General features: G+C 40.2%; 2 protein-coding genes across 10 annotated transcripts; one reads left to right on the top strand and one right to left on the bottom strand.

The window, feature by feature from the left end:
• The first annotated feature begins 237 nt into the window (after nucleotides 1-237).
• LOC130928742 (zinc finger protein 638-like) lies at nucleotides 238-27,812 on the top strand. 9 transcript variants are annotated; one of them, XM_057855474.1, is made up of 25 exons: nucleotides 238-293; nucleotides 425-524; nucleotides 2,932-3,032; nucleotides 5,033-6,829; nucleotides 8,761-8,822; nucleotides 8,940-9,164; nucleotides 10,821-11,179; nucleotides 13,859-14,070; nucleotides 14,140-14,277; nucleotides 14,405-14,503; nucleotides 14,579-14,616; nucleotides 16,214-17,796; nucleotides 17,867-17,907; nucleotides 17,976-18,122; nucleotides 18,196-18,324; nucleotides 18,399-18,437; nucleotides 21,002-21,127; nucleotides 21,726-22,833; nucleotides 22,937-23,041; nucleotides 23,126-23,173; nucleotides 24,901-24,996; nucleotides 25,068-25,160; nucleotides 25,229-25,339; nucleotides 25,413-25,534; nucleotides 25,597-27,812. In XM_057855474.1, exons 4-25 carry the CDS (start codon nucleotides 5,093-5,095, stop codon nucleotides 25,660-25,662), a joined length of 6,684 nt encoding a protein of 2,227 aa, XP_057711457.1. In that variant the 5' UTR covers nucleotides 238-293; nucleotides 425-524; nucleotides 2,932-3,032; nucleotides 5,033-5,092; the 3' UTR covers nucleotides 25,663-27,812. The 9 variants fall into 9 exon arrangements, 7 of the variants coding, with proteins under 7 accessions (XP_057711457.1, XP_057711459.1, XP_057711460.1 ...); XM_057855476.1 differs by lacking the exon at nucleotides 23,126-23,173; XM_057855477.1 differs by lacking the exon at nucleotides 24,901-24,996.
• On the bottom strand, nucleotides 27,120-46,529 carry LOC130928744 (tudor domain-containing protein 5-like). Its single transcript, XM_057855479.1, has 12 exons — nucleotides 46,433-46,529; nucleotides 42,082-42,325; nucleotides 41,871-42,013; nucleotides 38,448-38,679; nucleotides 37,081-37,184; nucleotides 36,877-36,988; nucleotides 33,858-34,009; nucleotides 33,379-33,584; nucleotides 33,090-33,299; nucleotides 32,954-33,020; nucleotides 29,504-29,701; nucleotides 27,120-27,547 (listed from the first exon to the last, which is right to left on the bottom strand). The coding sequence occupies exons 2-12, from the start codon at nucleotides 42,323-42,325 to the stop codon at nucleotides 27,494-27,496; spliced, it is 1,722 nt and encodes a 573-aa protein (XP_057711462.1). The 5' UTR covers nucleotides 46,433-46,529; the 3' UTR covers nucleotides 27,120-27,493.
• Between the last annotated feature and the right edge of the window lie 14,419 nt (nucleotides 46,530-60,948).

The following is a 60,948-nucleotide window of genomic DNA, read 5'->3' as shown; positions in this document are numbered from 1 at the left end:
AATATTATAATTATTAATTAAAAAAAAAATCACTTTTTACTTACAAAAAATATTCAAACTGTGACGAAAGGGTTATAATAAACTCAAACTTCACACAAATCTGTCAAATTTCACCTAACGTTAATCGAGGGAGCAACAGCTGCAATGGAACATTCTTTTTGAAGGTTTCACTTCTGCCTTTTCGTCCCATGTTTTATTTTTGAAGCGGAAGAATAGTTGCACGAACTTCCGCTTCAGGTGATGTTACGTGTTCAGCAACTTCACAGTACAGTCCACGTTCTTGTTCGCAAAAGGTAAACACAATTTTCTATTTTTCTATTTTAAGAAACACACAAATTCTTTTTATCTAATGTATATTTTATTTTTTTATATTTATTTATTTTTAATTTATTATTACTGTACTTGTTTGAATTTTATTTTGTAGAAGAACACGGTACCAAAATTCCGCTTCCTGCAACGACACCCTAAGCTAGCAACAAGCTAGCAAAGGATACAAATTGTTTGGTTTCTTCTATTACGCAAAGGTAAACACGAAAATGATTTGTTGCCTATTGTATCGTTATATTTTCAACACTGCTGTGATGTTTCGTCCGCGGACTTTTATCGTAGGAAGTTTACGTTTGGGCATGCGAGCTATTTTCGAAATAGCCATATTAGCAATAGTTTACTGTGCCCCAAGTGGTCGTGTAATTTGTTTTTTTTCCTTGTATGCATAGAAAAAAATATTTAAGGACACCTTATTGGTAGCGGATAACCGTTAGCCTTTAATTTTTTTTGTATGTGAAAAGTGATTTTTAAAAAATATTAATAAATATAACGTTATATAAAAAACTCAACCCCGAATTAATAATTAGCCACATATTTAAGTGATATAAGCACACGAAAAATGTAAAAATATAAGCAATGTATTTTTTTTATACAAAAAAGAAATAGAAGAAAATATCTGTCTTAGTAAGTTTAAAACTGTATAATTAATTTAACCTTAAAGGTCCTGAGCCTTTTTGTGTGTTTTTGGCCGTTTAAATACTTAAAAAAAAAAAAAAAAAAGACAAAGGTAAACTTAAAAAAAAAAAAAAAAAAAATTCGGTGCGTTCAAATTCCCTCGGCAATAACATTTTTGCAAATGATCGCAGGGTTTCCCCGAGGATTTTTTAAAAGCTGTTGTGGTGGGCTGCGTCAGAGTCGGACAGCCTCACGATTTCGTGCCATGCCAAAACTTGGAAAAAAAAAAAGCGCATTTTTCAAGGGGACATTTACATTCATTCAAAAGTCAGATAATTTGCCGGATGACACAAATTGACATGTCATAAACTTTCATTAATGCTCATGGCGGTGTCTTGTCATAATTAAGATGTTCTTATGACAGTCTTATTGTGCCACTGTCAAATAAAGTGTTACTATATACTATAACTAGCAATTAATGAAACAACTGGATAGGGCTGTAGCTATCGATTATTTTAGTAGTCGATTAATCGACTAGTTAGTTCGAATAATCGAGTAATCGGATAAGGAACATGAAAAATTAAAATACCTGCGCTGAGCCTCAAACGGTATAAAACATAAATAAATGAGGACCTGTGTACAACAAAAGAACAATTGGCTAACTTACATAACAAAAGTTTGCTAGCTTAAATGCTATAAAATACTAACTTTTTCCCCCCAATGCTCTTAAAAAATGGTTCAGACGCCCACAAAAAAAAACGGCTAAATATATATTAGGGCTGCAGCTATCGATTATTTTAGTAGTCGATTAATCGATGAACTAGTTAGTTCGAATAATCGAGTTATCGGATAAGGAACATAAAAAATTCAAATACCTTAGCTGAGCCTCAAACGGCATTAAAAAAATGAATAATTAAGAATCTAGGTACAACAAAAGATCAATTGGCTAACTTACATCGTAAAAGTCCGCTAGCTTAAATGCTATAAAATACTATTTTTTTTGTATTTATACAATGCTCTAAACAAATGGTTCAGACACATATTCCCACAAAAATTGGCTTAATATACCTATAAACTAAATTACGAATGTATTCAAAAAACATTAGCTCAAGCAAAAACTCACCTTATGTCGGTCATAACAATAAAATAACAATTAAACGAATACTCGAAGCAGCAAAATTTAATTCGAATATTTTTTTCTAATCGAATACTCGAGTTAATCGATTAATCATTGCAGCACTAATATATATATAAACTAAATTACGAATGCATTAAAAAACATTAGCCCAAACAAAAACTTAGCTTACGTTGGTCTTAACTTGGAGCAGTTGGATTCACCCATGTGAAATGAGGCAGACCAGAGGGCAATGTATTCACCCTAATCAATAAACTAAATTTAAACACTTTCAAAATAAACCATTACAAGGCCACTTTGATTAAACGAATACTCGAGGCAACAAAATTTGAAAAAATGTTTTTTCGAATCGAAAACTTGAGTTAAACGATTAATCGTTGCAGCACTACAACTGGAACAGTAGCTGAAGAAATAATTAGCACAGAAAATGAATTTTGATTGTTGTTTACATCTGTAGTGCTGCAATGCATGCAAGGAAGCATGTTGGACGACAACAGTGTTGACAGTGGGTGGCTCCCCAAGGGAGCAGTGACGGCCAAATGAAGCTTCTTGATGCATTGAAGCTTTGCAGCCAATTAATTTAAAGCTTCATAGTGGTTCATTTGGTCTTATGACAGTCTTATGATGCTTCTGTCAAATAAAGTGTTACTCGTTAATAACATTTGTTGTAAATATCCAATAATACAATGAGGACAGCTGCAGTTTATAGTCCAGTGCGGCTTCTTGGTAAACAAATGCTGTTTCCGTGTCATATTTGGTGGGTAGCAGCTTATAGTCGGAAAATTACGGTCGTTGAAGCGTCTCAATATATGATTTTAATTCCGAAAATAATGCTATTTAAAATTTTATTTTAGGTGTAATATACAGTTTTACATTTTTTGGGATGATGCAAGCCCTGTCGACAAGAGGAGAAGCGAGTCAGAGTCTTCCTGCCTGCCAAGCGTAGAGGAAAAAAGTAAGTTTGCTGCTAAATATAATACACGGGTGTGGTTTATCAAGTTTCTCATGATGTTTTGCACAAATGAGAAGATTGCCTCCTTGGTCAGGGGGTACACTGGACACTGATGCATGGTGATCTACCAGTACATCTAGAGGTCACTTTGGGCATAGCTGATCTGCTAAACTCTGACCAGTCCGTGCACAAAGGCTTACGCTTTTAAATTTACCGTAATTTTCGGACTAAAAGCCGCTACTTTTTTCCTTCATTTTGAATCCTGCGGCTTTTTCAGTGATTGATTTATTGGGTTAAGAGGCAACACTTTGACAGCGCCGTTATAAGACTCTTATGAACATTAAAGAATGCATATTACAGATGTCATTAAGTGTCATTCGGCAAATTATGTCACTAACTCCATGTATGTCCAGCTTGGATCTTTTGCATCCATTCAAAAGTGAGATAATTTGCCGGCTGACACAAAATGATATCAGTCATTAGCATTTAGTAATGCTCATGTCATAATTATGATGGTCTTATGTAGCGCTGCAACGATTAATCGATTAACTCGAGTATTCGATTAGAAAAAAAGATTCAAATTAAATTTTGCTGCTTCGAGTATTCGTTTAATTGGCGTTGTAAAGGTTTGTTCTGAATGTGTTTGCATTTAGTTTTATTGAGTGGATACGCGGCCCTTTAGTCTACCTCATTTCACATGGCTGACTCCATCTGATCCCTGTTAAGACCAACATAAGCTTATGAGCTATTTTTTTTTTAATGCATTCGTAATTTATTTTTTAGGTATATTTAGCCATTTTTTGTGGAATATGTGTCTAAACCATTTATTAAGAGCGTTGTTAAAAAAAAAAAAAAAGTTAGCATTTTATTGCATTTAAGCTAGCGGACTTTTGCTATATAGTTGGCCAACTGTTCTTTTGTTGTACATACGGTGCCCTCCATAATTATTGGCACCCCTGAAAAAGATGTGTTTTTTAGCTTCTAATATATATATTTTTTAATTCAAATAATATGGGACCTTAATGGAAAAAAAGAGGAAAAATCCAACCTTCAATACAAGTGCATTCATTCAGTGGGGAAAACATCCCACATAAAGAAAAAAATTATTTGACATCAAATAATGTGTGTCACAATTATTAGCACCCCTGGTGTTAATACTTTGTACAACCCCCTTTTGCCAACAAAACAAGGTCTGGGGACTGAGATGGCCATGGGAGGAGCTTGATTTTGTGTCTGGTTAACCATTTCTGTGTAGATTTGGCCATATGTTTAGGGTCATTGTCTTGCTGGAAGACCCAGTGATGACCCATCTTCAGCTTTCGGGCGGAGGACAATAGATTTTGATTTAAAATGTCCTGGTATTTCAAAGCATTCATGATGCCATGCACCCTAACAAGGTTCCCAGGGCCTTTGGAAGCGAAACAGCCCCGCAGCATCACTGACCCGCCCCCATACTTCACAGTGGGTATGAGGTGCTTTTCAGCATGCCCATCTTTCGTGGCACGCCAGACCCACTTAGAGTGTTTGTTGCCAAAAAGCTCAATCTTGGTCTCATCTGACCGAAGCACACCAACTGGGACCGTGTGTATTTTTGTGTGAGACCAAGCTTGAGCTTTTTGGCAACAAACACTCTAAGTGGGTCTGGCGTGCCACGATAGATGCGCATGCTGAAAAGCACCTCATACCCACTGTGAAGTATGGGGGAGCGTCAGTGATGCTGTGGGGCTGTTTCGCTTCCAAAGGCCCTGGGAACCTTGTTAGGGTGCATGGCATCATGAATGCTTTGAAATACCAGGACATTTTAAATCAAAATCTGTTGCCCTCTGCCCGAAAGCTGAAGATGGGTCGTCAGTGGGTACCCGTAGTTTGGGGACCCCTGGACTAGACGTTTCCACTAGGAAAGTATTCCTGTTCATTCAAGTGACATTTTTTTTTTTTTTTTTTTTAAACTTTTTCCAGTGTTACGTTGACATCGAAATGTTGTCCCTGTTTTCCCGGTCTAGTCTCCGCTAAACAGTGCGTGATTTGCTGGGAGCCTGCTCCTGATTGGCCTACGTGCAACTATGTCCCACAACCATTATGGCTCGTTTTCGAGCCTAAGAAGGCAGACGGACAATGACCCGCGCAGGTCGTTCTCTGGCGAAAGACTTGGCTTCAGCTCCTCTGCAGGCCTTTCGCAGGCTTATGACTGCGATGCGATCAACACTAGTCAAGAAATTCATGCTTCAAAGCAAAACGATCGCGAGCAAGACTTTCTCTCCTTGGGTACAACAGCAAGGTCTTCCCAAAACATTAACAGACACTCTGACGTTGGCGATAGCCCCGTCAGTCGCTTGCCCGACCCTGGCCAAACCTCTGCAGCTGCCACCTCTTCGAAATATTATCAACCATCAAAATCAGGAGGACGTTCTTTGCTTCCTGCATCTAGTGAGGAGGACCGCAACCCCTGCTCCAGTCCTTGCCTACCTTACAGCGAGCCTGACATGGACCGATCATCTGAGTCCCCTCATTCTAATTTTACGGCTGAATCAGCCGCTGACATTCTTCTGAAATTTGGACTTGAACACGAAGACTTGGAATATCTTTTCTCCTACCCCGAAGACCAGATCACCCCCGAGACCTTGCCTTTCATCTTGCGACAAATTCGCATTAAGAAGACCAAAAAGGTCTCTGATGCCAGTTGCTCCAAACCCTTGCGTGCACCGGCCCCCGACCGAGACGATGCTAGTGGGGACAATTGGAGAGGTCTTGGACTGGCACAAAAGGACACCCCAGCTCCTCTTCGCCAGTCAAGTAAAGTCATCAACTATAGACATATGGACAAATATACGGGCAGGATGGAGGAGGATGTTCAGGGCGTTGAGGCTGACAATTTGCTGACAATAAATGAGATGGACAAAAGTTGCAGTCAAGATCTGGTACAGCAGGCGGGAAGAAACACAAATTCTTCCTTGGATCAACAGACCAGACCCAGCTCTTTCTTCAGTTTCAAAAGTCACGATCCAGTCAAACCAGCGCCAGCTGTTGTACAGTCCATTTTCCCGTCTTTCTCAACTGAAAAGGAAACAGATCTTCGAAAGGTCCAACCACACGCCCTGAAATCCGGTGATTTTGAACAAGTACAGCCTGTGCTTAAATCCATATTAAAGCCACAACCACAAGCCCTAAAATCCAGTGATTTTGAACAAGTACAACCTCTGCTTAAACCAATATTAAAGCCACAACCGCAAGCCCCAAAACCAGTTCTACGTCACGTACATCCCAGCAAACCTGATCTCGTGGTGCTTGGAGGAGATGATACCAGCAGCAGCTGTGACCCGTTTAAAAATATAGCTCCAGCTAGTGACAACAAGTCCAAAAAGCAGCAGAAGCCTTCACAATGGAAGAATATCGAGGAAGAGCAGTCACAAAAGGAGGTGAACACACAGAAACCACCAGAGGTCAAGAAGACGCAGCATCCACCGAGCGAGAAGCAGCCCTCTCTGCCGATTCCGGCCAAATTGCAAAACCCGGCAATCAAGCAGCATTTGCTAGCGAACTTGCAGTTTGTGCCGATGGAGAGGCAGGAGTTTCACCCTGTGCCGAAAACTTTCCACATCCCTAGCCTCTTGACCGTTAGGTCAGATCCATTGTGCACTTTGGGTCAAAGGTCAGGCGTTGCACATGACCTGATACCGGCGCAAGAGACTGTCTTCCCGGGTTTGCCCACAGCAGTCCTGGTGCGAGACTACGCTGCAACTACACCAAAGATCTTTCCACACTTGTGTTCTCTGTGTAACAAAGAGTGTGTCCATCTGAAGGTGAGTGAACATCAACTGTCTTGTTCCTTCGCAATATGACTTCTTATTTCTCTGTATTCCTGTACTACTGTAATCTGTTGTACTTTTTGGGAGTTGGAACAGCAACATTTGAACACAATGAGGACCAGCAGCATTGAAGAATCCTTTTAAACCAGTTTTTTTTTTTTTTTTGCTACTTAGATACTTAGCTTTATAGGCAAACGTTCCCAGTGAGGGTTGGACTCCGCCAAGGTTGCGCTTTGTCACCAATTTGGTTCATAACTTTTATAGACAGAACTTTCTGAGTGGCATGGCCTCTCGGGTCGGGGATTAGATGCTGCCTCAAGTGGAGGAGTTCAAGTATTTTGGGGTCTTGTTATTGAGTGAGGGTAGGAAGGAGCGAGAGATTAACAGGCAGATCGGTGCAGAGTCTGCAGTGAATCAGACTCTGTACTAATCCGTTGTGGTGAAGAAGGAGCTGAGCTAAAAGGTGAAGCTCTTGATTTAACAGTTGATCTACGTTCCTACCCTCACCTATAGTCACGACCTGTGGGTCGTGACCGAAAGAACAAGATCCCGGATACGAGTGGCTGAAATGAGTTTCCTCCGCAGGGTGTCCAGGATCTCCCTCAGAGATAGGGTGAGAAGCTCGGTCATTTGGGAGGGGCTCGAGGTCGAGCCGCTACTCCTCCGCGTTGAGAGGAGCCAGCTGAGGTATCTAGAGCATCTGGTTCTGATGCCTCCCGGACGCCTGCCTGGAGAGTTGTTCAAGTATCTTGGGGTCTTGTTTTTGAGGGAGGGTAGGAAGGAGCGGGAGATCGACAGGCAGATCGGTCCAGCATCTGCAGTGATGCAGACTCTGTACTGATCCATTTTGGTGAAGAAGGAGCTGAGCTAAAAGGCGAAGCTCTTAATTTACTGGTCGATCTACGTTCCTACCCTCACTTATGGTCACGCTGTGGGTCGTAACCGAAAGAACAAGATCCCGGATACAAGTGGCTGAAATGAGTTTCCTCCACAGGGTGTCCAGGCTCTCCCTTAGAGATAGGGTGAGGTGGTCAGTCATTTGGGAGGGACTCTGGTTCGAGCCGCTACTCCTCCTTGTTGGGAGGAGCCAGCTGAGGTAGCTAGAGCATCTGGTTCAGATGCCTCCCGGACGCCTCCCTGGAGAGGTGTTTTGGGCATGTCCCACCAGATGGAGGCCCCGGGGACAACCCAGGACACGCCGGAGAGACTATGTCTCTTGGCTGGCCTGGGAATGCTAGGGATCCCTCCAGAGGAGTTGGTTGAACTGACTGGGGAGAGGGAAGTCGGGGCTTCCCTGCTAAATCTGGGTGGCCCCGCCACCTGACCCCGGGTCAGTTTTTGTATTAATGATGGTAGAGTCAGACCGCTGCGCAAAGGCTTCTCCATGACATCTGAAAGAGTCACAAGGTCTGGGCTCTGTGGTGGCCAAACCACTTGTGAAAATGATATTTCATGCTACCGTAACCAGTCTTTTTCAGTCCAAATAATTTGAGCCGGATGAATTGTCATCCTGGAGTGTGACTGTGCCATCAGGAAAGGAAAAAAATCCACTGATGGGATAACCTGGTCATCCAGCATATTCCGGTAGTCATTCTTTGAGCACATAGTGTAGCTGAACCTATACCGCAAGGCGGTGCAACAAAGTATTAGTGTCTATGACCTTTTTTTTTTCTTTTTAGTGCAGGCTTTTTTTGATGGAGGGGGGAGTGCAGTGTATGGTACATAGTTTGTGTTTTTCAGCCACGCCCAAAGCAAGTGAAATTTAGTTATAGCCCTAATCACAGAAAAGATGATCATTTTTTGACCCTTTTGCATTGACTTGTTTCTCTTTTCCTGATCCCGTCATGTCCTCCTGGCATAGTTGGTTGCTAGTAGTAGCTGTAATGTTTGTATTGTCCTGTTATTTCCTGTGTTTTACCTGCCAGGACTGGCTCACTCACCAGAACACCAACTCTCACCTTGAGAACTGCAAAGTCCTCCGACAGCAGTCAGTATTGTTTTTTTTTTTTTTTTTTTGGTCCTTGTAAAAAGACTTGTTTTGTTTTTACAAAGTCTTACATTGTAGTTTGGTAAAACATGGTCATACATTGATCATACTATTTAGATATCCAGAATGGAATGGGGATGTGAAGTCCTGCAAGGATAAAGCAAGCAATGAGGCGCCTCCACCAGAGGTCCAAAGTAAGAAACCTCGTCATAGATCTCGCTCATCGTCCCGCTCCATCACGCCGCGACGTCATCGAAGCCGCAGCTCAGAAACTCGAAGAGAGAAAAGGCCAAGGAGAAGGACCCGATCTCGCTCTCCTCAGAGCTCCAGATACCAACGCAGGTGCTGTCCAGGTTTCACGATTCACTTTCTGGCTTGAAATTTGACCTGTACTGATCCGTTTTACTTAAAATTATTGTTTTACAGCACCGAGACCATGCTTATCAATATAATGTAATATCCTTAATGATATTCGTCGGAATAATAACTCAGGCAAATCATCTGTTATGCTACTATTAGATCTCACTGCCGCATTCAACACAGTTGATCACAACGTACAACCGTAATTTTTCGGACTATAAGCCACTACTTTTTCCCCTCATTGTGAATCCTGCGGCTTATAGTTCAGTGCGGCTTATTTGTTGACTTATATATGCTTATGACAGACGTCATTAAGTGTCATCAGGCAAATTGAGAATAATTAATAATACATTAATTAATAATTAATGTCCAGCTCGGATCTTTTGCACCCATTCAACGTGAGGTAATTTACTGGATGACACGAAATGACATCTGTTATAAGCATTCATTAATGCTTATGGCAGTGTTATGTCATAATTATGATAGTATTATGATAGTCTTATGGCGCCACTGTCAAAAAAGTGTTACCAAATACCATAACTAGCAATTAATGAAACAAATGGAACTGTAACTGAAGAATTAGCACAGAACATGAATTTTGCTTTTTATTTACATCTGTAGCGCTGCAATGCATGCTTGGAGGCATATTAGATGACAACAGTGTTGACAGCAGGTGGCAGAAGAGGTCGACTGTCTCCCCCAAGGGAGTAGTGATGACCAAATGAAGCTTCTTGAAGCTTTGCAGCCAATTGGTTCAAAGCATCATGGTGGTTCATTTGATCTTATGACAGTCTTATGATGCTGCTGCCAAATAAAGTGTAACCAAATACCATAACTAGCAATTAATGAAACAACTGGAACAGTAACTGAAGAAATAATTAGCACAGAACATGAATTTTGATTGTTATTTACATCTGTAGTGCTGCAATGTATACTAGGAGGCATGTTGGACGACAACAGTGTTGACAGCAGGTGGCAGCAGAGGTTGACTGTCTCCCCCAAGGGAGCAGTGACGGCCAAACGAAGCTTTTTGAAGCTTCGCACCCAATTGGTTCAAAGCTTCATGGTGGTTCATTTGATCTTATGACAGTCTTATGATCCTGCTGTCAAATAAAGTGTTCGTGGTTAATATCCTTTGGTGTAAGTATCCCATAATACAGTGAGGACTCCTATCAAATAGGGTTAAAAATGCTATAAATTACCACAGCATATTCGTAACTGCCTCATATTTCAAATTTCAAGTATTTGTTTTTATTCATTTTTTTGATTTTGTCAGATTTCAACCGTTTTTTTTTTTTTAACTCTTGATGATTTAATATGATTTTTTACGGTTCATTTTATCTCCGTTTGTGGATCTTCATGTGATGTAAAGCACTTTGAATTTCCTTGTGTTGAATTCTGCCATACAAATAAATTTGCCTTGCCTTGCCTTACATTGCCTTAACCTTGGTTAAACAGTATTATATGAATACAATGTGGTCATGGGGATTCAACCAGTCTTTCCAGAGCTATTCAAGTCATCTGGTGAAAATTCTTCTAGTTTTAATATCGCAATTTACCCCAAAAAGTCGCAATGTCAGTTTTTCCCCCAATATCGTTGAGCCCTACTTTGAAATTGTCATTCTGCTAATGTTCCAGGTCTCGATTTCACTCCTCGAGATCCAGGTCTCGTTCTCCCTCCCCGAGATCCAGGTCTCCTTCTCACTCCTCGAATTCATCCAAGTATCATCGTTCGCGCTCGAGAAGCTATGAGAAACACCCGTCGCGGCGAACGCAGGAGGGACACTCGTCTTCAAGTAGGAGGTATGAAAAACGGTCCTTTACGCGGAGGAGGTCCTCGTCACGGAGCCGCCACAAAAAGCGCTCGTCACCAGAGAGAAGCCGTGAGAGACTGTCACCTGCCAAGAGGAGGCGTGAAGCGAGCGCCACGCCGGAGACCAGCCAAGAGTTCTTGACCAAAGCAGACAGACTTGCAAAAAATCTTATGAAAACATCAGGTGAGTTGAGTTGGGACAGGCGAGAAGCTAACAGCTAGTCTTACCCCCTTAAGTTCTTTGAGACACTTTTTGTAGCCATCTACCAGTCTTTGACATCGGCCTGTAGAAAATTTACCCCACTCTTTAACGCAGAATTCTTTCAGCTTTGAGATGTTTAAGAGGTTTCTTGCATGTACAGCCCATTTCAAGTCACTCCACAGTAATGGGATTAAGATCTGGACTTTGACTCGGCCATTCCAGTACTCTCCATTTCTTCATTTTTAGCCAGTCCTTGGTGGATTTACTGGGATGTTTTGGGTCATTGTCATGTTGCAGAGTCCAGTTTCGCTTCAGCTTTAATTTTTCCACAGATGATCTCACATGTTCCTCAAGCACCGTCTTGATATATGATAGAATTCATGGTGGATTCTATGATGGTAAGCTGGCCAGGTCCCTCTGTAGCAAAGCATCCCCAAACCATGACACTTCCACCTCCATGCTTCACAGTTGGTATGAGGTTCTTTTCCTGGAAACCCAAACATGTTCTCTGTTCTGGTTTCCAAATGATTCAGTTTTAGATTCTTCTGTCCAAAGAATATTATTAGAATAGAATGGAATAGGTCTTTATTGTCATTGTCAACAACAACATTGTGCACAACGAAAGTGGATGTGGTAATCCAGTATAAATTTATGGATTTGATAAATAAATACAAACTATAAATAGAAACGTGGTGCAAATAATATGCAGGTTCACAGTTTAACCAAGTTAAAAATTGTTTCTTAGGAGTTCATAGCTTTTTCTGTTTAAGGTAGTAATGGCTCTGGGAAAGAAGCTGTCTCTCAGCCTGTTAGTCCTTGTTTTGTGGGACTTGTAGCGTTTGATGGAGGGCAGCAGGTCAAAGAAGTGGTGGCCGGGATGAGAAGGGTCCTTGATAATGTTAACAGCTCTTCTGTGGTAGTGGGTGCAGGCGATGTCTTCAAGACTGGGCAGAGGGCAGCCGATGATCTTCTGGGCTGTGTTGATGACTCTCTGTAGGGCTCTCCGGTCTGCTGCTGTGCACCCAGCATACCACACCATGATGCAGTATGTCAGTATGCGTTCCACATCGGCTCTATAGAAGGACACCAGCAGCTTCTGTTCCAGGTGGTTTCTCTTGAGCACTCTCAAGAAGCAGAGTCGCTGCTAGGCTTTCCTACCATTGCTTTGGTGTTGGCAGACCAGGAGAGGTCATCAGAAATGTGCACCCCCAGGAGTTTGAAAGTATTGACTCTCTCTACATTGATGGTGAGCAATGCTGATGCTGTGCCTTTCTTCCTGAAGTCCCGTATGACTTCCTTGATTTTTGTCGTGTTCAAAATGAGGTTGGTCTCCGAACACCACACTGCCAGTTTCTCAACCTCCTCTCTGTACACCGTCTCATCCTCTCCAGAGATGAGGCCAACCAAGGTGGATTCGTCGGCGGACTTAAGGATTTTATTGAATAGGTGGGTCGGTGAGCAGTCAGAGGTGTAGAGAGTGAAAAGCAGAGGACTCGGTACACATCTTTGGAGGTAGCTGGTGCTCAGTGTTAGAGTGGAAGAGACGTAGCGGAGTTTCACAAGCTGTGGACAGTTTGAGAGAGTCCATGATCCGATGGCAGAAGAGAGCCCCAGGTGAGAGAGTTTCTCTATGAGAATTTCCGGGATAATGGTGGTGAAAGTGCAATATTTATGGCGTCATCAGTGGAGCGATTTGCCCTATAGGCAAACTGCTGAGGGTCCGGTGTGGGGGTGAAGGGAATCCTTGATGTACTGGGCCACCAACCTCTCAAAGCACTTCATGACCGCAGGCGTAAGTGCAACAGGCCTGTAGTCATTGAGGCTGTCCACTGCTAACGTCTTGGGGATCGGGATGATGGTGGAGGTCTTGAGGCAGAGTGGAACGGTGGCCTGTAACAGGGACTGGTTGAATAGTGTGGTGAAGAACCCTGTCAGCACAGTTCCTGAGCACCTTCCCTGGTACTCCTTCTGGATCAGTCGCCTTCCTGGGGTTCACCGATCTCAGCAGTCTAGGAATCCTGGTCTTTGGCTACATTACCCATGGCAAACTTCAGTCTGACCTTCATGTTCCTCTCGGGGACCAAAGGTTTCCTCCTTGCACACCTCCCATAAAGGTTAAACTTGATAAGTCTCTAATTGTGGAGGCATGCACTTTCACATCAACAGAAGAAAGAGCCTGCTGTACGTCCCGTGATGATATGTTAGGGTTTTTGGAGACTTCTTTTAGCATCTTGCGGTCTGATCTTGGGGTCAACTTGCTTGGATGGCTAGACGTGGACATGTTGGCAGTTGTTTTGCATGTCCTTCACTTGTATACTATTTTCCAGACAGTAAAATGACTGATTTTATATTCTTTTGAGATATTTTCAAATCCTTTACTAGACTCATAAGCATCTACAATCTTCTTTCTGAAGGCTTCAGTCCTTTGATCTCACCATGGTGTTTTCTCTCAAAGTATTCTGCGTTGAGGAGTGGAGTAAACTTTCTTCAGACCGATGTCAAAGACTGGTAGATGGCTACAAAAAGTGTCTCACTGAAGTTATTTCAGCAAAAGGGGGTAACACTAGCTATTAGGTGATAGGGTGCTGAATATTTCATGAGGTGTCCAAATTTTTGCACATAACTGTATGAATTAAATTCACCACTTTGTCTTCTGTCCAGTTGTCCAGTCTCTGTCAAAGCAGAGTGACATGGAAGATATGGTCAAAATCCTGGCCCCCGCCTTGTTGGCGGAACTAGCCAAGATGACTTCTTCCAAAGCAAGACCTGCTGAAACATCCAAAGCCACCTCATCGTCCTCTGCAGCCAACAAAAAGCCAGTGGTTGGCAAAACAACGTCTAACCAGCAGAAAGTGTCCTCTGCAAAGATCGAGGTTTGGTGCAAGGGTTCGTCAGTTCTGATTACCTTCAAAGTCATATAGTGGTCTTCTCTGCCTTTGCAGTTAGTCAAAACCTCAGGCCCAACCATCGTGACACTGAAAGGAGGAGTCCTCAGTTCTTTCACTCAAAAAGACATTGTGACTGCTGTTGAGGTGTACGGAAAAATCAAATCCGTCATCCTGTTTCGCCATAAAACAAAGGTAGCTTTCTTTTGGTGTTTCTTCACCACACGCTAGAAGCCATCTGTCTACAAGAAGCATGAATACAAGGTTCAGTGCTACATTGACTTGGGCAGCACCAATGCGGTCAATGTCTGTTTCCTCCCAGGCAATTGTGTGTTTTGAGAGAAAGCAAGACGCAGACAAAATGCGGAAGGAAAGGAACATCAAAATTAAAGGTTTTCTTGTCTCTGTACAGCAAGAAAAAGTGAGTATTTTGATTGCATATTTGGGTGTGTGGTTTTCTCCGTGGAGAAATTTAGATGTTTCTGTTCTGCTGTAGGAGGGTGTCTCCAGTGTACGAAAGCACAAACCTCATTTGTAAGTAACACTTAGAGTGGTATGAAAAAGTAAAATCCTAAAATCACCATCAAATGTGATCAGATCTTTGTCAAAATCACACAGATGAAAAAAAGTCTGCGTTAACTAAAACCACCCAAACATGGATAGGTTTTCTTATTTTAATGAGGATAGTATGCAAACAATGACAAGCGGGAAAATAAGTAAGTGAACAATCCCATTTAATATTTTGTGCCCCCGCCCCCTCCGTTTGGCAGCAATAACTTAAACCAGACGCTTCCTCTAGTTGCAGATCAGTCTGGCTCATTGATCAGGACTAATCTTGGCCCATTCTTCTCTACAAAGCTGCTGTAGTTCAGTCAGATTCCTGGGATGTACGGCATGAATCGCTGTCTTTAGGTCATGCCACAGAATCTCAATGGGGTTCAAGTCTGGACTTTGACTTGGCCACTCCAGAATGTGCGTTTTGTTCTTTTGAAACGATTCGGAAGTTGATTTACTTCTTTGATGTGGATCATTGACTTCTTGCAGCATCCATCCTCTTTTTAGCTTCAACTGTCTGACAGAAGGCCACAGGTTTTCCTGAAAAACATCCGGGTAAACTTTTGAATTCATTCTTCCAGTAATGATTGCAAGTTGTCCAGGCCCTGAGGCAGCAAAACAGCCCCAAATCATGATACTCCCTCCATCATGCTTCACGGTGGGGATGAGGTGTCTATGTAGGTGAGCTGTTCTATTTTTCCTCCAAACAATTCAACTTTGTTTTCATCATCCCACAAAATATTTTGCTAAAACTTATGTGGCGTTTCCAAGAGCCTTTTTGCGAACATTAAACGAGCAAGTTTTTTTTTTTGTTTGTTTTTTTTTTTGTAGACAACAGTGGCCTCCTCCGTGGAGTGCTCCCCTAAACACCATTCTTGGCCATAGTTTTGCATATAGTTGATGTGGGCACAGAGATATTGGACTGTGCCAGTGATTTTTATAAGTCTTGAACAGACACTCTAGGGTTCTTTTTTACCTTTCTGAGTATTCTGCGCTGAACTCTTGGCATCATCTTTGGTGGACGGCCACTCCTTGGAATAGAAACAACAACCCCAAACTCTCCATTTGTAGACAACTTCTCTGACTGTCGACTGATGAACATCCAGACTTTTAGAGATGGTTTTGTATCCTTTCCCAGCTTTATACAAATCAAGAAACCTTGATCGCAGATCTTCGGACAGCTCTTTTGACCGAGCCATGATGCACATCAGACAATGCTGTATTTTATAGTGGGCATGGCAGCTTTAAACCACCAATGATTGGGCACACACCTGTCTAAAAATGTTTGGTAAAAATGGGTTTAATTGCTCTTTAAATCTCTTTAGGCAGAGGGTTCACCTACTTATTTTCCCCTCTTCTGTTGTTGTTTGCAATGTATCCTCATTAATATATGAAAACCTATTAATGTTTGAGTGGTTTTGTGTGATTTTGACAAAGATCAGATCACATTCGATGGTGATTTTATGCCGAAATGTGAGAAATTCCAAAAGGTTCAGATACTTTTTCATACCACTGTAACTGCGCTTGTCACCGTTTATAATTTGTAAACTGTCATAACATAGCTATCTTTTCTTAGGAATTCTCTTTCGCCGACCAAAGTCTCTAAGACAAAAACATCTAAAAGTAGCTCAGTTGCACCTGCCGCTCAGATTAAAGCAAAGACTGTCCCAAGCAAGCCAATAAACAAGACTATGAAAAAGGTTCCTGATAAGGCCAAGTTAAAACCCACCTGCAAGGACATTCGTGTTGCTCTGGAACCCACCAGTGGTTCTGCTGAAACACCTGCGACGGATTTGATACCGCCATTAGCACCGTTGCAGAAGGGTGCGCCCCAGCATAGTTCTGAAAAGGCAGCATCAAGGGATGCAGCCCTGAGGACGAAAGTGGTACCCTCACAAGGCCCTGGGGCAAGGTTGGCGAAGGATTTGGTACAAAGCGCAGACGTACCTCTGAAGGGTGCGACAATGGATCTGGTGGAAAACCGTGACGTCAATGTAACGTTGAAGGACGATGCAAGTGCAAGGTTGGAGACAGATGCTGTACCCCTAGAAAGCTCCAACATACCTCTGAACGGTGTTGCTCCCTTACTCAACTGTGATGAGGCTGCCACAATGGATCTTGTGGAAAACCGTGACGTCAATGTAGTGTTGAAGGACGATGCAAAGACAAGGTTGGACAAGGATGCTGTACCCCCAGAAAGCCCCGACGTACATCTGAAGGGTGTTGTGGCTGCCTCACCTGACTGTGATGCAGCCTTGACAATGGATCTGGTGGAAAACCGTGAAGCCAATGTCGCATCGAAAGAGGATGCAAGACCAGGGCTGGCAAAGGATGTGGTACCCCCGCAAGACTTCGACGTACCTCTGAAGGTTGTTTCGGCATCCTTACCCAACAGTGATGAGTCTGCGACAATGGATCTGGTGGAAAACCGTTACGCCAATGTAGCCTTGAAGGACGATGCAATAGCAAGGCTGGAGACGGAAGCTGTTCCTCCAGAAAGCTCTGACGTACCTCTGAAGGGTGTTGCATCCTTGGTCAACCGTGATGAGGCTGCCACAATGGATCTTGTGGAAAACCGTGACGGCAACGTAGCCTTGAAGGACGATGCAAGGGCAAGGTTGGAGATGGATGCTGTACCACCAGAAAGCTCTGACGTACCTCTGAAGGGTGTTGCGGCTGCCTCACCTGACTGTGATGCAGCCTTGACAATGACTCTGGTGGAAAACCGTGACGCCAATGTCGCGTTGAAGGAGGATGCGAGACCAGGGCTGGCAAAGGATGTGGTACCCCCGCAAAACTTCGACGTACCTCAGAAGGTTGTTTTGGAATCCTTACCCCACAATGATGAGTCTGCGACACTGGATCTGGTGGAAAACCGTGACGCCAGTGTAGTGTCGAAGGAGGATGCAAGGGCAGGGTTGGCGAAGAATGCAGTACCCCCAGAAAGCTCTGATGTACCTCTGAGGGGTGTTGCAGCCCACTTACCCGACTCTGATGTAGCTGTGACAACAGATCCGGTGGAAAACAATTGCGCCGATGAAACGATGAAGGACGATGCAACAAGCGCCTGGGGGAATGCTTATCCATCTCCTCACAATCCTGATGTGACGCTCACTGCAGGGGAGAGGATGTGTGATTTTCTGCTTCCACACCGAATCGGTAAGTCTTAACATGTCATCAACATTATGTAGCGCACGGATACTAAAATCTCTGTTCTGTTCTGCTGCAGCAGCGGTAGTCAGTCCCTACCCCAACAACTATCCAGAAAAAGTAAGATGTTGCACGACTTTGACTTGTGATAAGTTGACAATCGAGTTGTCATGAATTTGTCTTTGCAGTTCTCGAAAAAGTGGAGGCAGCTGTTAATCTACAACTTACCCGTCGATCAGCACAGCTACTGCGTGCAAGACATTATCAAGTTATTCCTTCAATTTGGCTTTGATCCCTGGACTGATAATATCTACGTTCTTCCTCAATCAAGGATGGTAGGGACCTCAGATGCCGATATGAAGTGTCTTTTGCAATGCCCAATTTTTAATTTGAAAACTCTTGCCTAAGGCATTTGTTGAGCTGAAGCATCACCATTGTGTGCTTTCTGCTATGCATGCCGGGGAAACCAATAGAATAACTCTCAAAGGCCAGAAGTTGGAATTGCGTGTCCTGAGAGAAAATGTCCCCATGTTTCCGGTAAACAGTCATAACATCACTCATTATGGGCGACTTCAATTGAGTTCGATGCTAATCTGATGTTTGTATTCCAGAAAGGCTTCTACAAATGGGTGATGAAGTTTGCAAATTTTGTAAGTAAGTTAATACAGGTAGTTCCCGGGTTGCGAACGAGTTCCGTTCCTACGTGGTGATGTAACACGAATTTCCGCGTCAGTCGGAACTAACCCTGTGAGTTGCTTAAATCCCAAAATAACTGTCCAAAAAGTCCAAAAGTGTTGGAATTTGTTAAATGATGGAGGATACACTGCCCTAGAGCAGGGGTCCCCATTTGCGGGCCGCGGACCGGTACCGGTCCGTAGCACATTTACTACCGGGCCGCACGGAAATAATGTTTTATTAACGACCGCATTCTGGCCGAATTAACCTTGGCCTCTGCCCCTGCTTAATACATCAATATCCCTGTCTACTCTAGATGTAATACTACAGTATAAATTAGAATGTCGTCATAGAAATCCATTAATTGGACTGCAAGCAGTACATCTTGTTTTGTATGTATATTATATCTATGTGCGCTTGTCCTCCATAATAACGTATGGCCCTGAGCGCAGCACATTTGTTCCCCCACACAAGCGAAAATGACCGGAAAACACATCTTTGAAGAGATTTTTATACGACAAAAAAGGGCACCTGACGAGCCAGAAGATGAGCCTACAACCTCGAAGACCCACGAACTGGATTCGTGACCCGTAAACCGAGCATGTCTGTGCAACAGGAGGATCAGCTTGTAGAGATCGCAAATGACGGCGACCTTAAACGTACATTTGAGACAAAGTCATTCCGGAATATCCTGACAGCGCTACGAGAACATTAAAAACCTTGCTACAATTTCCAACATCGCTTAACGACACGGCGAAGGCGTTAACGGTGAGAGAGTGGTGTGCAGCTAACATGGCAGGATGGGTCTGAGGAGAACTTTGGTCCATCCACGATCATACGTAAGTTAATATTCCTTTCTTTAAAGAAAGTTTGTAGTGTTTATTTTGGAATCGCTGCATTTGCGGCCATTTTTAATGGGCAGAACCGCATAGTTGCAGTTTTTGATGGTTGCAAAATTTGTCAAAACACCGGTCCGTGTAAAAAACACCCAAATCACACCGGTCCGTGGTGCAAAAAAGGTTGGCGACCCCTGCCCTAAAGAACATCTGCGCTCTGGTTTGGCCCACCATAAAGCTGTAAGTTGTTTCAGCTAATATATGTTTGTGTATGCATTTGTAATTAAGTTCACAGCCACAGTTTGTGGAGTTATGTGTGAGCGATTTGCTCTGAGAAATAGCAATAGGTAATACTTTAGGTAACATTTTATTTGACAGTGGCGTCATAAGACTGCCATAAGACCGTTATAATTATGACATGACACTATCATGGGCATTAATGAATGCATATGACAGATGTCATTAAATGCCATCCAGCAAACTATTCCACTAACTCCATTTATGTCCTGTTTGGATTTTTTACATTCATTTAAAAGTGAGATCATTTGCCGGATGATACAAAATGACATCTGTCATAAGCATTCATTAATGCTCATGGCAGTGTCATGTCATAATTATGATGGTCTTATGACAGTCTTATAGCGCCACTGTCAAATAAAATGGTACCATAACTAGCAATTAATGAAACAACTAGAACAGTAACTGAAGAAATAATTAGGGCAAAACATGAATTTAGATTGTTATTTACATCTAAATGTACATATTGATCAGACTAGATGGACATTTGAACTGCAATTGTTTTTTGTCAATTGTTTTACTGCTAAAATGTGTGTCGTTTTGAAGATAAGTGTGTTACAGCTTTATAAATTGATGTAAAGTGATGGAAGTACAAACCTTCGAAAAGCACAATAGCCTTGTTTGCTGCTTGTCAAGATGAACTTCACGTTTAGTGTGAACAGAACACGTCATTAGGGCTGCAGCTATCGATTTTTTTTAGTAGTCGATTAATCGATGAACTAGCCAGTTCGAAAAATCGAGTAATCGAATAAGGTACATAAAAAAAAAAAAAAAAACCTGAGCTGAGCCTCAAATAGTATAAAAAATAGTATTAAATGAGGCTCTAAGTACAACAAAGAACAACTGGTTAACTTGCATAGCAAAAGTCTGCTAGCTTAAACGCTATAAAATGCTGTTTTTTTAAAATTCTTTTTTACAATGCTCTTAACATATGGTACAAAAAACAGCTAAATATAACCATAAACTAAATTACGAATGCATTAAAAAAACATGAGCTCAAACAAAAACTTATATCGGTCTTAACAGGGAGCAGCTGGATTCCGCCATGTGATATGAGTTATATTCACTGTGTTCACTAGAGGGCAGTGTATCCACCCTAATCAATAAAATTCAAACACTTTCAAAACTATGACAACGCCACTTTAGTTAAACGAATAAAAAATTTAATTTGAACCTTTTTTGTAATCGAATTACTCGAGTTAATAGATTAATTCGGTTACAATAATTACAATAAGGTACTGCATATGTGACTGAAAAAAAAAACAAACCAAAAAATGAAATGAAACAAAATGTCGGACGAGACTCCGTCGGAATCACGTAAGACAAGTACGTCATAACCTTGGGACTACCTGTAATTGAATGTGATGACCGTGAGTTGACCTTTTGCACTTTGACCTGACCTTCAGCCGGCGGAGGTGGATTACTCAAGAGTCATCTTCTTTCCCGGCATCACACCGAGCGAGACGGCCATTCTTCGTAAAGCTTTGCGAAAGATGGTCGGTGTCAAAAATTTTTTGCCGCTCCACAACAAGGTAAATTATTTTGTAGGAACTAGCCATGTGCCGGTATGAGATTTTGACGGTATGATAACTATGGAGATAGAATAGTGCCAAAAGAAGTGAGGTTGTAAAATGAAAATTATCTCTGTAAAATGACCAATTTTAACAAAAAAAAAAAACCACTTGTATTTCCAAATATTGCATTGTACAATAAACATGAAAAAAAACCTCAAAGGAATAAATTGTTCTACAAGTTGTTTTTTTCTGTTTGCAAGTTTTTTTTTGTTTGTTCTACAGGTGTTAATTACAAGTGTACAAGTTTTGTCACATTCTTGTCGAGTTTTATGAGCCAAAAAAAGATACTCGTAACCTAGTTTTAAAATAAAAAAATGTCTGTAAAATGACTAATTTTAACTTGTAAAACAAAAAAACAACAACTTGTAGTTCCAAATTTTGCGTTGTGAAATAAACATGAAAAAAAAAACAATGAAAAAAAAAAATTCGACAAGTGTTTTTTTTTTTCCATTTACAGGTGATTTTTTTTGTTCTACGGGTGGTTTTTCTTTGCTACAGGTTAAAGACCACCTATTACAACCTCACGAGTTTTGTCTCCCCCTTGTTGCGTTTTCAGAGACAAAAGTCACTTGTAACCACAGATCAACCCTCAACCCACCTTGACAGTCAACTCAATGAGAATGAAGAAGACACCGTTTTCTCGGAACATAAAGACAACGATGAAGAAGCAGAAGCCTACCAGAAGATTGATTCAATGGAGGATCAGCCAGCTTCCACTGACAATGGGGAGAGGGTCTCAGAAGCATCTGAGAGTCAAGAGCGCAAAGAGTCTCCAAAGAAGCAGGAGCGAACCACTGCCAAAACTCCTGAGCCTGAGAAGGACCTCGTGGTTGATTCTTTACAAGCTAACGATTCTAGTAGCACTCCTATGTCTGGCAAGAGGAGGAGCACCCAGGGAAAGACACAAAAGCACACTGCCAAAATATTTGTCCAAGACTCTGTTGAAGAGGATGCATTCATCACCGTGAGGGCTACCAGAAAAAGAGGAAGGCCTCCTAAGAAAGGCACAGCTAGCGAAAAAGAAAAAACTGTTTCCAGAACATCACCTGAAACTGCTAAGAAAGAAGCGCCGATTGAGAAGATGGTTGTTGTCATAGAGGAACCCACCAATGAGGTCCTGAACCACATTAAGGTTCCGGCGCCAAAGAGAAAAGGAGGAAAGGGAAGACCTAAGAAAGATGTGAAAAAGATGAAAAAGGACACAGCTGATCATGAAGAAGCAGCAGCAACATTTGAGGTAATGGACTCTTTGGAGGACGAGACATCTACTGGGAAGACGCAGAGTAGTCTAAAGATGGAAGATGCTACCAACAGGATGTCTCACGTAAAGCTAAAGGTTGATGTGGAAGCGACAAACCAAGTGGAAGATCAGATTCAAGAAGAGATGAGCACCACAGAAGTTTCTGAGTCTGGAAAGACGGCAGAACCACAAACTGAATTGGAAGACAAAGCAACGAGAAGTGAAAACAAACTAGAGGTTGACATCGAAGAGACTTACCAAACGGAGACACAGAAGCAACAACACTCGCCTCAACCCCTACCACCACACCCCAAGAAAGACCACACACCGCATGTGACCAGCGCTCTGACACTGGACCAGGTGGGACACGTTGAAGAGGACATCTTGACATGCGGCATTGAGAAGCAAAGCCGAACAGATCATGGTAAGTTTCATGAGGGTTTAGAGGGACATACAGAAATCTATGTATGCTAACTAGCTGTAAGTAGCATATTAATCTGAACTAAGTCCTACATGCTGTGGTGCAGAGGGAATTTCCACTAGTGAGGACCAGAGCAACACAGAAGCAAAATCCTGGCATGATGTTCCTCAGCCTCTGGAGAACGCTTCGTCTGATGGACAGCACACGCAAGGTACTTTAACCAAAGCCGAAAAAGATGTGACGGATGCAGAGGCCTCATGTGACACTGCCTTGATACCGAGCCTCCATCTGAAAGAGATGGAGAGGGAAGAGAAAGATGCATCTTCTGAACTGCACATGGAAGGTATGCTAAGAAGAATAAATTGAGGAATAGAGTGAAAACGTCAATTCCAAGGAAGTTAGAATATTGTTAAACAAGTAATGCAGATTACAAAGATTTGCACCTTATTGCAGAAGATGGGTTTGTGTGTCCCAATGATTGTAGGAGCTATGTTGTCAGGGGCTTTGTTCCCCTGGTAGGGTCACCCATGGCAAACGGATCCTATGTGAGGGACCAGACCAAGCGTGGCTCAAATGACGCTCTATGTTGAGTAAGATAAATTTCCTTAGCCTGGACGGAGGTCACCGGGTCTCCCCTGTGGAGCCAGGTCTGGATGAGGGGTTTGTTGGCAAGCGGCGCACTCATGCGGCCCGGCTGGGAGTAGCCTAACAACTTGTGGAAGTGGCCAAGAGGGTTGGGTGCAGAGTGAGCTGAACACTGGTCGAAGGTGTGGACCATGTTGGTCTGATCCCTAGCAACAAACACTGGCACTGGAATGTCATTTCTCTGGTAGGGAAGGAACCTGTAATACAGAACTTCTGAGTATTATCTATCGATTACCGAGGTGGGCGACTGGTGCTGTGGCTGTAAAGTTGGTTGCTCCTGTTGTGGCGGCAATCCGTGAACCCGTCGGTGTACACTTGCGGCAAGGGATGCCTTTTTGGCCAGTTGTTCTTTAGAGACACCTGATGGTCTCTGGTGGTTACTGAGGCAAAATCCCGGGCATGGCACAAGTTCAGGGAGTCCATGGGGAGCAACTTCTATTAAAAATTCTGGTCCACCATCTGGCGTCTCAGGAAGGGAAAGCAGTGCGCCATCAACGCTGTATAGTGGAGATAGTGGCTGCTGAATATCTACCAAGGATGTTGTGAGTCAGTGGAATGAATACTCCTCCGACACGCCTTCCCGTGAGGCAGCAGAGCCCGATGACTTTGAGGTGGGTGGTGAAGTTACTGAGGCGGTCATAAAGCAAAGCCACAGGGGGTTGATGAGATCCACCCAGAGCTTCTAAAGCAGAAGTGGGCAAACCGGTCCTCAAGAACCGCAGTGGGTCCTGATCCAGCACAAGCAGTTTAACCAATGAGGAGACCCGGGAAATATGAAGCACCTGACTGCAATCAACTGATTCTACTTGTAAGACAACAGATTGGTGTCCTCTTGATGGGTTGCAACAAAAACCCGAACCCACTGCGGCCCTGTTTGGAATATTTTGACCACCTCTGTTTTAAAGTCTCTGGATGTTGTGGGGTTGTCTTGGTTGAAAAACGCCTTTGTAACATCGCGTGGACATTGAGACATTGACAGTGCCTCTGAATTGGCAGACCAGGGTGGTGGTGCCCCTTTTTAAAATAGTGGACCAGAGGATGTTTTCCAACTATAGAGGGATCACACTCTCTGGTAAGGTCTATTCAGGGGTACTGGAGAGGAGGGTCCGTCGGAAAGTCTAATCTGATTCAGGAGGAGCAGTGTGGTTTTCGTCCTTGCAGGGTACTCGAGTGGGCATGGGAGTTCGCCCATGTGTTACGTGGACGCGTTCGACTGTGTCCTGTGGAGGTTGCTTCGGCAGGATGAGGTACCGGAACCCCTCATTTGGGTTAGGGTCTGGTGTCAGAGTTGCATTGCCGACAGTCAGTTTGATTCCTTTCCAGCTAGTGCTGCCCTCTGTCACTGATTCTGTTCATAACTTTGTAAGCTTTTATAGTCAGAAAACTTTTGGCTCAAAGACTTGTTTGCTTTTCTGTCCACATTAGAGATCAATACATCCTCAGTGACACTGGACCACATTGGACTTATTGAAAAAGATATCTTGACTAGCTGCATTGAGACGCATAACCAACTGGATCATGGTTAATGACATCTAGTGATAATTTGATAATGAGATATAAATCTAAATGAACTGTGACACGATGCGGTCTAGAGGGGATCTCGACCAGCAAGGACCAGGAACAGCCAGAAGAAGCCGCTCCTCTGGAAAACGAGGAGGAAGTTTCACTGCCAAAACTGGGTAATGGTAAGGAAATTAGGTAACATAGCTTGTTTCGGTTAGCCATGAGAGTGACTGATCATGTTTTCCCATAGACAAACGGATGGTAGAGCTTGCTTCACCGTCAGTGAAACGACTACGTTCTGAGTCTCCGTTTCGTCCCACGGCTTTTGTACTGCCGCCCTTTAATCCCGACAACCCTCTTGGTACAAAAAGCACATAAGATTTATTTCGTGTTTATTCTTCCCTCCAATTTGTATACTTTTTATTGTCGTGCAGGTACAGAGTTTGTCAACCCAAAATCTGTTTATTTCTGCCATCTCTGTTCCGACGTTTATCTGAAAGAGCGTATGGCCAAAGAGGTGCACTGCAAAAGCAGGAAGCATTACAACAATTTGAAGGTACGCTGATGTAAAAGCATCTTTTTACGTGTCATATTTATAGTACTGGCTTCCTTCTACAGAAACACTACAGCAAGTGTGAAAAAGATTCAAGAGCATCTACTCAAGGTGCCGCCGTCCCTGACTGAAATGTTTCCATTTCGGGTTTTTTTATGTACAAAAAAAAAAACTTTGTTGTTTGACTTCTGGATTCTGATATTTTTTATAGCATATGCGAAAATGGAAATAGAACAGATATGTTTTCTGTGTATACAAAAGAATCTCATTAAATTATGGATTCAGATGCATAATGGTTACAGGAAATAACATTTTTGTGGTGTTTCTTTCACGAACGTATGTCGCCCAGATGTACTGTTACAAATTAACATTTTAACGTTTACAGGACCCCAGTAGAGAGGTCGAGTGTATAGTGGTATGAAAGAGTATCTGACCTTTTGCCATGTGGCAAAATGGATTTTGGTTTGTGGCTCTTTTTTTTTTTTGCCGTGTGGCAAAATTAATTTTGCCAGGTGGCAAAACGGATTTTGACATGTGGCATTTTTTTGGTAAGTGGCAAAATGGATTTTGGTTTGTGGCATTTTTTTTTTTGCCATGTGACAAAAATGATTTCGCCATGTTCCAAAATTTATTTTGCCATGTGGCATTTTTTTGTACGTGGCAAAATGGATTTCTGTTTGTGGCGTTTTTTTTTTTTTTTGGGCCATGTGGCAAAATTGATTTTGCCAGGAGGCATTTTTTTTGTACGTGGCAAAATGGATTTCTGTTTGTGGCATTTTTTTGGGCCATGTGGCAAAATTGATTTTGCCAGGTGGCATTTTTTTTGTACGTGGCAAAATGGATTTCTGTTTGTGGCATTTTTTTTTTTTTTTTTTTTTTGGGCCATGTGGCAAAATTGATTTTGCCAGGTGGCATTGTTTTTGCCATGTGGTAAAATTTATTTTGACAGGTCTTTTTTTTTTTTTTTTTGCCAGGTGGCATTTTGTTTGCTGTGGCATTTCTTGGGGTATATGGCATTTTTGACGGCCATGCAAGTACAAATTTTCCATTCATTTTAAATGGCAGAAAAACATGTGGCTGTGATTTTAACTATTTACTTACTATTACAGCGCACTGACATTCAACTGGTGCCCAAGTAAGGCTATGCCATTGACGGCTATGAACGTTCAAATTTTCCATTTATTTTAAATGGCAGAAAAACACATTTTTGGCAAAATCAGCTCTGCCTCATGGCAAATACCACTTTTTGTTCTCGGCGCTGCTGTTCTTAGGCTTACCCCACCAATTTAATTTTTTTATGACATCTATCAAGCCCGCCTCTTCCCTAAAAGCCAAAGTCAAGCTAGGCGCTAACGCTGACACTCCATTGCTGTCGTAGCTCCCGGCCTCTTTTGCTCTTTGCTGACGAAATTCCTGCACGAATTCTCATTTGGGAGACTTGACAGTTCAGATCGGATTTTAACCACATACCTCCAGGATTCCTCAAGTGAAATTTGACTTTTTAAGGCCTAAATAAGACAATTTTTAAAAAACATAATACCTATTTCACAGCCATATCGACCAAGAAAAACAAAACCCGTGAATTTGTGTTGATTTATTTATTCATCTCAAAATAACACATTTTAGAACTATAATTGCAATACTGTTAAACTGCATGATTTAACCTTTACTTTCAGCTTTGTCAGTCTTTTTTAAAATCCGACTCAAATCTAAACCAAACATATAAGATACTTTATAAACATGACAAATAACTTATGGTGTGACATTATAATAACAATGTTTCAAAATCAATTATTTCACAGAAACTCAAGCTCGATTATCTGTTGACAAACCTTCACTTGAACAGAGATGTTGCCTTACTAAAAAAAAACTAAAAATCAGAAGATTAACGTCCTGTTTAGAACAGTCCAGGACATTTGACGCGTCAGTCATGAAGTGCTGAGCCAAACGGTCGATTGGCTTTCACATGTTGGAGTTGACTATCAGCTCCAATGCCGGCATCTCTTCTTCCTTGGACTGCAAAAAAATAATTAAAGCGGCTTTGTAATGGTTTGTTTTGAGAGTGTTTGATTGAGTGCCCTCTAGTGGCAACAGCGAATATGACAACTCATTTCACATGGCTGAAACCTGCTGCTCCCTGTTAGGACCAACATAAGAAAAGTTTCTGTTTGAGCTAATGTTTTTTCATCCATTCATAATGTAGTTTATTGGTGAATTTAACTTTTTTGTTGGAATATGTGTTCGAACCATTTATTAACAGCATTGTAAAAAAAAAAAAAAAAAAAAGCATTTTAGAGCAATTAAGCTAGCTGACTTTTTCTATGCAAGTTAGCCAATTGTTCATTTTTTGTACTTAGAGCCTAATTTATTTACTTTTTCTATACCATTTGAGGCTCAGCTCACTTATTTGTTTTTTTTATGTTCCATATCCGATTAATTGATTATTCATACTAACTAGTTCATCGATTAATCGACTAATAAAATAATTGATAGCTGCATTCCTAGACCAAACTGTTACATACATATCGCCGACTGACCTCAGTATGCACATGGCTGAATCCTGCTGCTCCCTGTTAAGACCAACATAAGTTTTTGTTTGTGCTAAAGTTTTTTAATGCATTTGTAATGTAGTTTTTCGGTGAATTTAGCCATTTTTTGTGGGAATATGTGTTAACAGCACTGTAAAAAAACATTAGCATTTTATAGCATTTAAGCTAACGGACTTTTTCTATGTAAGTTAGCTAATTGTTCTTTTGTTGTACTTACGTAGATCGTTATTAATTTAATAAACCGTTTGAGTGTCAGCTCAGGTGTTTTACATTTTTATTATCCGATTACTCGATTATTTGTACTAACTACTAAAACAATCGATAGCTGCAGCCGGCTGCTCCCTGTTAAGACTAACATAAGCAAAGTTTTTGGTTGAGCTGATGTTTTTTAATTCATTCGTAATGTAGTTTTTTGATGAATTTAGCCGTTCTTTGTGGTAATATGTGTTCGAACCATTTGTTAACCTTAGCATTAGCATTTTATAGCATTTAAGCTAACAGACTTTTGCTATGTAAGTTAGACAATTTTTCTTACGTAGATCGTCATTAATTTAATTTAATAAACCGTTTGAGTGTTAGCTCAGGTGTTTTAAATTTTTATTACCCGATTACTCAATTATTTGAACTAACTACTAAAATAATTGATAGCTGCAGCCGGCTGCTCCCTGTTAAGACTAACATAAGCAAAGTTTTTGGTTGAGCTAATGTTTTTTAATGCATTCGTAATGTAGTTTTTCGGTGAATTTAGCCATTTTTTTGTGGGAATATGTGTTTGAACCACTTGTTAACAGCACTGTAAAAAAACGTTAGCATTTTATAGCATTTAAGCTAACGGACTTTTGCTATGTAAGTCAGCCAATTGTTCTTTTGTTGTAGTTACGTAGATCCTAATTTATTTATTTTTTGACTGTTTGAGGGTCAGCTCAGGTATTTGAAATTTTTATGTTTCTTATCCGATTAATCAACTACTAAAATAATTGATAGCTGCAGCCCTAGACCAAATTGTAACACAAATATCAGCTCGGTATTCACATTGCGGAATCCTACCGCTCCCTGTTAAGACCAAAATAAAATAAGTTTTTGTTTACGCTAATGTTTTTTTAATGCATTGGTTACATACTTTATCAATATATTTAACTGTTTTTTGTGGGAATATGTGTTTGAACCATTTGTTAATAATACTGTAAAAAAACGTTAGCGTTTTATAGCATTTACGCTAATGGACTTTTGCGGTATAAGTTGGTCAATTGCGCTTTTGTTGTACTTACGTAGATCCTCATTTACTTTTTCTAACTGTTTTGAGGGTCAGCTCAGGTATTTAAAATTTTAATGTTTCTTATCCGATTACTCGATTAATCAGCGACTAAAATAATCGCTAGCTTCATCCCTAGACCAAACTGTAACATAAATATCGGCGACTCACCTCGGTAAATACTGGTAATCTGCAGGGTACTGCGTGGCCCTCGCTCATTAGCGCACGGTGGATGTATTTGTCTTCGCTTGTGCGCGTGTCGCAAAGGTAGATCTGCAACACGTCTCCGATGTAACAGTCGAGTAAGCCCACAAGGATATGATTACACATGTACTGGAAGGAATAGGTGGCCTCTGGGGTCCAGTCACCCTGTAACAGAAACTGAAATGAGTCTCCCAGTTTGTTGACTTTTTAAAGACTCTACAGTGTGTCACAAAAGTGAGTACACCCCTCGCATTTCTGCAGATATTTAAGTATATCTTTTCATGGGACAACACTGACAAAATGACACTTTGACACAATGAAAAGTAGTCTGTGTGCAGCTTATATAACAGTTAATTTATTTCCCCCTCAAAATATAGCCATTAATATTTTAACCCCTGGCAACAAAAGTGAGTACACCTCTTAGAAACTACATCCCAAAATGTCCAAATTGAGTACTGCTTGTCATTTTCCCTCCAAAACGTCATTTAACTCGTTAGTGTTACTAGGTCGGACTTTAAGTCGCATCTGAGTGTAGAGTGTATCACAGTATCACACCCCTTAGGAACTACATCCCAAAATGTCCAAATTGAGTACTGCTTGTCATTTTCCCTCCAAAACGTCATGTAACTCGTTAGTGTTACTAGCTCGGACTTTAAGTCGCATCTGAGTGTACAGTGTATCACAGTATCACACCCCTTAGAAACTACATCCCAAAATGTCCAAATTGAGTACTGCTTGTCATTTTCCCTCCAAAACGTCATTTAACTCGTTAGTGTTACTAGGTCGGACTTTAAGTCGCATCTGAGTGTACAGTGTATCACAGTATCACACCCCTTAGAAACTACATCTCAAAATTTCCAAATTGAGTACTGCTTGTCATTTTCCCTCCAAAATGTCATGTGACTCGTTAGTGTTACTAGGTCCAGGTGTGCATAGGGAGCAGGTGTGTTAAAATTTGTAGTCCAGCTCTCACACTCTCTCATACTGGTCTGGTCACTGAAAGTTCCAACATGGCACCTCATGGCAAAGAACTCTCTGAGGATCTTACAAGACGTATTGTTGCGCTACATGAAGATGGCCGAGGCTACAAGAAGATTGCCAATTGTCTAAATCAAATTGGTGCGCATGGCTGTCACCCCAGGAGGAAGCCTCTTCTGAAGACAGTACACGAGAAAGACATGTCAACAAAGCACATGGATTACTGGAACCATGTCCTATGGTCTGATGAGACGAAGATTAATTTGTTTTGTTCCAATGGTCTCAAGCGTGTGTGGCGGCGACCAGGTGAAGAGTACAAAGATAAGTGTGTCATGCCTACAGTCAAGCATGGTGGTGGGAATGTCATGGTCTGGGGCTGCATGAGTCCTGCAGGTGATGGAGAGTTACATTCCATTGAAGGAAACAAACTCCAACATGTGAAATACTGCAGCAGAGCATGATCCCCTCCCTCCAGAAACTGGGTCGCAGGTGTTCCAGCATGACAGTGACCCCTAACACACCTCCAAGATGACCACTGCTTTACTGAAGAGGCTGAGGGTAAAGGTGATGGACTGGCCAAGCATGTCTCCAGACTTGAACCCAACAGAACATCTTTGGGGGATCCTCAAGCGGAAGGTGAAGTCTCAAATCTCTGCAACGTCATCATGGAGGAGTGGAAGAGCATTCCTGTGGCAACCTGTTAAGCTCTGGTCAACTCCATGCCCAGGAGAGTAAAGGCAGTTCTGGATAATAGTGGTGGCCACTCATTATCGGTATACAAGACACCTGTCCACAACCTCAGTCAGTCACACTCCAAACTCCACTATGCCCAAGACCAAAGAGCTGTCGAAGGACACCAGAGACAAAATTGTAGAACTCCACCAGGCTGGGAAGAGTGAATCTGCAATAGATAAAACGCTTGGTGTAAAGAAATCAACTGTGGGAGCAATTATTAGAGAATGGAAGACAACAAGACCAATGATAATCACCCACGATCTGGGGCTCCATGCAAGATCTCACCCCGTGGCGTCAAAATGATAACAAGAACGGTGAGCAAAAATCCCAGAACCACACGGGGATGCCTAGTGAATGACCTACAGAGAGCTGAGACCACAGTAACAAAGGCTACTATCAGTAACACAATGCGCCGCCAGGGACTCAAATCCTGCACTGCCAGACGTGTCCCCCTGCTGAAGAAAGTACACGTCCAGGCCCGTCTGCGGTTTGCTAGAGAGCATTTGGATGATCCAGAACAGGACTGGTAGAATGTGTTATGGTCAGATGAAACCAAAATAGAACATTTTGGTAGAAACAGAGCTTCTTGTGTTTGGAGGAGAAAGAATACTGAATTGCATCCGAAGAACACCATACCCACTGTGAAGCATGGGGGTGGAAACATCATGCTTTGGGGCTGTTTTTCTGCAAAGGGACCAGGACGACTGATCTGTGTAAAAATACATATTGCCATATTTTTTCTTATTTGATATAACCAGTAAATGATCATTGCTTGCTATACTAGGTATAATGTTTAAGTGTTACAAAGTGTTAAAAAGGGTCGGGGTGACAACTGCCTTGCTTCATGGCCGCAACATTGCGTAACTAGACCTTCTAGGACATCTTCAGCATCTTACGTCTAGACTTTCGAGGACAATCTTCCATTCGAGGACATCTTCCATGGCCGCAGCGTTACATAACTGAAGTGTCTGGGTCATTCTGACCACTTTACCTAAGTGCCCTTGCTCACACACGTGTATTTAGTTAGTTCCACCTACATGCTCACACATAGCCAACCAAAATCACATCGGTGTCTCCAGCTTGCTTTCCCCCTCCCTTTAGGGCGGCACCCTTATGTGTTAGGACAAACCCCTAATAAAAGAAAGAGCAAGGAGGTTTTTTTTGGATCAATTTTGGTGACTGTACAGCGTAATCTAGCATTTCTCTGTGTAGTCCCTCCTTGCTCTCCTTGGCCAAGACAACTGAGTGTCTTCTCTCCTTATTTTTGGGTAATTTTACAAATGTCTACCTAAGGGTCTATTTTTGAACTTGACAGAAAGAATGAATGGGGCCATGTATCGAGAGATTTTGAGTGAAAATCTCCTTCCGTCGGCAAGGGCATTGAAGATGTGACGTGGCTGGGTCTAGCCAGTCTCCAGATCTCAACCCCATAGAAAATCTGTGGAGGGAGTTGAAAGTCCGTCTTGCCCAACGACAGCCCCAAAACATCACTGCTCTAGAGGAGATTTGCATGGAAGAATGGGCCAAAATACCAGCATCAGTGACTAAATACTTATTTTCCCCACTGTACTTTTCATTGTGTCAAAGTGTCATTTTGTCAGTGTTGTCCCATGAAAAGATATACTTAAACATCTGCAGAAATGCGAGGGGTGTACTCACTTTTGTGATACACTACATCGTGAATATGTTTGTTTTGTTGCTAACCGAAGTCGGTTTGATTCCGGCCAGCGTTGACAGGACAGCTTGTGCCGGGAGAACGGAGAAACACGTCCTGTGAAAAAACAGATGAGGTTCACTGCAAAACATCCGACAACAACCAGCTATGCTAATGTTAGCATACTTAAGAAACTTCAGGTCAGCAGAGTTAACAGTATAGGTGTCGCCATAATCCACAAGGTAGACTTCCACCTGAGAGTCGCTGGTGATTTGCTTAATGGTCACTCGATAAAACCAAAAGTCTGCGATCTTCACGCAACACTCTTGCCCTGGTCGGATGAATCTCTCTGGCAGTTTGTAGCTCTCAGACACGCCAGGAAAGAGGTAAAATTGTCTGGAAGAACAAGAGAGTCAGTCCAAATCACTTCCTGAAGATCTGAACTTAAATAAGCATACGGTAATAAGAGACGTACTTCATCTTTAACATCATGTTCAGCAAAGCCGACGCATCGGTGCTCTCCGGGAAACTGATGTAGAAATGTCCCGGCGAGACGACGTGTTCTACCTGGACGGCCTCCATCCGTCGACTGCAGTGCCGTGTCGGCTCCCTCAGACGTTCGTCGCGTAAGACATCGACTGGGTGGATACAAATCTCGGAAGCAGAGCCAATCCCGGCACTCTGATGCGGGATGAGGATACGTTGGTTTAGCATTAGCCACAGGTTAGCCTCAGAGCATAGACTCCGCCATCAGTTTACGAGACGGTCCCACAGACATTGCGCCATGCCTCCACGCAAAATGTTGAGTTGGCTTTCACTTTGATAAACTCAAACACGCCGCGTTCTAACGCTAGATTTAGGTGGAAATAGGACATAGGTTTGGAGTGTCTCGAGTGATTTGGTCGAACTGACAACTGAAGTCTATGCTCGGAGTTGTCATAGTATGCACCCCACCTCTGAGGCCTTGGAATCCTCGATGGTGTTCAATATCTCATTTTGACCAGCCCCTCCTTCACAATCTCCGTTGATTTTGCCTTCCTCAGGTGATACTTCATTTAGTGAGAAGGTCTCACATTGTCCGCCACCATCCGCTTGGCTTGAATCAACTAAAAAAAAATGCATGTCATTCATTCACTTTCTCAATTGGCCATCTTCCAAACAAAGGAAATTTAGGCACTAACAATCCATGATTAGTGATTTGTGGCATACAAATGTGCAAAATTCACACACATTACCGTAATTTTTGGACTAAAAGCTGCTACTTTTTCCCGCCATTTTGAATTTTGCCGTTTATAGTCCAGTGTGGCTTATTTGTTGATTTATTTGGGTTAATAGGTAAGACTTTATTTGAAAGTGGCATCATAGGACTGTCATAAGACCAAATGAATCCCATGAAGCTTTGAATAAATTGGCTGCAAAGCTTCAAGAAGCTTTATTTGGCCATCACTGCTCCCTTGAGGGAGACAGTCCGCCTCTACTGCCACCTGCTGTCAACACCGTTGTCCTCCAACATGCCTCCGAGCATGCATTGCAGCGCTACAGATGTAAATTATACTAAAAATTCAAGTTCTGTGCGAATTATTTCTTCAGTTACTGTTCTACTTGTTTCATTAATTGCTAGTGATGGTTTTTAGTAACATTTTATTTGACAAATGCATCATAGGACTGTCATAAGACCAATTGGGTGCAAAGCTTCATTTGGCCATCACTGCTCCCTTGGGGGAGACAGTCAGCCTCTACTGCCACCTGCTGTCAACACCGTTGTCCTCCAACATGCCTCCGAGCATGCATTGCAGCACTACAGATGTAAATTTGTAATTTGTAAACTTGTTTCATTTATTGCTAGTTCTGGTATTTGGTAACACTTTATTTGACAGTGGCACTATAACACTTCCATAAAACAATCATAATTATGAATGCTTATGATGATTGTCATTTAGTATTATCCAGTAAATCTGTCACTAACTCCATTTATGTCCTAGTGGGATCTTTTACATCCATTCAAAAGTGAGATAATTTGCCAGATGACACAAATTGACATCTGTCATAAGCATTCATTAATGGTCATGGCAGTGTCATGCCATAGTTATGATGGTCTTATGATAGTCTTATGGCGCCACTGTCAAATAAAGTGTTACCAAATACCATAACTAGCAATTAATGAAACAACTAGAACAGTAACTGAAGAAATGATTAGCACAGAACATGAATTTTTAAAATGTAATTTACATCTGTAGCGCTGCAATGAATGCTTGGAGGCATGTTGGAGGACAACAGTGTTGTCAGCAGGTGGCAGCAGAGGTTGACTGTCTCCCCCAAGGGAGCGATGGCCTATAGTCCAGTGTGGCTTATTTGTTGATTTATTTGGGTTAATAGGAAACACTTTATTTGACAGCGGCATCATAGGACTGTCAAAGTTTTGGCTGCAAAGCTTCAAGAAGCTTCATTTGGCCATCACTGCTCCCTTGGGGGAGACAGTCAGCCTCTACTGCCACCTGCTGCCAGCACTGTTGTCCTCCAACATGCCTCCTAGCATACATTGCAGCGCTACAGATTCGTGTTCTGTGCTAATTATTTCTTCAGTTACTGTTCTACTTGTTTCATTAATTGCTAGTGATGGTATTTGGTAACCCTTTATTTGACAGTGGCAACATAACACTGCCATAAGACAATCATAATTATGACACGGCACAATCATGGACATGAAAGAATGCTTATGACTGTTGTTATTTAGTGTCATCTGCCATTTAAGTCCTGCTTGGATCTTTTACATCCATTCAAAAGTGAGATAATTTGCCAGCTGACATAAACTGACATGTCATAAGTAGGGCTGTCAAAATGATTGCGTTAACGGGCGGTAATTAATTTTTTAATCACGTTAAAATATTTGACGCAATTAACGCACATGTCCCGCTCAAACAGATTAAAATGACAGTACAATGTAATGTCCGCTTGTTACTTGTTTTTTTTGGTGTTTGGCGCCCTCTGCTGGCGCTTGGGTCCAACTGATTTTATGGGTTAGTACCATGAGTGAGCATGGTGTAATTATTGACATCAACAATGGCGAGCTACTAGTTTATTTTTTGATTGAAAATTTTACAAATTTTAATAAAACGAAAACATTAGGAGGGGGTTTTAATATAAAATTGCTGTAACTTGTACTTACATTTATCTTTTAAGAACTACAAGTCTTTCTATCCATGGACCGCTTTAAGAGAATGTTAATAATGTTAATGCCATCTTGTTGATTTATTGTTATAATAAACAAATACAGTACTTATGTACAGTATGTTCAATGTATATATGTCTTGTGTCTTATCTTTCCATTACAACAATAATTTACAGAAAAATATGGCATATTTCATATATGGTTTGCATTGTGATTAATTAATTTTTAAACTGTAATTAACTCGATTAAAAATTTTAATCGTTTGACAGCCCTAGTCATAAGTATTCATTAATGCTCATGGCAGTGTCATGCCATAGTTATGATGGTCTTATGACAGTCTTATGACGCCAATGTCAAATAAAGTGTTACAAAATACCATAACTAGCAATTAATGAAACAACAAGAACAGTAACTGAAGAAATGATTAGCACAAAACATGATTTTTTAAAATGTAATTTAAATCTGTAGCGCTGCAATGCATGCTAGGAGGCATGTTGGAGGAAAAGTGTTGTCGGCAGCAGAGGTCGACTGTCCTCCCCAAGGGAGCAGTGATGACCAAAAGAAGCTTCTTGAAGCAATGAAGCTTTGCAGCCAATTGGTTCAAAGCTTCATGGGGTTCATTTGGTCTTATGACAGTCCTACTGTATAAGGCCCCTATCAAATAAAGTGTTACCGGTGGTGTAAATAACCCATGATTCAGTGAGGACAGCTGCGGCTTATAGTCCAGCTCGGCTTGCAAATGCTGTTTTTTTGTCAAATTTTGGGGGTAGCAGCTTATAGTTAGCTGAAAATTACAGTGGGTACCTCGGGTCTCGACACAGTCTGCAGCTGCATTACATTGTTGAACATGTTCTTCTGCTGGTACCGTGGGGCAGTGACTATTCCCGACCAGAGTGTTTTCTTCATTGGAAGGACTCTGAAAAGCAGCCAAAATGACAATTCTCAAAACGGATCATCCCATAAACAGACGAAAAAGTAGGCAATGTTACGTCCTTTTAAAATACACACCTCCAGCACCATTGTCTGAGACCGGGGTGGATCTGCTTCAAGGCCCTTCTTCACTGTTGCTGGCTGACGTTTTGGTCGCTCTTGATGAAAACTGATCGAGGCGCCTTCCAATACAACGGGAGCAGTTGAACCGACAAATTCTAAATGCAGTGGTACCTCTACTTACGAACATCTCACAACGTCTCAGTACTTTTCCACCAAGCTACAGTACCTTGAGTGCAAATGTGTGTTCAAAACAAAGATATCTTGCCTGCTCAAGAGTGTGACTGTTAATTCAATCAAGAGTGTGACTGTTAATTCAATCAAGAAGTGTGATTGTTCAATCAATGACCAGAATACTGCCACGTTGGACAACAGTGTTGTAACTGTATTCTGCTCAGTAACAAGCCCTCAATAAAACTTGCAGCGTGGGGGAGTTCGGAGAGAGACTTCGATGAGACATTGGTCGGGGAACATGTTTCCTGGCTCTCCCAACCTGCAGGTTGAAAAATGTCAACTCTCTGACTCTGTCTCACTGTGCCCTGCCTTTTGTCAGCTTGCCTTGGGTAAATAAGTTAAAGAACGAGTTTTAGACCCAACATTTTGTATACGGAGAGCCGTATAGAGTCGCAACACTCCCATACGGATCCATTATACGATTTTACTTCCGGGTTTTCCGGGTCCGCTAGCTTAAATGCTTCGAATGCTAACGTATTTACAATTCTCATAACAAATCGCTCACACGTAACTCCACAAACTGTAGCTCTAAACTTAATTACAAATGCAGACACAAACATATATTAGCTGAAACAACTTCCATCCTTATGTGGGCCAAACCAGAGCAAAGCTGTCGTTTATCCATGTCAGATGAGTCTGCTCCTCATTCATACAAGGCGACAGTCAAGCCAGACCATACAGTGCCACCAGAGGGCAGTGTATCCTCCATAAATAAACAAAATAGAATACTTTTGGATCATTATTTTCAGATTTAGGGATACTTAAAGAATTCCGACTTCCATGGAAATTCGGGTTACGTCGCCAGCGTAGGAACGGAACTTGCTCATACCCCGGGGACTACCTGCAATTTCGTAAGTAGTACTGGGCGTGTCATATTTTGCACCCCATCAGAAACGGCCACGAATGCAGCGATTCCTAAGTAAACACCAAAAACTTTCTATGAAGAAAGGAATAAGTACTTTGGTTTGGTTATAGACGCACACGAAGGAAAGTTTTCCACATACACATTCTACCATGAGGCTGTGCTCAACTCGACTGCACCGGTAGCGTCTTCCCCGTGTCGTTAAGAATTCATTCATGCCATTCGAGCCAATTTCGTAAGTAGAGGTACCAACCTACATTCTCAATGAACAAAAAAAAAGAACACTTACATGACTGCGTCAGATTTGGAAACTGATTGCGCCTGTCCCAAAATGGAGGGTCATTCCATGCATTTTCTCTCAGGACAATTATGTCCGAGTTTTTGGCGGGGAAAATGAAGATCATATCTGCCACCGCGTATAACATCTCTCTGAGGGTCTTGAAACCAAACTTGTGGGGGAAGAGAAAAAAGCCAAACTGTTGCATGTATCGGTCCCTAAGGTCACTCAACATCATCGGTCCCTGGAACAGTCCGCATCAGATACATGATGAGCATACACAGCTGACAAATTGTCTTCAAACTCTTTTACAGTCCCTGACAAAAGTCTTGTCGCTTATCCATTTTGTAGAAACGATTGCTAATAACCTGACTTTTAATGATTCAATTGGTTTCAGAAATGGCTCATGAAAGCTAAGACCCTCCCAAATGATGTTGAATGTAGTGCTGCAACGATTAATCGATTAACTCGAGTATTCGAATACAAAAAATATTTGAATTTTGTTGCTTCGAGTATTCGTTTAATTAAAGCGGTGTAGGGCTGCAGCTATCGATTATTTTAGTAGTCGATTAATCGATGAACTAGTTAGTTCGAATAATCGAGTAATCGGATAAGGAACATGAAAAATTAAAATACCTGGGATGAGCCTCAAACGGTATAAAAACAGATAAATGAGGATCTATGTACAACAAAAAACATTTAGCTAACTTACATAGCAAAAGTCTGCTAGCTTAAATGCTATAAAATGCTAACGGTTTTTTACACTGCTCTTAACAAATGGTTAAGACTCACATTCCCACAAAAAACGGATAAATATACCTATAAACTAAATTACAAATGCATTAAAAAACTTAAGCCCAAACAAAAACTTGGTCTTAACAGGGAGCAGTTGCATTCAGCCATGGGAAATGAGGTAGACCATAGAGTAGTATATCCACCCTAATCAATAAAACCTAAATGTAAACACTTTCAAAATAAACTATTACAACGCCACTTAAACGAATACAAAATTTAATTCGAATATTTTTTTCTAATCGAATACTCGAGTTAATCGATTAATCGTTGCAGTACTAAAGCTGTGTTTTAATGGTTTATTTTGAAAGTGTTTGCAATTAGTTTTATTGATGAGGGTGGGGTACACTGCCCTCTGGTCTGCTTCTTTTTACATGGCTGAACCCAACTACACCCTGTTAAGACCAACGTAAGTTAAGTTTTTGTTTGAGCTAATGTTTTTTAATTCTTAATTTAGTTTATAGGCATATTTAGCTGTTTTTCGTGGGAATATGTGTCTGAAACATTTGTTAAGAGAATTGTAAAAAACAAAACAAAAAAAAAAACACATGGCTGAATCCATCTGCTTCCTGTTAAGACCAACATAAGCTAGGTTTTTGTTTGAGCTAATGTTTTTTTAATGCATTCGCAATTTGGTTTATTTGTATATTTAGCCATTTTTTGTGGGAATATGTGTCTAAACCATTTGTTAAGAGCATTGGGAAAAAAAAGTTGGCATTTTATAGCATTTAAGCTAGCTGACTTTTTCTATCTAAGTTAGCCAGTTGTTCTTTTGTTGTACGTAGATCCTCATTTAAAAAAATTATATATACCATTTGAGGCTTAGCTCAGGTTTTTAAATTTTTCATGTTCCTTATCTGATTACTCAAGAACTACAAGTCTTTCTATCCATGGATCGCTTTAACAGAATGTTAATAATGTTAATGCCATCTTGTTGATTTATTGTTAAAATAAACAAATACAGTACTTATGTACCGTATGTTGAATGTATATATCAATCTTGTGTCTTATCTTTCATTCCAACAATAATTTACAGAAAAATATGGCATATTTTAAAGATGGTTTGAATTGCAATTAATTGCGATTAATTACGATTAATTAATTTTTAAGCTGTAATTAACTCGATTAAAAATTTTAATCGTTTGACAGCCCTATTATTAACATTCTGTTAAAGTGATCCATGGCTAGAAAGACTTGTAGTTCTTAAAAGATAAATGTTAGTACAAGTTATAGAAATTTCATATTAAAACCCCTCTTAATGTTTTTATTTTAACAAAATTTGTAAAATTTTCAATTAAAAAATAACCTAGTAGCTCGCCATTGTTGATGTCAATAATTACACAATGCTCATGGTGCTGAAACCTATAAAATCAGTCGCACCCAAGCGCCAGCAGAGGGCGACAAAACACCAAAAAACAAAAGTAACAATTGGACATGATACTTTGCTGTCATTTTAATCTGTTTGAGCGGGGCATGTACGTTAAATGCGTCAAATATAAATATTGCTAGTGATGGTATTTGGTAACACTTTATTTGACAGTGGCAACATAACAGTGCCATAAGACAATCATATTTATGACACGACACTATCATGGACATGAAAGAATGCTTATGACTGTTGTTATTTAGTGTCATCTGCCATTTATGTCCAGCTGCGATCTTTTACATCCATTCAAAAATGAGATAATTTGCCGGCTGACACAAATTGACATGTCATAAGTAGGGCTGTCAAAATGATCTCGTTAACGGGCGGTAATTAATTGTTTTAATTAATCACGTTAAAATATTTGACGCAATTAACGCACATGCCCCGCTCAAACAGATTAAAATGACAGTACAACGTAATGTCCGCTTGTTACTTGTTTTTTGGTGTTTGGCGCCCTCTGCTGGCGCTTGGGTCCAACTGATTTTATGGGTTAGTACCATGAGTAAGCATGGTGTAATTATTGACAGCAACAATGGCGAGCTACTAGTTTATTTTTTGTTTGAAAATTTTACAAATTTTATTAAAACAAAAACATTAAAAGGGGGTTTTAATATAAAATTTCTATAACTAACATTTATCTTTTAAGAACTACTAGTCTTTCTATCCATGGATCGCTTTAACAGAATGTTAATAATGTTAATGCCATCTTGTTGATTTATTGTTATCATAAACAAATACAGTACTTATGTACAGCATGTTCAATGTGCATATCCGTCTTATCTTTCCATTCCAACAATAATTTACAGAAAAATATGGCATATTTTATAGATCGTTTAAACTGCGATTAATTACGATGAATTAATTTTTAAGCTGTGATTAACTCGATTAAAAATTTTAATCGTTTGACAGCCCTAATAATTTTGTATTTGAACTTGAAGTACATTTTTTGTTCAATTTTTACACGACTTTCTGTAGGCGACAAGACTTTTGCTAAAATTTGACCTTTATGTCTTCATCAAATGAGAAATCTTTTTTCAGCGAAACAAATATAGTACATTCGACATCATTTGGGAGGGTCTTAGCTTTCATATGAGCCATTTCTGAAACCAATTGAATGATTAAAAAAGTCTGGTTATTAGCAAGTTTTTCTACAAAATGGATAAGCGACAAGACTTTTGTCAGGGACTGTAGAATAAAAAGGAGACTATAATAGTTACTTGATAGAGGAGCTGTTTTAGCTGTGCCCTAAAAATGGCGATTGGAAGTATGAGCGGACGCACGGGCGGAATGGTTTTCCTCTTAGACATGCGTTGCTTTGCCACCAGCTTCTCAATATGTAGTGTGGAAGGGTCGCTAACAGCTACAAAGGCACAGATGTACTGTAAACATGCACTGTTACAGCTAGCAACGTGCTAAACCGTCAAATACCTTTCAAGAGCGGATAGCCACCGAAGTTTTGTTGCACATACACCACGTCCGGCATTGCCATGGCCATGTGGACAACATTACTGAAACCCAGGATATTCAACGGCATCGGATGTCCCAGCATGTTGGCGTAATCCTGCATCAGCTGTCTGGGGTCCAAACCAGTTTTGGATGAAATGAGCAAAGAACGGACGTTCTTCTTGAGATCATCCATGATCTTTGCTTTGTTGACTTTTTCAGTTGACATCTGTAAGAAAGCCAGAAAACTGATAAATATACGTGTATCATTGTCGTGTTAAAGCGATTCAGGTTTTATCATTCCGAAATACTTCAAAATTACAACCATTGACATCAGCAACGAACAAATGCTAGGCTAGGACGTGACGATTCGTATCAAGGACACGTCATAAAGAACTTAAACGTTACGTCAATGTCCATATTAGGGCTCCAGCTATCGATTATTTTAGTAGTCGATTATTCGATTATCTATTTAGTTCGAATAATCGGATAAGGACCATAGAAAAATTTAAATATTTAAGCTGAGCCTGAAATGGTATTTAAAAAAAAAAGAGGATCTATGTACAACAAAAGAACAGTTGGCTAACTTACATAGCAAAAGTCCGCTAGCTTAAATGCTATAAAATGCTAACTTTTTTCCCCCAATGCTCTTAACAAATGGTTTAGACACATATTCCCACAAAGAATGGCTAAATATACAAATAAACCAAATTGCGAATGCATTAAAAAACATTCGCTCAAACAAAAACCTAGCTTATGTTGGTCTTAACAGGAAGCAGATGGATTCAGCCATGTGAAATGAGGTAGACTAGAGGGCCGTGTATCCACCCAAATCAATAAAACTAAATGCAAACAATTCCAAAACAAACCATTACAACGCCACTTTAACTCATTTGCTCCCAAAAGCGTATAAATAAGTTCATTTTTAATTGTTTCAGTGTCCCAAAGATGAAAGTTTTACGTTTTTTTTTTTTTTTAAACATACTAAATGCAAACAATTTCAAAACAAATCATTACAACACCACTTTAAAGAAACAAATTAATCGATTAATCGTTGCAGCGCTAGTCCATATAGTAAGGTCGTTTTCAAAGGCTTAAACCAAAGTTGAAGTACGTTTCTGTGGATTTTTCTCCCAATTTCCGACTCCGCGTCGACGTAGTCAGGGGCAAGCTTACAGCAGGAGAACTGACGTGATTTTCAAAATAAAGCGTGTAAGGAAAATCTTTTAATTTGATGTGCTATTATGACTTACAGCAAATAGTGCATAAATAATTAGCTAGCTATTAGTTAAATTACATAATTTATATAATATAATATGTTGAATCTTAAAAAAAAACAAAAAAAAACAATCATTTGCAAGGCATGGCGGCTTTTATTTTGGTGTGGCGGTGCGCCACAATTTTTGTATATATAGGGGAAACCCTGATTACAGTGGAAGATTTTGGTAGCAACTGCCTCAATTTTCGGACTATAAGGCGCACCCACCAAATTTGACACGAAAATTTGTGTCATTTGTTCATAGATAAGCTGCAATGTAACACCAAACGATATTAACCGGGAAGCTTTATTTGACAGTGGCATCATAAGACTGTGTAAGACCAAATGAACTACAAAGAAGCTTTGGACCAATTGCCTGCAAAAAATCTTCATTTGGTCATCACTGCTCCCTTGGAGGAGACAGTCAACCTCTGCTGACACCTGCTGTCAACACTTTTGTCATCCAACATGCCTCCTAGCATGCACAGCAGCGCTACAGATGTATATAACAATCAAAATGCATGTTCTGTGCCAATAATGTCTTCAGTTACTGTTCTAGTTGTTTCATTAATTTCTAATAATGGTATTTGGTAACACTTCATTTGACAGTGGCGCCGTAAAACTGTCAACAGACCATCATAATTATGACATGACACTGCCATGAGCATGACAGAATGCTTATGACAGATGTCATTTTGTGTCATCCGGCAAATTATCTCCCTTTTGAATGGATGTAAAAAGATCTGAGCTTGAAATAAATGGTGTTCGTGACATATGTGCCAGGTGATACTGAATGACATCTGTCATAAGCATTCATTAATGCCCATGATAGTGTCATGTCATAATTATGACGGTCTTATATGACCGTCAAATAAAGTGTTACCTATTAACCCAAATTAATCGACAAATAAACCGCACTGGACTATAAGTCGCAGGATTCAAAATGAGATAAAAAGCTAACGGCGTTGGCTCTCGACCTCTTACCCACAATGCCGTGCATTCGTTTCTGTTCTAGGGGCTTTAATAAAAAACTGAGTCGACACACACATACTGATGTATAAACAAAAGCTTTAGAAGTGCGTATGACACCAAAAAGCATGTTTGTTTCATATTTCTTCTATGCTTATAATCAGGCGCGCCTTATAGTGCAAAAATTACGGTATCCGGATCGTCTCAAAATTTGATTCTAATATTAATTTAAGATGTCCCGACCGATCGATCGGGTTAGGGGTTATAGTCCGAAAATTATAGTAGTTGCTACCAAAATCTTTCACTATAATCAGGGTTTCCCCTAAAAATTGTGGCGCACCGCCACACCAAAATAAAAGCTGCCATGCCTTGCAAATGAGATTTATTTATTTATTTTTTATTTTTTTAAGGTTCAAATCAGATCGAACGGGTCCGATCACGTCATTTTCAAAGTATCGGAATCGGCAAAAAAATATCGGGCATGCCTTTTTTCAAAATATATATATATTTGAATTAAATCGTTTTCCAATTGTATTTCACGTTACAGACAAAATGTCTTACATTCATCCAGAGTCTTTAGTTTTGGCTTAAAGTAGGGCTATCAAATTTATCGTGTAAACGGCGGTAATTAATTTTTAAAAAATTAATCACGTTAAAATATTTAATGCAATTAACGCATGCGCTGCACCACCCACTCACGCATTGTCGCGTTCAAGCTATAATGGCGCCGTTTTACCTATACAGTATATAGAGCTAACAGGCAGCGTAAAATGAGTAGAGAGAATTTTGGCAGTCTTTGGAGCCTCTTTTTCATTGGCTAATACCTTAAAATCACTCTCTCAGCAATTAGAAATATCGTGGGAAGCAATGTTGGGAAGAATGAGTGGTTGATCTTTTCCTTAACACCCTATGTTACTTCCAAACGCAGAGAAGATATATCAATTGGTGCCACTACGCATGGTCATGGTTGCACTTCCCATCATGCATTTGGGCAGAACAGTTAAATGGCTACAGTATCATTTACTGAAAGCTCAACAAATACACTAGATGGCAATATTTAGTCACAATATACAAAGTCACATTTATTCTTTAAGAATTACAAGTCTTTCTCACAGAAATAATAATGTAAAATAAATTCATAATGTAAATGCCATCTTGAGGATTTATTGTCATAATAAACAAATACAGTACTTATGTACTGTATGTTGAATGTATATATTCGTCCGAGTTTTATTCATTTTATTCTTAATGCATTGCCAAAATGTATATGATCGGGAAAAATTATCGGGAATGATTGGAATTGAATCGGGAGCACAAAAAAAAAAGCTATCGGCTCGGGAGATATCGGGATCGGCAGATACTCAAACTAAAACGATCGGGATCGGATCGGGAGCAAAAAAACATGATCGGAAAAACCCTAATAATAATAATGCTATTTTTATGACTTGTTTTTTTAATCCTGTCGTACGCACTTTAATCAATAATCATTCAAACCATTGGTCAACAGTTCTTGGAGTCGTTTGTGCTTCCTCTTATTTGATCATGAAAGACTTGTGGAGAATAAAGGGAATCACGTGACACTTTTGTGTTCATCAAAGGACTAAACATAACTGGACTCACTTTTATGGCACCAAATTGTATTGATTTCACTTATCATAGATTTCGTTATTTTTTCAAACACCTACAGTTAAACTGGATCGAATATTATCTTCATTAATTTGAATAACTCTTTGAAGTTAGCAATGTGACTCACTTTGTGAGTTGTCTCGAAGAATGCAATATAAATACAATCCTGAATAGCTAATATTTATAGATGTAAAAATATCTAGCAAGCCAATTAACCAACTAGAACTTGCCGCAGCTCAAACTGTACTATTAATTCCAAACATTGTAAAATTCACGTCACAAAACCGTTCACGTTGTTAATGCTCGCTCCTCATAGTCAACATAATTAAAAAAATGACCATGTTAACACGTTAGCACCTGCTCTGCTAAAAAGTACCAAAGTTAGCTTTTGACCGTCAAGGCCAGCTTAAGCAGCGCCATTAAGGGGGAAACTCAACTACGAATTAATTATTAAATACAATCAATTAATTAGTCAACACTTACCGCTGACGTTCACAGTTGACACTCGTGATTGTGTAGTAACACGATCTGCTCGTGGTGCTTGCTGATGACGTCACAAAAACGCTCGTGTAGCATTCGGGGAAAGTCGGAATTTTTCCAACCTCTGACCAGGAAAAATATAATTGGAACGCCACTCGAACTTGGGGTAGAGTGGCCAAAAATGTTACTCAAGTAAAAGTAGCGTTACTTCAAAGTAATATTACTCAAGCGAAAGTAAAACTAGTCGTCCAAAAAATGTACTCAAGTAGAAGTAAAAAAGTACTTGCTGAAAACAATACTCAAGTAATGAGTAATATTGTGAGTAACTGCTTATATTTTTGTTGCATTTTTTTTTTTTTTTTTTTTTTTAAGGATGGTATTTTTTTTCTGAGCACAAAGTTATCTATATGGACTGTTGTTGTAATGATACTGTACATTAACCCCATAGGCGGACTTTTGGGGCGGGAGGGCACAAGATGTTGATGACCCCTTACAAGAATATTCATAATAATAAGTTTTTTTGTCTCCCATTATTCTTGAGAGGAATTCTAAATCAGGCTGCTGGCAGGACAGCTATACTTTTCACCAAGATCATCCATTTAATATGGTACGCCCGCCGGTGTGCCAATGTAGTTACCTCAGTCAAAAATTGTATCCCCTGGGCGGAGCCATATGGAGGTAGATTTGTGTCTTGTGTCATTATTCGATCAAAAAATGCTTCAATTAAAACAAAAAGTTGCTTCAATCAAAATATATATTTTCAATAAAAAATGTGTTTGAATGCAAAACTAAATTTGAAACCCCAAAAAATGCATTTGAAAGCTATTTTTATTTATTTATTTATTTAAGTCATTTTTTCTTTATTTTTGATTGAAGCAACTTTTTTGATTGAAGTAATGTTGTTTTGTGTCACATAGCCACATTTTGGCAAGGACATTTGTGTCTTTATTATTCAATCCAAAAAAATTAAGTTGCTTCATACAAAAAAAAAAAAAAAAATTTCAAAAGAAAAATCACTTCAATCAAAAAAAAAAAAAAGAGAAAAACTTCAATCATAGAAAATACATTTTTGAATGCGAAAAAATATTTGAGACTCAAATATTTGCATTTGAACACTTAATTTTTCATTTAAAAAAGTTTTTAGCAATCCTTTTTGTGTGCGGGCCATATTATGGGTAGGACATTGTTGTCTAAATCATTCAACCCCCCCAAAATTTACTTCAAACCCCCCCCCCCAAAATTTGAAACCCCCAAAAATGCATTTGAAAGCTATTTTCATTATTATTTTTTTATTTAAGTAATTTTTAAAATTTTTTGATTGAAGTAATGTTGTTTTGTGTCACATAGCTACATTTTGGCTAGGGCATTTGTGTCTTTATTATTCAATCAAAAAATTAAGTTGCGTCATACAAAAAAAAAAAAAAAAAATTGGAAAGGAAAATCACTTCAATCAAAAAAACTAAACAAGGAAAATTTCAATCATTGAAAATGAGTTTTTGAATGCGAAAAAATATTGGAGACTGAAATATTTGCATTTGAACACTTAATTTTTAATTAAATAAAGTTTGGTTTTAGCAATCATTTTTTGTGGTTGGGCCATATTTTGGGTAGGACATTGTTGTCTAAATCATTCAATCCCCCCAAAAAGTTACTTCAATCCCAAAAAAATAAAAGATAAAAATCATTTGAAAATTAAAATTACCCTCCCTTAATAAAAAAAAAAAAAAAAAAAAAAAAAGCAAAGCAAATGACCGTCTAAGGTGCTAGGCACATCATCTGTCAAAAAATAATTTTGATCCATTATAAAAATCATTTTTTGTTCATTTTATTCACGTTTGTTGTTTGCTTTAATGCTTTACAACTTTTTTAAAATATATATTTTAGAAAGTCAATTAGATGCGATGACACTTTTCGGCCATCAGGGCCCCCCTGACCCCCACTTAAACTCCTTTTATGTTCATATCACTGTATATATATATATAAAAAAATGACCCGTATGTCCTCATGGAAACAATCTCACATTCAAAGAATCACCATCATACTTCAAATCCTCGTCAAAATGTGAAAAACTAATGTCACATTCAAATTAGGATAGGTTTCTCCATCCTCCATTCACAGTTTTTCATTCAAGGCCAGAAATACTACCATTTATTACGCTTTTATGTGCTTAAAAAAAAAAAAATCCTCCTCCACTACACGCGAGAAAGGACGTGAAGTGGTGGCGGATGCCTGCGAACATTCTTATAAGTGATTCAATTAAACCACAATATTAAAAAAAGGAGTTCAAGTGTTCATTGAGCTCATCATCTTGCGTTTAGATGATCCACGTTGCAATTGCACAAAGCGTACGCTTGATGGCGCTGGCAGTCTGCCATAGGAATGGCAACAGGTTATTTGTTTATATACTCATACATGCAACAAATGCTTGGAAAGTAGAGCTAAACATGGTTTAATACGTGCTTTAAACAATTATTTGATTAAATCAAAACTTCAAATGTCAAATTCCACAGTTTAACAATTCAATTCCCAGTTAATCTTATTAACTACACTGTTGAATATGAATATTTTTTAGGTGGGAAATCTGCAATTGCTATTATTCTTCCCTCTAGCAAAAACAACAGGCAATCATGAGGCATTCCGATTTTCCTTCTTTTTGCACAATAGAATTATTGTGGCGTTATCTCACCCCTGAAGGACGGGTGGAAACGTCAAAGTGGAAAAAACAACAACAAACAAGTCCGAATTGACTTGCTGTGACATTTTCCCAGTTACGCTGAGGCGACTTATCTGAGAAGCAACAAAGCATAGTGACCGTCAGATAGCCGGGCCTCAACTAGGACGATAAATCATAACGATGATGAGCCACCCGACACACGGTCAATACGCGTGCTGAAGGATTCATCGGAATAAGACAAAATCGATCAAACGCTGTCATGTTAGCGCACTTCGTCGAGCCCGAATGAGCCAAAACAAAGAACGATGCCGTAACCATTGTTGTGCATGAACAATTGTTCATGAACACGTTCATATTTTAAAGTAAATTGAACGCATGATATTTCTGTCTCATGAACGTCACTGAAGGTGTTCATTAGTTCAGAATTTGAGCCTTTCTGAGAAAAACTGAAGATAAAGACGTTGGCTCAAAACACACTTTCAAAAAACAAACCTTAATCGCGGAAAATTATCCAACCTGGCAACCCAGGCTTGCTGTCACGGTTGTGTTGTTTCAGCAAATATGGCAGCTTTGGCTCCCAAAGCTTTTATTCTTTCAGAATCAGTTGCACTCTATTATCTAAAGGTGCTAAATAAACAAGTTAAGCACAGCCACATGGTAGGATGTGTATGAGAAAAACTTTCCTTCGTGTGCGCCCATGACCAAACTAAGTACATATTCCTTCCTTGATAAAAGTTTTTGGTGTTTACTTTGGAATCGCTGCATTAACGGCTGTTTGTAATGTTATTAAGTTGCAATTCCTGATGGGGTGCAAAATCTGACAGAACACCGGCCTTGTATAGTGCTACCTCTACTTATGAAATTAATTAACTATTCAAACTAGCAACTATTTCTCCACTAGAGGGCAATCATGGTCTCTGGATAAATGATGCTTCAGTTCTGTTGATTTGTTTTTCTCTTGACGGAAATTTCTGGGGTTTTTCTTTGGCTTAAAATGGTTATGTAATAGTTGATAATACAGTATAATAACAACAGTTCATGGATATATTTATATATTATAAATAGGGCTGTCAAAATTATCACGTTAATGGGCAGTAATTCATTTCTTTAATTAATCACGTTAAAATATTTGACGCAATTAACGCACATGCGCCGCGAAAACAGCATAGTGTTTGGCGCCCTCTGCTGGCGCTTGGGTCCAACTGATTTTATGTGTTACACCATGAGTGAGCATGATGTAATTATTGACAGCCCCATATCATCAAGGACTGAGGGAATTTCGATGTCTTCTTCAGGCAGTCATCTCACTGGAACAGCACCAAACAAAAGTTCCAGCATCATCACCTTGTCAAGAGTCAAGAATCTGCATTGGACAAGGTGATGATGGAGATGATGAAAGACTAAGATGAAAATTAAAAGGGCTACAAAAAAATCCACACTGTATAGTTTCACGGCATGGTGAAAATATGCCACATGACAAAACTGATTTTGCCATATTGCAAAAAAAATGCCACATGCCGAAATCCATTTTGCCACAAGGGCAGAACAATGCCACACGGCAAAATCAATTTTGCCATATGACAAAAAATGCCAGAAAGCAAAATCAATTTTGCCACATGGCAAAAAAATGTGGCAAAATATGCCACGTGTCAAAATCAGTTTTGCCACATGGCAAAAAAAAAGCCACATGGCAAAATCCATTTTGCCATATGGCAGAAAAATGCCACATGGCAAAAAAAAAAGCCACATGGCAAAATCTATTTTGCCATATGGCAGAAAAATGCCACATGGCAAAATCCATTTTGTCATATGGCAAAAAAAATCCCACATGAGAAAAAAATGCTGCATGGCAAAATCAATTTTGCCAAATAGCAAAAAATGCCACGTGGCAAAATCCATTTTGCCATATGGCAGGAAAATGCCACATGGCAAAATCCATTTTGTCATATGGCAAAAAAAATCCCACATGGCAAAAATATGCCACATGACAAAATCCATTTTGCCATACGGCAAAAAAAATGCCACATGGCAAAATCCATTATGCCATATGGCAGAAAAATGCCACATGGCAAAATCCATTTTGTCATATGGCAAAAAAAATCCCACATGGCAAAAAAATGCTGCATGGCAAAATCAATTTTGCCACATGGCAAAAATATGCCACATGACAAAATCCATTTTGCCATACGGCAAAAAAAATGCCACATGGCAAAATCCATTTTGCCATATGGCAGAAAAATGCCACATGGCAAAATCCATTTTGTCATATGGCAAAAAAAATCCCACATGGCAAAAAAAATGCTGCATGGCAAAATCAATTTTGCCACATGGCAAAAATATGCCACATGACAAAATCCATTTTGCCATACGGCAAAAAAAATGCCACATGCCAAAATCCATTTTGCCACAAGGGCAAAAAAATGCCACACGCCAAAATCAATTTTGCCATATGACAAAACATGCCAGAAAGCAAAATCAATTTTGCCACATGGCAAAAAAATCCCATGTGTCACAATCAATTTTGCCAAATGGCAAAAAAAAAAAAAAAAAAGCCAAATGACAAAATCCCCACATGGCAAAAAAAATTCCACATGGCAAATAATGCCACACGCTAAAATCAATTTTGCCACTAAAAAAAAAAATGCTACAAGGCAAAATCCATTTTGCAACATCGCAAAAACAATGCCACATGTCAAAATTAATTTTTCCACACAGCAAAAAAAAAAAATGCCACCTGTAAAAAAATGCCACATGGTAAAATCAGTTTTGCCACATGGCAAAAAAAATGCCACATGCTAAAATCCATTTTGCCACAAGGGCAAAAAATGCCACATGGCAAAATGTATTTTTGCCACATGGCAGTTGATCTGTTTGACGTTGCCTGTAATTATTTAGTTCGGACAAAAGATGTTTATCAACCAAATGACTCGCGGGATGAGGACACGCATGATATTCATTCTCCAGGGAACTAAAAACAAGTTCAAGTGCCATGTGGGTGAAGGTAGGCCGCCAGAGGGCGAATAATCCAAGGTGATTTAAAGCAGGGGCGGAGAGTGCAGAGGGGTAAGAATTTATCTCTCCGTAATGCAGGCAAACTTTTGTCAAAGTCATGAATCGCACAGACTGACTGCATTAAAGCCAGCCAGTAGAAAGTAAACACGGGCGAGTCGAGGGGGAGAAAAAGATATCTGCTCACATTAATATGACGCTTCACTTTGTCAAATCTAATTGCCCGTGAGGGACTGGAGACGGGAGAAAGAAAGAAGGTGAGTGACAGACTTCCACTCACTCGGAACAGACACCGTATGCATGCACAATGACACGCAGGTTCCATTGGGGAGCTCTGATGTTCCAATCGGAGTCTTGTCAATCACATTAAAAGAGTTTTCTAATATTTTCACCCCCCAAAGAATGGTAAAAGTACAGCAAATTAAGAATTATTCCTTGATACAACTCCCACTAGATTTCCAACGAAGGAACGTTCGTTCAAATGGTTCGAACGTCAAGAACTCATCTAAATCTCATTAATTTTCCAATGGCTGAAAATTGCCACATGGCAAAATCAACTTGTCAGATGGCAAAAAATGTCGCGTAGCAAAATCAATGTTGCCACATGGCGAAAAAAATGCCACATGGCAAAAAAATGCCGCATGCCAAAATCAATTATGCCACATGGCAAAAATCATTTTTGCCTCATTACAAAAAAAATGCCACGTGGCAAAATCGGTGTTGCCATATGGCAAAAAAATGCCATGTGGCAAAAACAATTTTGCCACATGGCAAAAAAAATGCCACATGGCGAAAAAATGCCACATGGCAAAATCAATTTTGAAACTTGGCAAAAAAAAAATACCACATGCTAAAATCCATTTTGCCACACAGCAAAAAAAATGCCACATGGCAAAATTTTGCCATATGGCAAAAAAATGCCACATGTAAAAAATGCCACATGGCAAAATTCATTTTGCCAAAAGGGCAAAAAAATGCCACATGGCAAAATCCATTTTGCCACAAGGGCAAAAAAATGCCACATGGCAAAATCAATTTTGTCATATGGCACAAAAAATGCCACGTGGCAAAATCAATTTTGCCACATGGCGGGAAAAAAATGCCACATGGCAAAAAAATGCTGCATGGCAAAATCAATTTTGCCACAAGGACAAAAAAAATGCCACATGACCAAATCAATTAGGCCACATGGCAAAATCAACTTTGCCACATTACAAAAAAATGTCACGTGGCAAAATCAATTTTGCCACATGGCAAAAAAAAAGCCACATGGCAAAATATGTGTTGCCATATGGCAAAGAAATGCCACGTGGCAATATCAATCTTGCCAAATGGCAAAAAAAAAATGCCACATGGCGAAAAAATGCCACATGGCAAAATCAATTTTGCCACTTGGCAAGAAAAAAAATGGCACATGCTAAAATCCATTTTGCCACATGGCAAAAAAAATGCCACATGGCAAAATCAAGTTTTGCCACATACCAAATACCACTTTTCGTTTTCGCTGTCTCTCGAAAATTATTTGACTAGATTCAAGAAAAATAATCTTATTAAAATTTTATAAATTTGTAGTGCCTCCCGTCCCTCCAAACACAGACTAAGTTCCATTTATATATAAATACGATGCCATGATACATTTATATGCTGGCGAGAGTTTGACATCCCTGCTAAGACGTCGTTTTGAATCATTCAACAAACCAGAGCGAACAAAATCCAAACCCTGCGTGACATAAAGGCGAGCCAAATCCTGCCACTTTTCCTATTTTCAGACATTTCTGTGAACGCCTCCAGTGAAACCATACAATGGGAATAAAGGCGAGGACTCAACAATCAAATATTTAGAAGGCAAAATAATTTTCTTTCAGTTTAGCCGTCACTTGTCCTCTGGACGATTCTTCACTTGCGCACTCGCGTCGCCGTGTCGGCCTGGTTCGACAAAGGACGGGCCAAAGAAAGAAATGGTTATCGATTATTGGCGGGCCAAAAGGGAGTAGACGGAGCCGCCATTAGCCCGATATGCGTCCCTCGGGAGCGTCACGGTGGCAATCTATAACTGCCACCGCTCATTTGTCCTCCACTAAATGTCAAGCTGTGGCTACTTTGTGAACGAAGCGAGGGCAACGAAGCACGGCAAAAACCTGACGAGAGGAAGAAAGAGCGGGAGTGAAAGGTCAGCGGGAGCAAAGAGCAAAAGTGTCTGAATGGCTCACGCTGACATTAAAAAAAAAAAGATGGAAGAAAGGTCCTGTGGAGACAAAGTGCACTATGAAAAGACGGACGAGAACAATGGCGACCTCAAGATTGAAAATGAGAGGTGAGTCATTCACATGTTGGCACTTTTTAATGCGGCTCAAGTTCAAGGCGGCCCATCACAATTATTGTTGGACTTTTAGCACATCAGGGGCGTCACTAGATGTAATACAATACTGGGGCACAGCGAGACACTGGTGAGCAAGCAAAAATTTTTTTTAAGCATTTACCGTAATTTTCAGACTATAAACCGCTACTTTTTCCACCTCATTTTGAATCCTGCGGTTTATAGTCCAGTGTGGCTTATTTGATTTATTTGGGGTAATAAGTAACAATTTATTTGACGGTGGCGTCATAAGACCTTCATAATTGTGTAGCAAAATGGATTTTGCCATGTGGCATTTTTTGCCCTTGTGGCAAAATGGATTTTGCCATGTGGCATTTTTTGCCATATGGCAAAATTGATTTTTTTCATGTGGCATTTTTTTTGCCATGTGGCATTTTTTTTCTATGTGGCATTTTTTTTGCCATGTGGCAAAATTGATTTTTGCCATGTGGCATTTTTTGCCCTTGTGGCAAAATTGATTTTTTTCTTGTGGCATTTTTTTAAAAATTTTGCCATCCGGCCTTTTTTTTGTCATATGGCAACACTAATTTTGCCATGTGGCATTTTTTTGCCCTTGTGGCAAAATGGATTTTGGCATGTGGCATTTTTTTGTGTTGTGTGGCAAAATTAATTTTGCCATTTGGCTATGTTTTTGCCATGTTGCAAAATGGATTTTGGTATTCAGCATTTTGCCAAATTGATTTTGCCATGTGGCATTTTTTTTGCCATATGGCAAAATTGATTTTTTCTATGTGGCATTTTTTTGCCATGTGGCAAAATTGATTTTGCCATGCGGCCATTTTTTTGCCCTTGTGGCAAAATGGATTTTTGCCATGTGGCATTTTTTGCCCTTGTGGCAAAATTGATTTTGCCATGTGGCATTTTTTTGCCATATGGCAAAATTGATTTTTTCATGTGGCATTTTTTTTTTGCCATCTGGCAAAATTAATTTTGCCATGTGGCATTTCTTTGCCATAGGCAACACTGATTTTGCCATGTGGCATTTTTTTTGCCCCTGTGGCAAAATGCATTTTGGCATAGGGCATTTTTTTTGCCATGTGGCATTTTTTTTGTTTACTTTTTTACATGTGACATTTTTTTGCTGTGTGGCAAAAATAATTTTGCCATTTGGCATTGTTTTTGCCATGTGGCATAATGGATTTTGGTATGTAGCATTTTTTTGGTAGGTGATTTTTTTTTTTTTTTTTTTTGGGGTGAATGGCATTTTTTCTCGCCATTCACGTCCATGCCATTGGGAGCTATGCACGTCCAAATTTTCCATTCATTTTAAATGGCAGAAAAACATTTGTGGCTTTCATTTTTTACCATACACTTACCATTACAGCAAATTGACATTTACCTGGCACCCAAGTCAGGCTATGCCGTTGACGGCTATGCACTTCAAGGCACATACGTAGTGTAGCCTTGAGTGCGCTAGAGAGGGGTCAAACCATTCTCTGCTAAGACAGAGGGGGTGGGGGGTTGCTGTGCAAAAAAAGGAAAATAAAACATTTGAAATATTTAATATGTATGTATCGAGTACAACAAAATATTTAATCAGACAATGATTGACATTAAAAAAATATGTGAATATAAAGTAAAATGAATTAAGGGTCATTCAGGGGCCCCTATAATCCCAGGGCAACATACCCGGTGTGGCCCCCCTGTCGACGGGCTTGGACAGAAGTATTGCATTTTGTATAATGATGGAGGATACACTGCCCTCTGGTGGCAAGGTTAGGTCTGGATGGACTGTCAATCTCTGGTTTGGTCCACATAAGGCTGTAAGTTGTTTCCGCTAATATATGTTTGTGTATGCATTTGTTACTAAGTTTAGCGCTACAGTTTGTAGATTTACGTGCGAGCAATTTGCTATGACAATTGTAAATACGTTAGCATTCATAGCATTTAAGCTAGTTGACGTCTGTTCGGCAAATTAGGCTAATTTAATCTACTAAATTTACATATTGATCAGGCAAGATAGACGTTTGACACCAATTGTTTTGGGTCAAGTGTTTTATTGTTGAAATGAATGTCATTCTGAGCGTTAAGAGTACATTTGCCCTTTTATGAGACAACTTTACAGGGTACTCCTTGAAGTCATTAACTGCCGTTGACTGGGCTAGACGTCCAATCCATTTTCACTGGGCATCCAATCAGTTTGAACTGGGAGGGGCTTAGCAGAAAAACAACGGTTTCTGCAATTTTGGCAATTCTCTATTTCTGTTGTCTCAAGTTACTTCTGTGCTTTTCCATCCCTGAAAAAAAATCTTTATAGAGTTCTTATCGTCTAAGCAAGTGCTGCTCCGTTGCGATCGCAAGGATGGAAATGCGGGCAGAGTGAGAATCCGCAGCAGCACCGGGGCGAACATATTTCACGTTTCACGTCATTACTTTTTACGACACTCGAGGAAACGACTCGTTCTTCCACAAATCACGTCTGCTCTTTCGCCATGCGGAAACTCATTAGGAAAAGAGGTCGACTAACAGCGGGTGATGTATTTATTGTAGATTTCATCTCGCATGAGTCAAGTCGTAATCCACTTTGAAAATTTGAAAAATAATTGCCAATAAGTTCTTGTTCAGACACCACCCTTTTCTTGTTGGTTATTTTTGGACATTTCGTCATGTAAAAAGCCACGGAAATCTCTGAGATTTGAAGGGTGCCTTCTCCAAACTGCCGTTTTCAGATCTCTCCACAGGTGTTCACACTGGACTCTACATGCTGCAAAATTTGTTGGTAGTATTCATAATACCATGCACACGGTCAAGCTTTGGGTAAGTTTTGGGCGAGAACTGGTCCAAAGTAGCAGACACGACATTAATGTATGGCCCGGATATGTCCACACATGTTACCTAATCTGGGTCAGATTTGTATCAAAACCGTTTTCAGTTTTAAATATGGAGTCCATTTTGTTCAAGATATCATACTGTAATGTGATTATTTTGCAAATTAAATTTGTCTATTACAAGCAATAATGACAACACTTCTTTTTCATGCCATTTATGAATGCTAACATATTGTTGCAAGATACAACAACATAACAATGTAGCATTGCTTTTTCACAAAATATTTTAATTGGAACAAGCAACTCAAAATTAAAGACAGCAGGGCTAAAAACCAAAGTTGTATTTGCCATGTGGCAAAATATATTTTGCCATGTTGCTTTTTTTTTTTTTTTTGCCATGTGGCAAAATTGATTTTGCCATGTGGCATTTTTTTGCCATGTGGCAAAATGGATTTTGCCATGTGGCATTTTTTTTTTGCCATGTATCAAAATGGATTTTGCCATGTGGCATTTTTTTGCCATGTGGCAAAACTGATTTTACCATGTGGCATTTTTTTGCCATGTGGTAAATTGAGTTTGCCATGTGATATTTTTTTGGCATGTGGCAAAATGGATTTTGCTATGTGGCATTTTTTTTGGGCATGTGGCAAAATGGATTTTGCCATGTGGCATTCTTCTTTTTTGCCATTAGGCATTTTCTTTTGTCATGTGGCATTTTTTTGCCATGTTGCAAAATGTATTTTGCCATGTGGACTTTTTTTTTGCCATGTGGTAAATGGATTTTGACATGTGCCATTTTATTGCCATGTGGCAAAACAGATTTTGCCAAGTGGCATTTTTTTTTGCCATGTGGCAAAATGGATTTTGACATGAGGCATTTTTTAGCCATGTGTCAAAACTGATTTTACCATGTGGCATTTTTTTTTTGCCATGTGGAAAAATTGATTTTGCCATGTGGCAAATGGATTTTGCCATGTGACAGTTTTGTTGTCATGTGGCAAAATGGATTTTGCCATGTGGCATTTTTTGCCACGTGGCAAAACTGATTTTGCCATGTGGCATTTTTTTGCCATGTGGAATTTTTTTTTTGGCCATGTAGCATTTTTTTGCCATGTGGCGAAATGAATTTTGCCATGTGGCATTTTTTTGCCATGTGGCAAAATGGATTTAGCCATGTGGCATTTTTTTTACCATGTGGCAAAATTGATTTTGCCACGTGACATTTTTTTTTTTTTGCCATGTGGCATTTTTTGCCATGTGGCATGTTTTTTGCCATTTAGCGAAACGGATTTTGCCATGTGGCAAAATGGATTTTGACATGTGACATTTATTTTGGTAAGTGGCAAATGGATTTTGGCTTGTTGCATTTTTTGGGGGGGTATGTGGCATTTTTTGAGGGTATACGGCCATGCACGTCCATGCCATTGACGGCTATGCACGTCCAAATTACCCAAAATCCAAATGCCACATGGCAAAATTCTTTTTGTCACATGGCAAAAGAAAATGCCCAATTAAAAAAAAAAAAAAAAAAAAAAGCCATATGGCAAAATCCATTTAGCCACATGGCAAATACCTCTTTTGGTTCTTGCTGTTTGATTCTTGCTGTCTCTCATTAACGATGAGCCATTTTTAGACCGTAAATAATATATTGTATTTGTTAAAGTGCTGGGGTGACGGGGGACCTAATTCCTTCCTAAGGATGATTGGATGCCATCATATCTAAGATTTCGCCAATACCGATGGCGTCATTTTCGTGCCGTATCGGTACCGACACCAACACTAAGTGGATAAAAGCAAATAATCAAATCTCCAATGATCTGATGCAGGAAGCTAAACAGTGGCAATCTACCGCGGATGAAAAACAGCAAAAGGCTCCCGAAAGAGACGAATACATTAAAAATGTCTTCCGCATGTCACTTTGATGGCGCTCGTCTGGCACAAAGCTGCTTGTTTGTTCCACTCAGAGACAACATGAGGGCCACAGTCTGGGACACTGAATATTTGATGCACTATCACAGCAACTGTCGCATTCAATGCCATGTTTATTTGAGATAAAAATAGCAGGGAGGGATCTTTAGGGACCTTCACATAAGAAGAATTTACAGGTAAAATGTCTTTGTGCAATCATTTTCCAGTAGTGTATTGGAAAGCAACACCTGCACGCATGACGCCCTTCCGTGGAGCGTCAATCCATGTCGTTTCCATGGCAATATGCCGCTATCGATTCGAAGGGAGTTTCTAACAGCAGCAAAATATGAGGGACTATTTTTTTTTTTTTTTGAGTGTGTGGCTTAGAATAACAAACATTTTACTGCAGCAGCTTGGAGGGTAAAAAAGTATGTGACATTTACAAGATAATGAAACTCCCAGCAATATTTACTCAATTCATTGCTGTAAAATCCTGAACGTATTTTTGGAGCTTTTATTTAAAGTGACCGCGCTTTTTCTTTTTTTGCAAAATGTCAGAAAGCAGCGTAATATCTAATTGCTTGGCCCTTAAATTAACATGAGGAATAACATTGGTCATTTTTGCCCTTTTTAAAACAACTGATGATGCCATAACAACAAAAGCAATGAGGATGCTGGAAATGTCATATCTCCCTAATGGATTTTAAATAAGTCATTCCCTTTCAACGGTAAATGAGGTCATTTCAGATTACAGTGTGACAGCCTTTGTTTTTTTTTAACTCACCTTTTTTGGCTGCCTCAACATGGCTGACAATACTGCAAAAACACACAGCCAATGACATGAGATAAAGAAATAATTTCTTTCCAGGGCAAACTTACTCTCAGTAAATGAAATTTATAAGCAAGTGCAGCACGTGAATTTTGCAGACTTATTATTATTTTTAATTAGATTGAAATTAGAAGAGTACAAGGCAAGGCAAATGGGAACAGGGAGGGGTTATGGGGAAACAGAAGAAAAGGAGAGGGAGACAGCCGCAATAATCGGAAATACATTGAACACCTACACTAACTATAAATATGTTGGTTGGCATCCTACCTACGCCATCCCATTTCCAATCCTGACACCAACATCCTCCACCCGAGCGCGCCCCAACACATACAGCCACGTGCGAAACCCATCAAACACGCGAAAGCCCCCCAACCAACCGGGTTGGGAGAGCAAGCGCAGCCCATCCCTCCTCCCCGGGATCCAGGTGCCAGGTCCCCCGGGCCATCCGCACCCCCATCAACCCGCCTTCAGGGATGGAATAAGGGGACGCGCCACCAACCCCCACCCCCACAAAACCACCCACACACCTGGCCCACGGGCCACCGCCGCAGCCCCCCAACCGGAAAAGCACATCGCAGGACCCCAAACGAGCCACCAAGCCCAGTGCAGGGCAGTGCCCCCCACCGGAGCAGCCCAGTCTGCCGGGACCAGCCAGTGCTTCGCCATGGAGCGCGTAGCGCAGGGGTGTCCAAACTTTTTCCAAAGGGGGACAGATATGGTGTGGTAAAAATGTGGGGGGCCGACCTTGGGTGACGTCCTTTACGTAGAACAATATATTTAAGCAAATTTTAGCAAGCCATTCTGTGTGTCACATTTACTTTATTTTTTTTCTCCAATTAATTATTTCGACTCTCGGGCTTCAATTTGCTTCAATTTCTCGCTACGTATCTTCCCTGTAATCCTGTCGTACATGTCAACGTGTCTTGTTTGGTGATATCGCCTCACATTGAACTA

The sequence above is a fragment of the Corythoichthys intestinalis genome, chromosome 13 (genome assembly GCF_030265065.1).
Source record: "Corythoichthys intestinalis isolate RoL2023-P3 chromosome 13, ASM3026506v1, whole genome shotgun sequence".
In the NCBI taxonomy this organism is placed as follows: Eukaryota; Metazoa; Chordata; class Actinopteri; order Syngnathiformes; family Syngnathidae; genus Corythoichthys; species Corythoichthys intestinalis.
The sequence above is the reverse complement of the archived record's forward strand: the minus strand, read 5'-3'. Positions and strand labels throughout refer to the sequence as shown.

Excerpts from the sequence above, each read along its gene's own strand:
- LOC130928742 (XM_057855472.1), top strand. The coding sequence starts at position 5,093 with ATGTCCCACAACCATTATGGCTCGTTTTCGAGCCTAAGAAGGCAGACG. Across the intron at positions 22,834-22,936 it reads GCAAAGCCGAACAGATCATG|AGGGAATTTCCACTAGTGAG; the intron begins GTAAGTTTCATG and ends GCTGTGGTGCAG. Across the intron at positions 23,174-24,900 it reads TTCTGAACTGCACATGGAAG|AGATCAATACATCCTCAGTG; the intron begins GTATGCTAAGAA and ends TGTCCACATTAG.
- LOC130928744 (XM_057855479.1), bottom strand. The coding sequence starts at position 42,325 with ATGTCAACTGAAAAAGTCAACAAAGCAAAGATCATGGATGATCTCAAG. Across the intron at positions 36,989-37,080 it reads CTCAGACAATGGTGCTGGAG|AGTCCTTCCAATGAAGAAAA; the intron begins GTGTGTATTTTA and ends GCTGCTTTTCAG. Across the intron at positions 33,021-33,089 it reads GCTGACCTGAAGTTTCTTAA|GACGTGTTTCTCCGTTCTCC; the intron begins GTATGCTAACAT and ends GTTTTTTCACAG.